The sequence below is a fragment of the Peromyscus maniculatus genome, chromosome 1, assembly GCF_049852395.1.
Source record: "Peromyscus maniculatus bairdii isolate BWxNUB_F1_BW_parent chromosome 1, HU_Pman_BW_mat_3.1, whole genome shotgun sequence".
In the NCBI taxonomy this organism is placed as follows: Eukaryota; Metazoa; Chordata; class Mammalia; order Rodentia; family Cricetidae; genus Peromyscus; species Peromyscus maniculatus.
This window is the reverse complement of record NC_134852.1, coordinates 4,020,284-4,080,409: the sequence shown is the minus strand read 5'-3', so window position 1 is coordinate 4,080,409 and position 60,126 is coordinate 4,020,284. Positions and strand designations below refer to the sequence as shown.

The 60,126-nt window shown below is 38.9% G+C and overlaps 1 protein-coding gene and 1 pseudogene across 1 annotated transcript; both read left to right on the top strand.

The window, feature by feature from the left end:
• Nucleotides 1-571: 571 nt before the first annotated feature.
• On the top strand, nt 572-10,620 carry LOC102926294 (vomeronasal type-2 receptor 116-like; annotated as a pseudogene).
• A 6,959-nt stretch (nt 10,621-17,579) lies between these two features.
• LOC143266856 (vomeronasal type-2 receptor 116-like) lies at nt 17,580-54,569 on the top strand. The gene is made up of 7 exons (XM_076577337.1): nt 17,580-17,700; nt 17,853-18,087; nt 43,154-43,376; nt 43,743-44,618; nt 45,481-45,708; nt 49,118-49,241; nt 53,650-54,569. Exons 1-7 carry the CDS (start codon nt 17,580-17,582, stop codon nt 54,567-54,569), a joined length of 2,727 nt encoding a protein of 908 aa, XP_076433452.1.
• Nucleotides 54,570-60,126: the final 5,557 nt, after the last annotated feature.

Here is a 60,126-nt window from a genome sequence, read left to right as displayed (position 1 = left end):
TCTACCAAATGTGTCTCTCATGTTTTACTTCTTCACTGACAATTATCATGATAAGCAAGCATTTCAAAATTTCATATACATTACTGCAAAAAGGCAAAGACTTCTTCTTAACTACAGCTGTAAACTTAAGACCAAATGTTGTGTAATGTTTACAGGACCAATGTTATTACCATCCATGAGCCTGGCACAATTTTTGGAGTTCTACAAATTTCCACAGGTGAGGGTGTTTGGGTAGGAAAGTATGGAATCTTTCTCATTATTTGGCTAAGCCTGATGCTGAGGAGAGTATAAGGGGGGATATTGGCTTCAAATTTATGTAAATCAAGTTCAAGTGTAATTAATCAGCCACTCAATGGGACATTCCCAATTCATCAATTCATATGTAGATGAGAAGAAGAATTAACAGTCAAGGTGATTTTCCTAGAACAAATTGTAGAAAAGTGATTTTCTGCAGGTTTCTCACTGTGTAGTATAACTGTAGTAATAGGGGAAAATTGTCTTCCTGTCATTTGAAACTGGTGCTTCACCCACCTCAGGGCTCTCATTGAGATTTCTGACATTCCTCTACCTCATGCTGCTCCCTGTGTTCTATGTCCTTCAGCTCACCTATGGACCTTTCTATCCTATCCTGAATGATCGTGAACAGTTTCCCAATCTGTATCAGATGGCCCCCAAGGACACAGATCTGGCCCTGGCCATGGTCTCTTTGATGCTTCACTTCAGCTGGAACTGGGTTGGGCTGGCCATCTCAGATGATGACCAGGGTCTCCAATTTCTCTCAGATCTGAGGGGAGAAAGTGAAGTCCAAAGAGTCTGCTTAGCCTTTGTGATCATGATCCCAGTTAACATGGAGTTATACATGTCAAGAGCTGAAGTGTATAACAACCAAATTGAGACATCATCCACACATATTGTTATCATTTATGGTGACACAGAGAGTACTCTCATTGTGTGCTTTAGAATGTGGGTATCACAGGGTATGCAGAGAATATGGGTCACTACCTCACAGTGGGATGTCACTACAAGTAAGAGAGACTTCACCCTTGCCTCATTCCACAGGACTCTTGCTTTTGAACACCACCATGCTGAGATTTCTGGTTTTAAAAATTTTGTTCAGACACTGAACCATTCCAAATACACAGACATGTTCCTGGCAGGACTGGGGTGGATGTACTTTAGCTGTGAAGCCTCAGCATCCAACTGTCAGACACTGGAGAACTGCTCTTTGAACGTCTCACTGGAATGGTTAGTGCTACAGATTTTTGATATGGCCTTTAGTGATGATGCTTATGATATATACAATGCTGTGTATGCTATGGCCCATGCTCTCCATGAAATGCTTCTTCAACAAGTAGAAAACCAGCCAATCAACACTCTGACAGAACTGGATTCTGACTGCTCACAGGTACTGCATCTTCCAATGGATGGAACTTTGTGTCATCAATGTTATGTTCTTTAAGAGTCTCTCACATTCTGAAACCAATATTTTGTCATGTATGTGGTGTTCACTATAAGGGATGGTTTGTACAAGTGTACTCACCTGATTCTGACCCCACTGTATTCTCTGGGGACCTTATCCTTCTTGATTATCTGGGAAAAATATCACAGGAAATAATACTGAGATTCAGTTCAATACCTACTTTTGTGCCTCTGGATGTGAGTATATTTGTGTCTGATTGTCTGTATGTCTTTGTGTTTGTTTCTGTGTATGTGTTTGTGTCTTTGTGGGTGTCTAAATGCATTTTCATGCCTTTGTATGCATCTGTGTAGATGTGCTTCTTTGCAAATATTAATGTCTCTCTCCTGTGTTTGTGAGTGACTGTGTATATGAACATATATATTTGTTGTGTGTGCATATGTCTCTTGTGAATATATTTATCAGTGTGTTTCTCTCTGTGTGTTTTTTTTTGTCTTTATGTGCCTGTGTGTTTCTGTATCTGTGTCTGTATTTGGTTGCTTAGGTTTTTCTGTATGTGTGTTTTAGTGTACATGTGTGTTAATGAGTTTAGCTCTATTATGTGTGTGCCTCTGCATGGGTGTATGTGTGGAAGTGTGTGTGTGTGTGTGTGTGTGTATGGTGCATATTTATATTTGGTGTTTGTGTGTATTTCTGTGTCTGTATTTGAGGGTTTCCTCTGAGAGAACTAAAATTCTAGGATCACAATGACTTGACTTATTCACATGTTTTCATTGAGTTTCTCCTTTGGGCACCTTCAATAAATTTGCCTTAGGATGAAATAAGAACATATTTTCAGACCTACAATAAGATAATATAGACTGAAGAGTGTTGTCTGTCTTTCATCTTCACCTATTTCTGAAGAATATGCACTTTGTTAATCCTGCTGGAGATGTAATAAATATGAATCAGAAAGAAAAACTGCAGGCTGAGTATGGCATTTACCACATTTCTAATTTCCCCCATGGTGTTGGATTTAAGGTGAAAATAGGAGAGTTTAAGCCATATTTTCTACATGGTCAACAGCTCCATTTATATGAAGATATGATAGAGTGGGTCACAGGAACTAGACAGGTGGGTCTGACCAATATGTACTGATGTAACCACTGTCAAGTGAGGCCATTTGAGTTTCCCTGTGACTTAGTGAAATTAGAAGGATAGTCATGTAAAGACTCAATTTTAAACTTCTATATGATGTTTCTTCATTTCAGATTTTAAAAATATGAGTTTTTAGGAAGTTTTTGAAAATCTAAGAAAATCATATGATATATTTTATTATAACAGAAACTATATATGTTATAAACAAATATAAAACTAGATATGACCAACATTTCATATTGTTCCCAGTAAAGTTATTAATATTCTCTTGGTGCCATTCTGATTGCTGCCCATTGATTTTCTTCTCTTCTTTTGAATCTCTAATCTGAATGCAGAAAAGACTGAAGTTAAGTGTAAGGAAAATTTGGAATTAGGAACAGATATGAAAGTCATTAATTTATATTCTATAATTTTATTCAAACACATTGACTGTATTGCCTACGTGTCTAACAATACATTCACATTTTCTTGGGCCACTTTAGATATTTTATTAATTATAACTTGTTTTTTTAGACTTGTTATATATATATATATATATATATATATATATATATATATATATATATATTCCATTTGAGTATGAGGTATCTAAGTATACCTGGAGAGGGATTAAGGAACTGAAGACAGATTTAAGCCTAAGTGTAAGAGTTGGGGATTGAACAGCAAGTGTGATATATTGCTAAACAATCTCTCCAGCCCTGAATCATATTTTTTAAAGGAATCCTTTATTAGAAGAGCATTTATTTGTACCTTAATTTAGGCATAATTCATTCAAACAAAAATACAAATGAACAAACAAACAAAAAAAGATTTGTATTGTTTCCTTATCTGATTGGACAGGCAACTACAGTCATCATAATTGGTTTTGAGAAAATTTGCAAATAAAATATTCCAATATGTGTTCCCAGATAGATTATAGTTATTGATTTTGATATGTCTGATTTGATAGTATCTGAATTACATTGCCTACTACAACATTGTTTGTTGAATTTGAAAGGGGTTTACTTCCAGAAAATCTGAAACTTAATCTTCAAGTTGCTCAAATAGAATTAAATAAAGTGTTAATATTCTATTTTCACAGTCATGAGAATAATATGCTCAGAGAACAGAGCAAATGGGATGAAGTTTTGCTACTAGCCTGTACTAGTAGATCAGAGGAGCACAATAAAATCACAAGCGTCCTTCTACCAGGCCTAATTTGAACATTAAAAAACATCAACCAAAAGGAATGGGAGGTCCAAAAACAACCGAATATGTGCCGTACTTGAAAACAGTGAGGCAGAAAGACTCCAAGTGACACAATCATAGGCTTACATGAGAGTAAACTCAATGACATACTAAACAAAGACTTCCAATAATAATTGTAAGAATGTTCCAGAAAATCAAAGAGCATAGAAATTACTTCTAAGACCAAACCAAAAAGATCACAAACACTTGCAAATAATAAGGAATTGAGTGAAGATGTGACAAAAATTTCATAAATTCATACTAACATTCTGAAAATGAAAGACACAACAATTCACACAGCAAACTGTATAAAACGTCTTTCTCTCAGAATGTCTCAAGTAGAAGACAGACTTTCACGACTTGAAACAAAGCAGATGAATTTTAATTCAAACTATGACAAAGATAAAACTATAAGGAAGGATGAAGAAAACACATGAGACTTAGTGGATGTCAGTAAAGACCAAATTAAGAAAGCACAGACACAAGAGGAGGACAACATGTGAAAGGACCAAAGGTATTTTTAATAAAAGGACATCAAAAATTTTACCAAATTCTGGGGAATATGGCCATCCAGATACAGAAGGCATTCAGAGTGCATAACTCAGAAAAGGACCTGACCATTTTGAAGATTACTTAAAATCTCAGTTATGCAGAACAAAGAGGAATTTTAGGTTACAAGAGAGAAGGTCAATTTTATTGAACGTCCCCATCATAATCTCAGTAGCTTTATTCATAGACACTTTAAAAGGAGAGAGTATCAATTATGTGTTTCAAACAGAGACAAAATTTCCAACTCTAATTACTATACCCAGCAAAGCTATCCTTCATAATTTCAGGAAGATGGAAAAACTTGTAATGGTGACCACAAATTGCAGGAATATATAGCTACTGGAACATCACTAAGAAAAACACTTAAAGAGAGTTTTTACACTTCATACTCCTTCACACTGAATATTACATTAAACAGTAGATATCACAGGAATGTATAGATTATACTAGATCACTAGAAAGAAAATCAAAGCTTTGAAATACATCAAAAATTACAAACACACAAATTTACAATAATCACCAAATGGCTTTCATTAATAACTGAATTTGAAGAATCCCACTCTCTAATCAAGGGGCACAGACAAGGAAATTAACAAAAATACTGTGTTGCTCAGAAGGGAAATACTGCAACCATAAAAAAAGAACAGATTCTCCACAGTAAAGGAAAAAAAAAAGATCATTCCACGTATAGTGAATCAGAAAGAAGAAAATTTTACTCTAATCAATGAACATGGATGGAGAAATTCTCAAGTAAATACTCACAAACAGGGCTCAAGAGTACACCAGAAAGATCAGTCCCTCTACACCAGATGACTTTATTACAGCGATGTAAGGCTGGTTCAACATATGCAAATCAATCAAGTATAATATGTCACATAAACATATGCTAGGATAGAAATTGTAAGCTCATTGAAAAAGATAGAGAATAGGTCTTGAGCAATGTCCAGCAGCCCTTCAGAGAAAGCAAACAAAGAAACATAAAAAACCCTTGACAAAGTAAGTTTCTATAAGACAAAACATAGACAACATTGTACTATATGGAGAGAAACTCAAAGCATTTACACTGAATTCAGAAATGGAACCAAATGTGGTGTTGCTTCCTAGAATTAATGAGTAACCAAAAATATAGGTCACCAATAGAACCAGAGGCCAATTAGACAGAGAAAATTTCTCAATTAAGTTTCTCTTTTTTCTTGTACTTCTGCTTTGTTTCAAGTTGACAAAGCTAAGCTACACAATGTGTGGGTAGGGTGTTCAGTTCAGTCATTCCAGTGGTGACACTACATATACTTCTAGATATTTCTGAACTTTGAGTAGTTCAGAAGCACCTCAATATTTCATCAAATTGTTCTCATATATTCATGTGTGGCGTTGTACAAAGTCCTAAAAGAAATGTGTACACTCAGGTCATGTATAGAAAGAAATGTTAACTACTCAGCATGATGAGATTCTATAACTATTGAAGGAGTAGTCAGACTCCTGGCCCAGCATCTGCCTGATTTTCCTCAGATGCCCTCTGCTGTGTGCAGTGTTGATTGTCACCCTGGATTCAGAAAATTCCATCAAGAAGGAATGGCAGCCTGCTGTTTTGATTGCATTCCCTACCCAGCAAATGAGATTTCCAATGAGACAGGTAAGTGTTGACTGCAGGGAGAAATCCTTCATATTGACTGTCTTCTGCTGTCCACACTGCACTTTCAAAGGGGCCTGGAAGGGGGCTGGGCTGCTGTGTGGTCTTCACCAGAGAAGACTGTTCGGACATAGGTTTAAGCCAAATAAAGTCATCATTAGCTGGATGACAACTACAGTTGGTGTACAGGACCCCAGTGTAGCACTGAGTCTTTCTCAGGGTGAGATTTGAAGTAAAAGAACTATGTTCTGCGCTGACATACTTCAGTTACCAAGAACAGTGAGCCAAAAGGAGATTTACAGAAGCTTAAAAGCAAAGTTAGTACATTTTGAGACTTTTTCAGAAATAGAAGGTCTATGATGGAGTAGTTCTTTCTTCAGTTTGGCAGGTTGTGCTGCTAGGTGGGGAGTTTTATAGTCTGAGTGGTACTTCTATCATGGAGTCAGTTGAGCTAGGGAGGGTCTTGGGACCTACTAAGTTCTGTGGCCCTTTTACAGCACAAATAAAATCTATTCCTTTCCTAATTTTGTTTTTACAATTATGTGATCAATAATAATGTCCTTATAAATAACAACCTGTGCCTTCACATATACCCTTGACTCACTATAAAATCACTGCTGGCAGTATTTTGTAAAAGAAAGTGTTTTGAAAAATCAAACAGCCTTGTGAGGGGATTCTACACTTTATCTGTCCCAATGATTATATCCCTGTAAAGTTACAGGTAGACTAGATTGGAGTCATGAGTCTTTGTAAATAGTTGGTTATTCATTTATCCTCGTTGAATGTATGTATGTGTTCCTGTGTGAGTTCACGTACAGGAGATTGTGGAGGCCAAAAGAGTACATACAAGCCCCTTGAATTTGAGATATAGACAGGTATAAGCTTGCACATGGATGCTGAGTCCAAACCCTTGTTCTCTGCAGAGGTGTAAGCACTCTTAATTGTTGAGTCATCTCCTGCCACTGAAGTCATGAATCCTACACAACTTGTTCTTGCCACTGCCCACAAACATTGCTGACAACAAGAGATATTGAGTCACAATGTGTTATGATGATAAATAAGTATTGTGTGGTGGTGGGCATGCTATTTATACAGCAATTGATGAATGGCAAGTATTTTGTGTTGTCATTTAGCTGACAGGTGTGTGGGGAAGACAGCATGAAAATGTGAATTCAGGGTGGTACCATAAGGCTGCAATGGGAGCCTGCTAAGGAAACTTTGGGAGGATGCAAGTGCTGTTACTTCCATGTGAGGGAGGTTCACAGAGGGTTTTGAGACTGATGCCATTCTAGGGTGTGGTGACTGAAAAGTAGTAACTGTGGGTAAAATTACTAGAAACAGCTAAACACGAGACAGCACTTGATTTCATATAAAAAATGGGGAAAAGTGTTGACACTTGATGTAGAGAAAGACAGGTGTCCCTCTTAAGATTTTTGTACACAGTAGCAATGAATGTCACAATAATATAGATAAAATAGTTTTGTAGTAAAAAGAAACAGCCACAATGATTCCAATGATAGTTTGGCATACACAATCCATATAAGTCAACTGGTTATTGATTTGGAGATGGCCAAATTCAAAGGAGAGTCCAGAATTGTTTTTGACTTTTATTGTTAGTCATTGTCTATAATGCAAAGAACATTTAAAAAAGACATTTGGGGCGTTGGAGATATGTTTCAGCAGTTAAGGGCATGGGATGCTCTTCCAGAAGTCCCGTGTTCAATTTCCAGAAACCACCTATAACTTTCTATAATTATCTGTAATGAGATTCCCTGCCTCCCTCTTGTGTGCAGGCATACATGCAGGCTGAGCACCATACATAATAAATAACTAAATCTTAAAATAATGATATTTAGTTTCAATTAGAAGAGTTATCGGGTAAATCTCTTGCCACAAGTCAGATGACCTGAACTCATTGCAAGAAGCCCATTGAAATGAGATGGAGCCAACTCCTACAAGATGCCTTCTTGACAACTTGTACTTTACACACACACACACACACACACACACACACACACACACACACACACCCCACTCACACACATGTGCAAAAAATAACAGATTGTAATAAAATTGATTTAAGTTAATAACTATAAAGGGCATTTATATTAATAAATACCCAAAAATAAACAAAAAACACATGTTTATGAATATTTGAAAAAGGCATGTGTAGAGGGTAGTAAGTCCACACAGGGCCAGGTCCATGTGAAGGACACCAGAGGCATCTGATGCCCTTTGTACCAATGTTACTGATAGTAATATGGCACTACATATGTTCTGGGAACTGGACTTAGGCCTCCTGTAAGAGCAGACCATGTTCTTAACAGTTTAGCCATCTTCCCAGTTCCTTAAAAACAAGAAATAAAAAAATGTAATCATAGCAGGCAATAAATGATAGGTTGGTTTTATTCATGGAATGACATAAAAACTTGGAAGCACATCATTGTGCTCCATTATTATCCACAGTTTAGCACAATTACATTCATATATCACTTACTTGCTGTGGTGGAAAATACAGCTTATGAATGGGATATTATTGTTCAATTCAAATATTCTGTATTACCACTCTCACTTGGGAGTTCTCATGTTGTCTTGTTCATGCTGTTTTACCAATAACTCCTTCACCATTGAGTACATTAGTAGAACCCAGGTCTGTTGGAGTCCACATAGGTTTTCAGATGATATCTGAGCTTGCTTTACCAGCAGGGCTGCATAAGAGTATGATTGGACCTCCGGCCTGGGTACTAGGTGTTTGGTAGGGTCTACATTTAGTTGTATCTAGTAAGGCATTGGTTTTTTGCCCTCCGCTCTGGCATTGATATAAACAGCCTTTGGAATAAAGTTATGGGTTGGTGGATTAGGATCTAGGTTCCTCTGAGGCTATCCTGTGTTTCTGTCTCTCTGTCTCTCTTTCCTCTATATATCTATCTAAATCTCTTATCCCTCACTCCCCAAGAACAGCCAGGTGGAAGCCCCCACAGAGGTCTCATATAGAAGAAAATTAGGTAAGTAAGTAAGTGCTCTGTGCTCACAAAGTGGTGGTATAAGACACAAGACTTCTGGGTGTTATATATGTATAGAGTTTTCTACCTTATCAGTAGGATAATTTCATTTTACAAACTGTTTAGTGTCCCCATTCCCTGATGAGGATACAACTAAGGGCATCATATTTAATTAATTTTTCTTGAGAATTTCATACATCATTATAAAAGCTCTCTCTCTCTCTCCCAATTCTATTTCCCATACATCACATGCAACAAAAACTCGCACAATCATGAGGTCTTTTTCATTTAATATTTTCAAACACTCATTTTCATTTACTGCTTTCACATACAAATGCACTTACACACACATACACAAACACACACACACACACACACACACACACACACACACACACACGATTCTATTTGCTGTTGCCGGACTACTCATATGTTTTGTGGTGATCATATAAGAATAAAAAAAGCCATAAGAGGTTTCACCCTGGATAAGACCAAGTCTCCATCTCTCATAAGTGCATCACTACTAATTCAGACAGAAAGATTCATGTTATAGTGTATCAATAGGATCTCTGTTTGACCTTGACGAAGACAGGCATTATGAAATAGAAGCATTGCTCTTCAGAAAAGTCTCAACTACATCTTTATCAATAAAGTTTGTGGATGTTTTAAAGTTTCCAAAATATACTGACATGGCCTGTCCATAAGAAATAATGAAGTTGCACTAACAATACTTTTGCTTTCTACATTAGATATGGATTAGTGTATGAAGTGTCCAGAGGACCAGTATTCTAATGCAGAAAAGACCCACTGCCTGTACAAAGATGTGACCTTTCTGGCCTTTGATGACCCCTTGGGGATGACTCTGTCCTGTATGGCCTTGGGTTTGTCTGCATTCACCATTCTTGTTCTTGGGATCTTTGTGAAGCACCAAGACACTCCCATTGTGAAGGCCAATAACCTCACTCTCAGCTACATCCTGCTCATCTCCCTCATCTTCTGTTTCCTCTGCTCCTTGCTCTTCATTGGCCATCCCAACTCAGTCACCTGCATCCTGCAGCAAATAACATATGGAGTTTTATTCACTGTGGCTGTTTCCACTGTGTTGGCCAAGTGGTTTTGGCTTTCAAAGTCACTACTCCTGGAAGAAGGATGAAGTGGTTCCTGGTATCAGGGGTACCTATCTTCATTATTCCCATCTGCACCATCATCCAAATTATTCTCTGTGCAATCTGGCTGGGAACGTCTCCTCCCTCTGTTGACATTGATGCACACTCTGAGCATGGCCACATCATCATTGTGTGCAACAAGGGCTCAGTAACTGCTTTCTATTCTGTCTTAGGATACCTGGCTCTCTGTCCCTGGGAAGCTTCACTGTGGCTTTCTTGGCCAGGAATCTCCCTGACACATTCAATGAAGCCAAATTCATGAAGTTCAGCATGCTGTTGTTCTGCAGTGTCTGGGTCACTTTTCTCCCTGTCTACCAAAGCACCAAGAGCAAGGTCATGGTGGCTGTGGAGGTCTTCTCCATCTTAGCCTCCAGTGCTGGCTTGCTGGGATGCATCTTTGTCCCTAATTGCTACATCATTTTGGTAAGACCAGAGAGAAATTCTCTTCAAAAGTTAAGGGAGAAAACATTTTCCAGAACTGACATTTCATAAATTTTAACTGACAAATGTAATGTTGGTACAGAACCACCTATTAGGATACAATGCAAGGTTATTCATTAGATAGTGACTCTCACTGTTTCTTCTAATGGTGTTGTTTATCATTGTCTTGTATACCACTTTTATCTATATTGTCCTCCATAACCCTCCACTCAGCCACCTATTTTTACAGGACTTATCTTTTGGATGTTAGTGCAGAGTGGAAGTGCTGTATTTATCTCTAATATGTAATAAGATTTAAAGTTAACTGAAAGGTTTCTTTTTGATATCTTAGTGAATGTAAGAATTTGACAGCAACTGATTATTGGAGAAGTTGAAGGAAGTTTGTGACCTCATGTTTGCAGATGAATGCAACACAATGCTACCCCTTGTAGGGGGAAGACTAGAAAATCCTGATGCATCCTGGGAGTTAGAGAAGTAGAACTTAGGAGTGACATGGATGTTTCAATAAACATTGAATATTACAGAATGTTACAGAAGCTGGAGAGATGTGTCAGCAGACAAAATCATGTACTGCTCTTGTAAAGTGCCAGAGTTCAATACACAGACTTCATATAATGTAGTTCACACCCTCTGTAACAGTAGCTCCAAGGGATCAATGTCCTCTTTGGACCTTCAAGGACTCTTATACACACACATGCACATAACAATACACTCAACACACACACACACACACACACACACACACACACACACACACACACACACACACACACCATAATCCTAACCCTTTCTGTCTATCAGTAGAAAATAAACAGATTTCTTGGAATAATTATAAAATAAAATATACTAAGATAAAACAAAAAATAACACATTAGATCAAGCAAAACAAACAAAAAAGAAGGAAAGAAGACCAAACAAGTTAGCTGAATCAGAGACCCACTTGGTTGCACATTCTCAGTCTCATAACTTTAAAGTGTTAGCCATTATACATACTCAGTGAAACTAATAGGGTAAAAATGAAAGAAGAAAAAATAAGAAGACAAAACAAAACAACAACAAGCACAATAACCAAGAAAAAACAACAAAGAAACAAACAACCAAAAAAGTAAAACACCCTGACATGATACTGTGAGACAAAAAAATCCAAAGATGCCACTGAGTTCATTTTCTGTTGTCATCTACTGTTGAATATGCAGCCTACCCTTCAAAGTAGTTTGTTTCCCCAGTGAGACTCCCTTGGTGGAAAGTAAACTTTCATTAGTAGATAGCTATCAACTGGATATTGCTTCTGGGATTGGAATGAGACATTTGTCCACTTCGTCTTTCAGCTCAGGTACCCTGCACTGGAGGATTTTGGCAAATCTGACACAAACTAAAGTCATCTGAGAGGAGGGAACCTCAATTAAGAGAATGTTTTAAAGCTGTTGGTGGTGGTGCACACCTTTAATGCCAGCACTTTGGAGGCATAGGCTGGCAGATGTCTGTGAGTTTGAGGCCAGCCTGGTCTTCAGGTTAGTTACAGGATAGCCAAGGCTACATAAAGAAACCCTGTATTGATGCTTCCCATGCCCCCAAAAGAAAATGTTTGCATGAGATCCAGCTATAGGGCATTTTCTTAATCAGTGATTGACTGGGAGGGCCCAGCTCAAAGTGGATGGTGACATTCCTAGGCTGGTGGGCCTGAGTTCTTTATAAGAAAGCAGGCTGAGCAAGGCAGTAAGCTGCACCACTCCATGGCCTCTACTTCAGTTTCTGTTTGATTTTGGTCCTGGTTTCCTGCAATGATGGACTCAAATGTGAAAATGTATGCAAAATATGCCCTTCCATCTCCGGCTTGGTTTTTGGTCATGTTGTTTTATTGTGGCAATAGAAACTCTAAGACAAGTTGGTACTAGGAGTGGGTTCTTGCTTTGACAGACCTGACCATGTTGTTTTGTAGTTGGATTATGGAGGGACTTTGAAACATTGTATAAGAAAAGACTTTGAGTGTTTATTGAACAGTAGCTTGGAATATAAGAATGTTGAGAGCAATGCAGAAGATGGAATATGGCTTGTGAATTTTCAGAGGGAAGTTTCAAGATTCTGATGGGGCCATTTATTATTTTGAATTAAGATTCTGTGGCCCTGGTTAGCTCTGGCTGAGTAATCAGCTATGATTAACAAAATATCTGAACTACTAAAGTGAAACCTTTGTTTTACTGAGATACTCAATTCTGGTTGTCTGGAGTTGAGAAATTAGTGGTGATGAAGAAGAACCCATGGTGGTGGTGGTGTACACATTTAATCCGAACACTCAGGAGGTAGAGCCAGGCAGACAACTGTGAGTTCAAGGCCAGCCTGAAACCAAAAACACATACAAAAAAAGAGAGGCCCAACATTGCTGAGTTGAAATCCTCTGAGAAGTGGTTTCTGAGAGCACAGAGATGCTATGTCCCAGAGGCAGTTGTATTTCATGCTGGCCATCAAATTTGGTGGTGTGAGAGTCAGGCAGGTGGTACTGGTTTTGAAGGCATGATTTGGCCATGGATTGCAGCTGAGACTTGGCACTGTGAGAAGCCAGGAGATGCCATTGGTGAAGGTGGAAGTACACTAGCAATTGAAGGTCCAAAATTAAAGGAATCACACAGAGAATTTGAGACTTGGAACCATGAAGAGAGTCTATGAGAGTTGTTGATGAAAGTGCAGCCATGTTGCATCAGAAGACCCATCATTGTGGTTGATGTCAGTACTGTGGAGTGACTGACAAGAACAGCAACAGCTATAGAGTGGAGCCATCCTGAGCCTGGAAGGCAAGCTGTGTGTGCTGCAGATGATGGAGCTGAAGAAGTGACCCAAGCCCTTTGGAGAAACCCAGAAGACAGTAAGTGGTTCCATCATTGGAAATCACACTATTACACAGTTGGAAAGTGGGTTTTATTTTCAGATAGAGACTTTGCCTTGGGCCTTTACCTCTAGAAGTAAGGAATTATTTAACCTAAGTTTTATTTTTTAGGAGCACACACTTGAAAGAGTTCAAACTTTTAAAAGCATTTTTTTTGGGTTTGAAAAGAGACTAGATATGGTAAAGAGAATGATTTTTCAGATAAAGGGACTGTTTTTTGAGACAGGGTTTCTCTGTGTAGTACTGGCTGGCCTAGAACTCACTCTGTATATCTGACTGGTTTTGAAATCACAGAGATTCACTTGTCTCTGTCTCCTGAATGCAGGGAGTAAAGGTGTGTGCCACCACTGCCCAGTAGGACTGCATTATTTAAAAAAGATTTATTTACTATGTATAGTGTTCTGCATGTGTGTATTTCTGAATGCCAGAATAATGCACCAGCTCTCATTACAGCTGGTAGTGAGCCAACATGCAATTGCTGGGATTTGAACTCCAGATCTCTGGAAAATCTGCCAGTACTCTTAACCTCTGAGTGAAATTTTAGTGTGTTTCATTGTGGGACACTTAAAATTGTGGGACATTTTAAAGTTACTCATGTTTTTAAAAGTATTTCTTTTTTTTATGTGCATTGGTGAGTTACCTGAATATATATTGGTGTCAGGTTTTTGGATCCCATGGAACTAAAGTTACAGAGAGTTGTGAGCTGCCATGTTGGAGCTGGGACTTGAACCCAGGTTCTCAGGAAGAATAACCAGTGGTCTTAATGCTGAGCCATCTCTCCAGGCTCTACTTAGAATTTAATGTGAGATCTTGGGGATGAATGGGAAAGGAAAGGTAACTTTGTGGTGATGTATTTGTGTGTCAAGATGATATGGGGTCAATTGTGTTGGATGGTTTTCTAACAACTTGACACATCTGACTCATCACATCTAAAGTCATCTGAGAAGAGGGGACATCAAGTAAAAGAATGCCTTCAGCTCCTAAAAGCACAGGGCCAGCTCTTCCACATGAACCAGGCATTGCTGAGTGAGGGGAGGGGGAGGTAGCAAACTCATGCCCCTCCATGCCACCTCCAGACAGATGGGTACTAGGGAGAGCATGTCCTGTGGCAATAGGAGTGGGAGAACTATACCTGACCATCAGCAGCTGCAACACTTGGGAGAGCAAACCCTATAACTCATGAGAAAAGCAGAATATAGCCAACCTTGTTAGTGTGGTTTTGGATGAGCCCGCTTAAAAATTGTGAGCATGGGAGATCTGTCCCTGTTACACATTTGTCTTGAGGTGGTATCTTGGAGGAGAGTTACCCCCTTCTCCTACACCCCTCAATATGTGGGGCAAGTGATAGAGCTGGTGTTGTGGTCATAGAGTGGGAGAGCTACACCTAAACCCCACCAGCCACAACACTTGGGAGAGCAGGCCCTGCACCTCTCCAGTGCAGCACAATGGATCCATCCTTGTTAGTGCAGGTGTGTGTGAGCCAGCCCCGAAATTGTAAACATGGAACAGTTGTCCCCATTTGACATCTGGTAGACAAATCCTACAGCTTCCCAGGCCCAGACCCAAGGATATGACTTATCCTGCCCCACTATTTACCCCATCTATGATCTGCTGGAGCTTGTGATGAGACCTGTTCTGTAGACCTAAAGTCTCAAGATTTCTGAGGTTGGAAGGATGTTAATCTGAGTATTCCATTGTTGTAACAGGTCTTGACCACACAGATTCATTGCTGTTAGCCACATATGGTTTTAATTCTCCTCGATGTCCTTCTGGACCTATACATTGGAGCCATCTTGCACTATGCTTCACTTGAGATAATGTTCCAATTCCTAACAGTTGAACATTTACCTCCTGAAGAGGCCAAGTTGGATGCCAGAATTCTGGTGCAATTATGGTCATGTCAGCACCTATAGCTACTAGACCAGACTACAAATCACCATTTATTTTTATTGTTAATTTTGGTCTTTGTTCATTTATATTAGTTTGCCAAATAATTTTTTTTATGTTTTCTCCTGAATTTTTTGTTCTCCCTTTCTCAGTTGTTCCATTACTCCGAGTACCCTTGTTTATTCCAAGAGGCATTTGGTTATTTAATTGATCTGAGTAGGGGTTTCTTCTATGACTGCAGGAAAGTTCTGAAGTGGATTTGCTGTGGAGGCCTGCCTGAGGCCCCTCTGGGAGTTTCCTGAAGAGGGATAAAAGTATTACCTCCCCTGTCCCTTGTTGATCTACATTCATTGGTCCAGTGTTTTCCCTTACCACAACTTCTGCATACTCCATAAGGAAGAGGCATTCTGTTGCCATTGTTCCTTAAAGAAATATTGTTTCTAGGAATGCCCTGTTTATAGTCCCTTTTCCAATGTCCTTGCTTCCCACATCCAAAACATCTGACATTCCTCAAACCTCTTGAAATGGCTTCTCCTATGCACATATCATGGACTTGAGCCTCAACATTAACTGTGTCTCTAATCCAATCTTCCAAGGGTGCAGATCTTGCTTTTAATGGCTTGATTATTCTCTTGCATGCTGCATTTGCCTTCTCAAAAGCCCAAGATTCAATTATTATCTGACTAGCTTCTGCATTCGGGACCATTCTCTTTACTGCTGAAGACAGTCTTTGTAAGAAATCTGTGAAAGATTCTTTCCAGCCCTGTATAACCTTTGTACATGACTCAGTTATGTTTCCTGGTTCCTCAACTCTGTCCCATGCATTTAAGGCTTCCATTCAGCATAGAATTAAGGTTTGGATATCATATAAACATTGTTTTTGTACTGCAGCATTTTGGCCTCCTCCAAAAAGCTGATTCTGGAAGACTTGTATACCTTTATTCCCACATTGTTTTGGTATGTTTTTAGATTCCACATTGAACCACATTTGCCACTGGAGCTGTTGTCCGGTTTCCAGAACAGCATGTGCCAGCTCCTGCCAGTCCTGTGGTATAATCCTATTATGGGTTAACCAGGAATTTTACATCTGCTTTACATATGGGGAATGCATGCCATAAGATACTATGAACATCTACTCCAATTACATCTGTCTATATCCGCATCACATGAAAATGCCACACTAAATCCCATTATGTTATGCACTAATTTAAAAACTAACAATAATTAGTAGAAAGAAAGAATTAATCCTGATTGCTGTGATCAATACAGATTCAGTTTTGAAACATGAAATTTCTCATTTTCATATGAACATCTACTCCCATCACATCTGTCAATATTCACATCTTAGACAGTCTTAGGCAGCTCATCACAGAACTTGGGGGCCATGCATGTGTTAAATGTTGATTTTTAAATATTGCACAAGATCCAGAGAACACCAGCCCTGTGTACCTCATCTCCAGTACTAAATAATATCTAGCATCCTCCACACCAACTAATTGCCCCACATTTGTGGTTGTTGCTCTGTAGTCCACATCATCTAAAGGTGTTTCCTCAGCCCACACTCATCAATGAGCTCTCCAACTGGCAACACATATTCTAGAATGCAGCCAAAATATATGAGTATGACAATGGAATAAGAACAGCTTACACATTGAACACAGGCTTTATTCCCAGTTGCTAATGGGTTCTAAGCTACTGGACACAGTTCTGCTTTGGAGTCACTACTGGGTTCTAATATAAGCAGAAATGAATAGATAATGAAGGATAAATTTGAAGAAATAGGCCATCAGAAGCAACTGACGTCAGGGAAGAAGTTCATGATTCATAACTCAAATACTCAGCTTAATTTCTCATGGATAATGATGGCCTGGGCATTTCTGAACACAGTATAAGACAAGAATTTCTAGATTTGACCTGATTGTTGGAGCTTCTTAAAATGGAGCACAGGGATACTGGTTGGTTATTGGGTCTCTGTTAGAGATGTAGCATAGGCCATACTGCTTATGCTCTATGAATTGTGGATGCCGTACACATGAGACTGAGGCTCTCTCATTTGCACTGGGGAATAGAACACAAAGTGTGTCCACATGAACTTTGATTGTCATGGGTCATTTCAATTCTTTACCTTTACATCTAACTCTCCATCTTCTGATACATTCTGCTGAGATCATTTCTAAAGGTGTTCAAACAAATAACGCATTGAATCTGTCCTGGGACCAATCTGCCCAAATTGCTTTCTCCCATGGGCCTCAATACCCAGGGATATGATGTGATGTCACAAGTCCTGAGGCTGAGATGTCATCAGATTATTTTCCAACCCATGTTTATTACCTCTGCTGTGGACGTCAGCTGCAGAGCCCTAGGTGAGAAAGTGCTTGACATTTCTCTAGAGTAGTGGAGCCATCTGGAGAGCAAGGCATCTCATCTACATAAGTGATCTCTCCAGTAGGCAGCAGACATAAAAGCAGATGTGTATACATGTTTATCCATTTGATAAACTATTCTGCACCCACAGACCACACTACCGGCTTAGAGATTTGGAGACAGGACCTGATGTTCACTCTGCATTTCTTCTTCTGGCTCCTGAACATCCCCCTCCTCATGTCCAACCTCACTCACCCCAAGTGCTTTTGGAGAATGAAGCAGAATGAAGACAAGCATGGAGAGGTGGTGCCAGGTTGTGTCTTTTACCTTATTGCAGTGCCTGTATTGTTGGACAAAGAGCTTTCCAACTTTTTCCTGAATGTGATGTAAGTGTGTTTACATTTTTCATGTAAATGTCATGATATATAATGTGTAATAGGTGTGTGAATTGGCAGAGAAATGCTGGTAGCTTATGTCCTTTCTCCCAATCCTATCACTAAAACCGATTCAAAATATGTTTTGATATTTAAAAATCACTTTTCCCCCACTATCAAGCTGTGAGACTTTTAAAATTTTCTTCCAAGTAGCCTCCATTTACAAGGCTGACAGGAAAATTAAAAACAACATTCATTAGTTTGATAGATCATAGGCAGCCTTCCTTTTCACAGGTGCCCTTGTGAGGTAGACAGTGGTATAAGACAAGAAGCTCCAGAGTACTACATTGAGTTCAGTATTCACAAGGTGCAGTCCCGTCTCTTCCAGAGTCTGCTAATATTACTTCTAAAAGTGTGAGACTCCTAGTGCAGAAGCAGGGTCTCCAATATTTGTGCCATTCTTCACTAGAGAGAGTATTCATGTAGCCATTCAGTTAAGCTTTCAGATACTCTGCATGTGATCACTCCACAACTCTGAAGCTGCAAGGGGGAGGATGTATGAGATCTGTCTACAATGAGGTACTTGGGTGTGTCCTTTGTCCTTTCTCACTCTAACACATGCACAGTTACAGACTTTTAAGGATTACAAAGGTCAGGTCTACCTCTATCTTCAAAGTCAAAAAGGAATGTCGGCATTTCAAATGTTATGTTTTCATTCTGAAAAAGCCAGGGCATTGCTTATAGTGGTGACTGCTTACTCCCCTTCTCAATTGCTACAGTGGCAGGACCTGCCTGTGGTAGCTGTCAACATTTGAGAACTGGCATGGAGAAGCTACACACTGGGTCATCTCTGCTACTATAAAATATGTATGTGTCTGATGTTTTTAAGTCTAAATGTTTTATTCTCTGATACTTGTCTTTACATCTATTCCTCTTTTTCTTGTGTCTTTTTTTTTGTTAAGGAATTTTTAAAATTATTTTACATACCAACCATGTATCTCTGTCTCTTCCATCCTCTTTCCCCTCCAGGTTTCTCCCTAAGCAAACCACTGTTCATTCCCTCCTCCAATAAGGTGTCCTCCATGGGGATTTAGCAGAGCCTGGTACATTCAGTAGAGGCAGGCCCAAGGCCCTCTCCCTGCATCAAGGCTGTGAAAGGTGTCCAATCATAGGTAGTGTGCTCCAAAAAGCCACCTCCTGTGATGGGATGGATCCTGATCCTACTGCCAGGGGGCCTGTTAATCAGATCAAGTTACACAACTGTCTGCCTTATGCAGAGAGCCTACTCCAGTCTCATGTAGGCTCCACAGCTGTTGGGCAAAGTTCATGAGGTCCCACTATTTTGGTTTGTTTTCTCTGTAGATTTCCCCATCATGATCTTGATGCCCCTTGCTCATAGAATCCCTGTTTCTTCTCTTCGACTAAGTTTGTAGAGCTTGGCCTGGTGCTTGGCTATGGATCTCTGCCAGTGCTTTTTTTTTTGTAGCATAGTCATTTTTTTTATTTTACAACACCATTCAGTTCAACCTAATAGCCACAGATTCCCCTGTTCTCCCCTTCTCGCCCCCCTCCCCCTCCCCTCAGCCCACCCTCCATTCTCACCTCCTCCAGATCAAGGTCTCCCCCGAGGACTGTGATCGACCTGGTAGACTCAGTCCAGGCAGGTCCATTACCCCCCTCCCAGACCGAGCCAAGTGTCCCTGCATAAGTCCCAGGATTCAAACAGCCAACTCATGCAACGAGCCCAGGACCCGGCACCAACGCACAGCTGCCTCCCAAACAGATCAAGCCAAATGACTGTCTCACCCATTCAGGGGGCCTGATCCAGTTGGGGGCACCTCAGCCTTTGGTTCATAGATCCTGTGCTTCCATTCATTTGGTTATTTGTCCCTGTGCTTTATTCAACCTTGGCTTCAACAATTCTCGCTCATATAAACCCTCTTCTTTCTCACTAATTAGACTCCCAGTGCTCCACCAGGGGCCCAGCCATGGATGTCTGCATCCAGATTCCTCAGTCCTTGTATGGGGTTTATGGCAAAACTATCAGGGTGTCTGGCCATCCCATCACCAGAGTAGGTCAGTTCCTGCCGTCTCTTGACCATTGGCAGCAGTCTTTTGCGGGGGTATCTTTGTGGATCTCCGTGGGCCTCCCTAGCTCTCTGCTTCCTCCCCTTCTCATGTGGTCTTCATTTACCATGGACTCCTATTCCTTGTTCTCCCTCTCTTTTCTTGATCCAGCTAGGATCTCCCACTCTCTTTCCCTCGACCATTGCTCTTCATTGTTTCCACTCATGACCAGGCTGTTCATGTAGATCTCATCCATTTCTCCGTGTCTTTTTTGGAGTCCTGTTTTTCAGGTAGCCTCACTGGTGATGTGAGTAGGAGTCCAGTCATCCTTGTTCCATATCTAGCATCTTCCTATGAGTGAGTACAAACCATATTTGTCTTTCTGAGTCTGGGTTACCTCACTCAGGATGAGTTTTTCTAGATCCATCCATTTGCCTGCAAACCGTATGATGTCATTGTTTTTCTCTGCTGAGTAGTATTCCATTGTGTATATGTGCCACAATTTATTTATCCATTCTTCAGTTGAAGGGCATCTAGGTTGTTTCCAGGTTTTGGCTATTACAAACAATGCTGATATGAACATAGCTGAGCAAGTGCTCATGTGGTATGATTGAGCATTTCTTGGGTATATGCCTAGGAGTGGTATACCTGGATCTTGGGGGAGATTGATTCCAAATTTTCAAAGAAAGCGCCATATTGATTTCCAAAGTGGTTGTACAAGCTTGCATTCCCACCAGCAGTGGAGGAGAGTTCCCCTAGTTCCACATCCTCTCCAGCATAAAGTGTCTTCAGTGTTTTTGGCTTAGCCACTCTGACAGGTGTAATGTGGTATCTCAGAGTTGTTTTGATTTGCATTTCCCTGATGATTAGGGATGTTGAGCAATTCCTTAATTGTTTTTCAGCCATTTGGGTTTCCTCTGTTGAGAATTCTCTGGTTAATTTTAAAGCCCATTTCTCAATTGGACTGTTGGTCATTTTGATGTCTAATTTCTTGAGTTCCTTATATATTCTGTATATCAGTCCTCTGTCACATGTGGTGTTGGTGAAGATCTTTTCCCATTCTGTAGGCTGTCGCTTTGCCTTGTTGACCGTATCCTTTGCTCTACAAAAGCTTCTCAGGTTCAAGAGGTCCCTTTGATTGATTGTTTGTCTCAGTGTCTGCGCTGATGGTGTTATATTTAGGAAGTGATCTCCTATGCCAATGTGTTCAAGACTACTTCCTACTTTCTCTTCTAGCAGGTTCAGAGTAGCTGGATTTATGTTGAGGTCTTTGATCCATTTGGACTTAAGTTTTGTGCATGGTGACAGATATGGATCTATTTGCAGCCTTCTACACGTTGATATCCAGTTATGCCAGCACCATTTGTTGAAGATGCTTTCTTTTTTCCATTGTACACTTTTGGCTTCTTTGTCAAAAATTATATGTCCATAGGTGTGTGGGTTAATGTCAGGGTCTTCAATTCAATTCCATTGGTCCACATGTCGGTTTTTATGCCAATACCAAGCTGTTTTTATTACTATAGCTCTATAGTAGAACTTGAAGTCAGGGATTGTGATGCCTCCAGACGTTGTTTTATTGTACAGGTTTCTTTTAGCTATTCTAGGTTTTTTGTTTTTCCATATGAAGTTGAGTATTATTCTTTCCAGCTCTGTGAAGAATTGTGTTGGTATTTTGATGGGGATTGCATTGAATCTGTAAATTGCTTTTGGTAAGATTGCCATTTTTACTATGTTCACCCTGCCTATCCATGAGCATGGGAGAACTTTCCATTTTCTGACATCTTCTTCAATTTCTTTTTTTCAGGGACTTAAAGTTCTTGTCATATAGGTCCTTCACTTGCTTGGTTATTGTTACCCCAAGGTATTTTATGTCATTTTTGCTATTGTAAAGGGTGATGTATATCTAATTGCCTTCTCAGCTTCTTTGTCCATTGTGTATAGGAGAGCTACTGATTTTTTTGAGTTGATCTTCTATCCTGCTATGTTGCTGAAGGTGTTTATAAGCTTTATCAATTCCTGGGTGGAATCTTTGGTGGTCACTCAAGTATACTATCATGTCATCTGCAAATAGGGAAAGCTTGATTTCTTCCTTTCCAATTTGAATCCCCTTAATCTCCTTATGTTGTCTTATTGCTCTGGCTAGAACTTCAAGTACTATATTGAATAAGTATGGGGAGAGTGGACAGCCTTGCCTCGTTCCTGATTTTAGTGGAATTGCTTTGAGTTTCTCTCCATTTAATTTGATGTTGGCTGTTGGTTTATTATATACTGCCTTTATTATGTTTAGGTATGTTCCCTGTATTCCTGATCGCTCCAAGACTTTTATCATGAAGGGGTGTTGGATTTTGTCAAATGCCTCTTCTGCATCTAGTGAGATGATCATGTGGTTTTTTTCTTTGAGTTTGTTTATATGGTGTATTACATTGATGGACTTTCGTATGTTGAACCACCCTTGCATCCCTGGGATGAAGCCTACTTGATCATGGTGGATAATTGTCCTGATGTGTTCTTGGAGTCTGTTTGCCAGTATTTTATTGTGTATTTTTGCATCAATGTTCATGAGGGAGATCGGTCTGTAGTTCTCTTTCTTTGTTGCATCCTTGTTTGGTTTAGGAATCAGGGTAATTGTAGCCTCATAGAAGGAGTTTGGTAATGTTCCTTCTGTTTCTATTATGTGGAACAATTTAGAGTATTGGTATTAATGCTTCTTTGAAGATCTGGTAGAATTCTGCGCTGAAACCATCTGGACCTGGGCTTTTTTTGGTTGGGAGACTTTTAATGACTGTTTCTATTTCCTTAGGGGTTATTGGACTATTTAAATAGTTTATCTGGTCTTGATTTAACTTAGGTATGTGTTACCTATACAGAAAAATGTCCATTTCTTTTAGGTTTTCCAGTTTTGTGCAGTAGAGTTTTTTGAAATATGACCTTATAATTCTCTGGATTTCCTCAATGTCTGTTGTTATGTCCCCCTTTTCATTTCTGATTTTGTTGATTTGGATTCTCTCTCTCTGTCTTTTGGTTAGTTTGGATAAGGGCTTGTCTATCTTGTTGATTTTCTCAAAGAACCAACTCTTTGTTTCATTAATTTTTTGTATTATTCTCTTAGTTTCTAATTTATTAATTTCACCTCTCCCTTTGATAATTTCCTGGCATCTATTCTTCCTGGGAGACTTTGCTTCTTCTTTTTTTAGAGCTTTCAGATGTGCTGTTAAGTCACTAGTGTGGGATTTCTCCAACTTCTTTATGTGGGCATTTAGTGCTATGAATTTCCCTCTTAACACTGCTTTCATAGTGTCCCATAAGTTTGGGTATGTGGTGTCTTCATTTTCATTGATCTGTAGGAAGTCTTTAATTTCTTTCTTTATTTCTTCCTTAACCCATTGGTGATTCAGTTGAGCATTATTCAGTTTCCATGAGATTGTAGGTTTTCTTTAGTTTTTGTTGTTGTTGAAATCTAACTTTAAACCATGGTGGTCTGATAGAACACAGGAGGTTATTCTAATTGTTTTTTATCTGTTGAGATTTGCTTTGTGGCCAAGTATGTGGTCGATTTTATAGAAAGTTCCATGGGGTGCTGAGAAGAAGGTATATTCTTTCTTGTTAGGATGGAATGTTCTGTAGATATCTATTAGGTCCAATTGGGTCATGACATCAGTTAAGTCCTTTATTTCTCTGTTAAGTTTCGATTTGGGAGATCTGTCCAGTGGTGAAAGTGGGGTGTTGAGATCTCCCACTATTAATGTGTGGGGTTTTATATGTGGTTTAAGCGTTAGTAATGTTTCTTTTACATATGTGGGTGCCCTTGTGTTTGGGGCATATATGTTCAGAATTGAAACTTCATCTTTGTGGATCTTTCCTGTGATAAGGATGTAATTTCCTTCTTGAACTCTTTTGATTGATTTTAGTTTGAAGTCTATTTTGTTGGATATCAGGATGGCTACCCCTGCTTGTTTCTTAAGACCATTTGATTGGAAAGTCTTTTTCCAGCCTTTTATTCTTAGGTAGTGTCTGTATTTGAATTTGAGATGTGTTTCTTGTATGCAGCAGAAAGATGTGTCCTACTTTCGTATCCATTCTGTAAGTCTATGTCTTTTTATTGGTGAATTAAGTCAGTTGATATTAAGGGATATTAATGACCAGTGATTCTTTATCCCTGTTATTTTTGGTGGTAGTGTGTGTGTACTTCTCTTCTTTGGGGTTTACTGTTGTGGCTTTATCTATTGCCTGTGTTTTCGAGTGTGCATCTGACTTCCCTTGGTTGGAATTTTCCTTCTAGTGCTTTCTGTAGGGCTGGGTTTGTGGATAGGTATTGTTTAAATCTGGCTTTGTCTTCAAATGTCTTGTTCCTTCCGTCTATGATGATTGAAAGTTTTGCTGGGTATATTAGTCTGGGTTGACATCCATGGTCTCTTAGTGTCTGCGTTACATCTGTACAGGTCCTTCTGGCTTTCAAAGTCTCCATTGAGAAATTGAGTGTTATTCTGATGGGTTTACCTTTATAGGTCACTTGGCCTTTTTCCTTGGCTGCTCTTAATATTCTTTCTTTATTCTGTACATTTAGTTGTTTAATTATTATGTGTCAAGGGGACTTTTTGGGGGGGTCTAGTCTGTTTGGTGTTCTATAGGCTTCTTCTCTCTTCATAGGCATTTCCTTCTTTAAGTTGGGAAAGTTTTCTTCTATGATTTTGTTGAATATATTTTCTGTGCCTTTGAGTTGGTATTCTTCACCTTCTTCTATCCCTATAATTCATAGGTTTGGTCTTTTCATGGTGTCCCAAATTTCTTGGACATTTTGGTTCATGACTTTCTTGGCTTTAGTGTTTCCTTCGACTGATGAAACTATTTCTTCTACTGTATCTTCAGTGCCAGAAATCCTGTCTTCCATCTCTTGCATTCTGTTGGTTATACTTGCATCTGAAGTTCCCGATCTTTTACTCAGGTTTTCTATTTCCAGCATTCCCTCTGTTTGTGTCTTCTTTATTTTTTCAATTTCCCTTTTCAGTTCTTGGACTGTTTCCTTTGTTTGTTTCATTGCTTTTTCATGATTTTCTTTCAGTGCTTTATTGTTTTCTTCCAGTACTTTATTGTTTTCTTGCAGGACTTTATTGTTTTCTTGGAGGACTTTATTGTTTTCTTGCAGGGCTTTATTGTTTTCTTCTAATTTGTTTGCCCTTTCCTCTAGTTGTTTACAGCGTTCTTCCAATTTTCTTGTCTTTTCCTCTATACAAGGCTCTATCTTCTTCATGATGTTATTCATAAGGCTACTTTCTTCTGCTTCTTCCAATTTTTGATGTTCAGGTCTAGATGTTGGAGGCGGGCTACATTCTGGTGATGCTGTATTGCTCTTCATTTTGTTGTATGTACTTCTGCCTTGATGTCTGCCCATCTCCTTGTGGTTCCTTCTTGGTCTTATCAGTGTACTTGTTTCAGAAAGAGCTGACAGATTCAGGAAGTCTCTCTCTCTTGTCCAAAAGGGAGTTCTCTTGTCCAACTCTGGTCAAGAAGGCAAGTCGGGGGCTAGAAGTGGACCCGCCTGGTGGCTAGAACCTGTGGCCAAGTTGGGCAGGTCTTCCCGGAGTGGCTGGTGCCCAGGCATGGGGTCTGGGTAGAACCTTGATACTCACCTCTGGTCCAGAAAGGAAGTCGGGGGCAGGATGGGAGCTGGGGGCCGGTCTCTAAGTCTCAGGAAGTGGCTGGGGTCTCGGGTAGATGGGCGTGAGGGCAGGGCGCGGGGATTGCAGGGGCTGCCCGGTGGCTTGGAGAAGGGGATCCCTCCCAGTGGGGCTGGAAGGGGACCCGCCCGGTGACCAGAACCTGTGGCCAAGTTGGGCAGGTCTTCCCGGAGTGGCTGGTGCCCAGGGATGGGGTTGGAGTTGCATCCGGATACTCACCTCTGGTCCAGAAGGGAAGTCGGGGGCAGGATGGGAGCTGGGGGCCAGTCTCTAAATCTCAGGAAGTCGCGAGTGCTTTTAATAGTTACTGGATGAATGCTCTATGATGACAGATAGGGTAATCACTGATGTGATCACTGGAGTAAGCCAGTTTAGGCATGCTCTCCAGTATTGCTAGTAGTCTAAGCTCAGGTGTTTTGTGGAATTTGAGAACTTCCCTAGTACTCAGTTTCTAGCTATCCCCATGATGTCTTCCTTTGTCATGGTATCTCTTTCATTGCTCCCCCACTCCTTCCCAATTCCAGCTCAACCATTCCGTTCCCTTATGTTCTCTTAATTAATTTTTAAAGGAATTATTTTCACAATATTGAGTATTCATATGTGTGTGTGTGTGTGTGTGTGTGTGTGTGTGTGTGTGTGTAAGATTTCCCCATCTACTAATGATATATTCAGTTTCTTCATTATTTTAAAGTTTTCATTATTGATGTCCTTCAAGTTTTTATTAAGTTTACTTTACCATATTTCTAAGACAATTGTGAACGTGGCTTTCTTAATTTCGTTCACAGCAAATGTGTTCTTTGTATGTAGGGAAGCAACTGAGTTTTGTGGTAATTTTTATCCTGTCATTTTGATATAAATAATTTTCTGTGGATTGTTTAAGATCTCAAATATGGAAGCCTGTTGTTGGTTTCTCTTTTGTTCTTTGATACAAAAAGAGTTTGAATTTTTGTCCAAGTATTTTTGCATCTAGCCAGATGAGACTGTGATTCATTTATTAGGCCATTTATGCAATGCACTACATTAATCGATTTCCTTATCCTGATCCATTGTTGCAACTCTGGAAAGAAGCCTACAATCATTGTGAATGATTTAAAAGTACTATGTTAAGAATCTACAAATAGCTGCTCATGATGGAGCATGTCTGTAATCTTAGTACTCTGGAGGCAGATATAAGCAGTCTCTGGTGAGTTCAAGACCAATATTGTCTGTATAGTGAATACCAAGATAGTCAGGAAGACATAAATGACCCTGTCTCAAAAAGATATGAGTGTTTTATTAAATGACCATATAAGTTTTGCTTTGTATAAATCTTGTTTGGACATCAGAACGACACTGCCTTCATATCTGTATTTAGATAGTACTTCATGCATTTCTTCTGAATGGAATAATTTAGTAGCTTAATTGCATTGGTGTTAGTTATTGAAAGATTTATTTGCATCTAGTAGTGACTACTACTAGTCTGGTGGGTTTTTAGTTGGAAGATGATATTTTATATAACTGTTTCAATCTCAATCCTTACAGTAGATTTGCTTAAGGTATTTGCCACATCTTGGTTTAATTTTTCTACCAGATACCTAAAGAAAATGCAACAAGAAGGTCATTCAAACAATTCTCAGAAATGAAAGGAAAGTAATAGAAACAATGATATTTTAAAAATTTAGTATGTCCCTGAATCCAAAACCAGATAAGGAATCATCAAAACAGAATAAAGGAAAAAGCAATTATAGGCTAATATTACTGATGTACTTAAAATAAACATTCTCCAGAAAATACATGCAATCAAAATTCAAGTATGTATCCACAGGATTCACTGTGGACTAGGGTTGGAAAGATGGTTTAACACCAAAACTCAGTGAATGTCACAGAAAGCTTTAATAGACAAGGCAGACATTACACGATCATCTCAACAGATGCAGAAAAGACATCTGACATTTACAGCATCCCTAAAATATTAGGGATAGAAGGGTAATGTCTCAATGGGATGAGGTCTGTACAGGACAAAACCATGCCCAGCAATACATCAAATGGAGGATAACTATGAACCTTCCCTTAAAAACACTGAAAGAGGGAACATGCTCATTCATGTATCACAAAAGTAAGTCTTGCTCATATTCTGCTAAAACAATAAGCCCAGAAAAATGAACGAAATGAATGAAGAATAGTAGTCAAACTTTTTTCACCAGGAGATGGTATAAACTTGTACATGAGGTGGTCAACACTCCGAGAGTGTGTCTTAGACTTAATGTATACCATCAGGAAATCAGGAGAATACAAAATCAAGATACAAAAGATCATTTTTGTGTGCAAGGAATGACGATACTGAGAAAGAAGTTAAGAAAGCAACCACAGTTACAATAACTTCCCACATTAAAATAACTGAGAATAAATGCAATCAAGGAGCTCAAGGTTCTTCATGGTAACGATTTTATAACAGTGAGGAAAGAAAGAGAAGACAATGGAAAATGAAACTATCTGACATGTTGATGGGTTGGCAAATCAGTATTGTACATTAATACTTGGTTACATTACCAAAATAATCTAAGATTCTATGTAATCTCTATCAAAATTCCATTGAAACATAACTAAAGACATAGGAAAATACAATCTAAAATTTCTTATAAAAAAATCAGATTCCAGATAGACGAAGCAAAGGTGAAGAAAGGAACCATTGCTAGAGGTATCACAATACGTGTGTTCCATTTATAACCTGGGGCAATAGTAACAGAGGATCACAGTGCTAACTCGGTATTATATAAATATTTCAAGAAAGCAAAATGGAAAACTCATAATTCAATTCCATGGGTATAGTTACCTGGGCTTTGCCAAAGGTTTCAGCAACAACCAGTGTAGAAGATTCATTCTTGGGGGTGGGAGAAATAGTTCAGAGGTTAAGTGCACTGACTGCTCTTCCAGAGGTCCTGAGTTCAATTCCCGTCAACCACATGGTGGATCACAACCATCCATAATGTGATCTGGTGCCCTCTTCTGACCTGCAGTCATACATGCTATATACTAACTAAATAAATCTTTAAAGAAAAAGAAGATTCAATCTACTCAACAAATATTGGTAGGAAACTGAACATTATGGATTAGAATCTCAAATGCATATGAACATCAAGCAAATAATAGCCAAATTAAAAATAGGGTAAAGTATTAATCAATGAGATCTCAGAAGATTAAACACAAATGTCTGAACAAAACTTAAGAAATCATTCGTAGCTATCATGGATATGCAAATAAAAGCTACTTTGAAAATTCCTCTTAAATCAATCATAATGTCCAAGACCAATAATACAAATGACAGCATATGCTGGTGAGAATTCCGGGAGTGAGGAACATTTATTGATTGCTTGTGGGGGTAAAAACATGAGCAGCCAGTATGGAAACCAGTGTCAGAATTCCTCGTGAGGTTGTGAATCTATCTACTTCAAAATCCAGCAATATTATTCTTGGAAACATACTCAAAGAATTCTGTATCTTGCTACACAGACACTTGTTCATCATTTTCATTCTTGTTCTATTTATAATTGTTGGAAATTGTAAGCATTCTAGAATCTCACCAAATGAGGAATGGATAATGAAATCATAGCACATTTGAACTATGTGGTTTTTTTCAGTTGTAATTTTTTAAAAGTAATTCCTGAACAATGCCAGAGGCCCACCATCAGACCCTGTTCTGTGTTTGGGGAATCCTACTGGAGAGAGAGAGGGCAAGGAGTGTAGGAACCAGAGCCACCAAGGGCATCACAAGAAAACCCACAGAAACATCTAACCTGGTAGCATGGGAGCTCACAGAGACTGAACCAACAACAGGGAGCCTGCATGGTAGTGACCTAGGTGTTCTGCACGTCTGTGATAGTTGTGTAGCTTTGTCTTCTTGTGGAACTCCTAACAGTGGGAAGAGTGGCTGTCTCTGACACTGTTGCTGGCTATGGGACCCTACTCCTTATCCTGGGCTGCCTTAATACAAAGGAAGGTGCTTAGTCTTCCTGATACTTGATATGGCAAAATTTGTTGATAACCATTGGAGGCCTGACCCTATCTGAATGAAAAGTAGGAGGAGTGGATGAGGGCAGGGAAGAAGTGAGGTGCGAGAAAGCCTTGGATGAGAGGAGGGAGGGGAAACTGTGGTCAGGATATAAAATAATAAATAATCTTTATTTAGGGAATTGCTGAAATTAACAAGTACATATTGATCGTAGTGAAAATCATCTTGAGGAATGTACCGAAGACCCCACCGCCCAAAAGAAGACAAATATGTGTTTTCTTTTTCATGTGACTATTAGTTTTTAAAACTTGGATATGCATGCTACCATCTGAATAACCACAGTAGTCAAGAAAGTAGTAAGAGGTCACAGTAGAGAGGATCTACCATGGAAGAGAAAATGGAACATACTTTTATGCAGAGATACAGGGCAAACTAGAATTAGAGGATTAAATAGGGAGGGAATGGCAGAGAGTGGTAACTGTGGGTGTGTTTAGAAGGACAATTCACACTCAAGGCCATTTGAAAACTATTGGGATACTTGCTACTTGGAAGGTTCCTAAAGTATTCACACATGTGTAAAGGAAGTCTGAATGGAATCACCAAATAAAGGTGGAAAAGTGCTCCAGCTAGACATTTTCTGCACCAAATATTTATCTAATGCCAGAAACAGGTAACATATCTTGGTGAGTCATTAGTCAAAGGGGATCCATGGAAACTACCAAACATCATCGACTATTCCCAAGGCTATGGGTTACTCTACACAAGTTTCTGTTAAGGCTTTATTGCAGAAGACACCACGCATTATTTGTGTTTTTATTTATTTATTTATTTATTTATTTATTTATTTATTTATTTATTTATTATTATTATTTTATTTTACAATACGATTAAGTTCTACATAACAGCCACAGATTCCCTTGTTCTCCCCCTTCCTGCCCCCTCCCCTTCCCCCCTGCCCACCCCAAATTCCCACCTCCTCCAGAGCAAGGCCTCCCCCGAGGACTGAGATCAACCTGATAGACTCAGTCCGGGCAGGTCCAGTCCCCTCCTCCTAGATTGAGCCAAGCGTCCCTGCATAAGTACCAGGTTACAAACAGCTAGCTCATGCAATGAGCCCAGGACCTGATACCACTACCTAGCTGCCTCCCAAACAGATCAAGCCAATCAACTGTCTCATATATTCAGAGGGCCTGATCCAGTGGGGGCCCCACAGCCTTTGGTTCATCGTTCATGTGTTTCCATTCTTTTGGCTATTTGTCCCTCATTATTTCATTGAACATGGAGAAGTCAAGCTAGTGCTTGTACTGACTTGCATTTATGGTACTGGAAGGTATTCTGCATTCTACCAGAGGAGAATTGTAACTACCAATCCAGCTACAGACTTTGTGATGTATAGTGATGACCTTCCTGTATGATATATAAGTACAATAATGACATAAATACTAGGGGTTTAACCAAGCAATGACTGACTGGATTTAATGTCCAGTCCATGAAATGGAACTCGACCTGACATGGATAAAGATTCCCAGAACCTCAGTATATATATTGGAAAATCTAGTACTATTATTCTGTTTAAGGAACTCAGCAATAAATTGAATCCTAATGATATTCTGCTATGCTCATTGATCAGTTCCTCACTCAGCTCTCATCAGAGAAGATGCTTCTTGTAGTCAATGGGAACTAACCCAGAAATCCACAACTGGAGAGTGTGTGCAGAGGGCAAGGAACTTTGGAGCACATTGTCTTCAGTGAGTTGTCTCATCAATTCCTTCAACTCAAGGCTCAGAGATCTATGTGGAAGAGGAGACAGACAGAATTATGAGTCAAGGGTGATGGATAACTCCAAGGAAGCATTGTCTTCCAGACACAATGGCACTCACACATATATAAGCTCACTCAGACTGTGTGAACATGCCCAAGACCTGTTGTGGTTCAAATGGTACAAGTTCAGATGATGTCTCATAATGGTGAGGAGCAAGTGGAAACCATTTCTCACCCCTAAAAAAGAAGCTATGTGAAACTGATACCTGCTTTGAAAAGGAAAATCTGTTTTCTCCAGTGGAGTCTCACTGAGTATATTATTAGACAAATTTCAGGACCAGTTCCATGCACAGGATTGGTTGAATAACACAAAATGGACAGAATGGTATTTTGTAGACTTTTTGTCATAATTTGCTTCCCTTTATCTTCTTTGTGTATTTCTTTCTTTTTCATCTTTTGTATTTATTATTATATTTTTATTTATTTATTTTCTTGATTTTACATTCCACCCAAAGGTTCTCCTCCCTTCCCTCCTTCTAGGTCCCTCCTCCTTTATCCTCTAACCTCACAACATCCAATCCTCCTTCACTGTTATTTTTTAGATACAGGCAGGAATCCCCTGGATATCAGTGAGTCCTGGTATATCTAGCTGCAGTGAGAGCAGGCACCCATTCTTCTACCAAAGTTGGATGTAGATGTAACAATCTTATTAAATAAGAAACACAGAGCCAAATGCAGAGTTAAAAGCCGAAGAGGTCAGAGCAGTAGCTAAGAACTGATACTAAAATACCTTTCTTACCCTTCGCTGCTGCTGCTGTCCTTCCACTCAGCAAGAGACCTACTTCCTGTGTATCTGTCTTTTTATTGACTTTCTGCTGTGCTTCTCATTGGTTGTAAACCCAACCATATGACCTCCACATCACTGCCTGTCTATACAGACCTCCAGGTCTTCTATGGTTGGTATGGAGATTAAAGGTGTGTGTCTCCATGCTGGCTGTATCCTTTAACATACAGAGATCTGTCTGTTTTGTGATCGGGATTAAAGGTGTGTGCCACCAATGCCTGGCTCTTGCTATGGCTTGTTATTAGCTCTGAACCTGAGGCAACTTTATTTATTAACATACAAATAAAATCTCATTTCAGCACATGTAAAATATCACTGTATTGCCCCATTTCTATTTTAATGAAAGGAAAAAAGTTATAACTAATATAAGAAAAACTATATACAAAAATACAATAACTATATTCCATATATACAAGCAATAAATACCCAAACAATGTCTAGTCCATTTGCATTTGACAAATTCAGAGAAAATAATTCCATTATCTCTCCTATTTTGGTAAGTCCAAAATGTACCTGATTCACTTTCTATCTTAACTTACATTACTAACAGAACTATCTTATAATGCCTTTCAAATTTATAAACTTACTCTTCAGTGAGTTTCTTTTCTAAAGTCCTTAACAAGGAAAACTGTAACTATCTAAACTGTAACTATAACTCCCTCAGAGACCTAAGAAGGAAATATTACCTAACAAAAATAAAAACAGGAAATGCATGCAAGCAGCTTCCAAAATAAATGTGAGCTGACAGAAACAGGCAGCTGCCTGGACAGTTACCCAGGGTTTCTCCACAGCATTGGGGCATCAATTTCAGCCTATAGGCTTAGCGTATCTGACAGAGACTCATTTGTGAACTAGGATATACACAGGGTCAACAGTTTGACCTCACATTTGGTGAGAGCAGTCCATGTACCAGAACCACATAAATTCCTGTAGTGTCATGTCATGATTCATGATTCTAAATTCTGGAAATTGTTGATGTTTTTTGCATTCGGCTGTCCATTCTTGTTGGCTCTGTGTGTGTGTGTGTGTGTGTGTGTGTGTGTGTGTGTGTGTGTGTGGCTTTTTCTCAGCATCCCATTCTTCCCCACATCCCTCTATTAAATGTCAGTCTACTATTGAGAGGCGTGAGTTTAGTTACTCTTCAAGAATAACTGTTTCAGCTGCTCTTCCACTGCACATCAGAAGTCATCAGTCCACTGCCTGTTCAGCTGCCTTAGAAGACAAGGACACTGTGCCTTTTCGGATTGCAAAGGCCACTTCAGGCATGGTGCCATATTGTCCTGGCCTCAGAAGATGCCTTTTGTTAAAGCCACAACCACACTTGTTTTGGCAAGAATCAGTACTCCTCTATTTCATGTCCTGTCTGTCCTGTTTGTCAGCAGTTGATTCGAGGATACTTTGTTGTTCAGTGGCTAACTTTTGCCACAATGAAAGTTAACTCCATATGCAGTTTCTTCAATACCCATATATTCTCTGAAGTAGGGTGGCACTGCCAGGAGCCAACATGTCTCATAGTCAATAACAAAATAAGAAAAATTTTCTAAGTTACTAAAACATTTTAAATGCCATAATTTGTAGATCACTGAAGGGTTTGAAGATGACCTTTCTGTCTAAAATATATCCATTTGATCTTGAAAACACACCTAATGTGACTACAAGTCCGATTGTATTGTATAATTACTAACTTTCATTTCTTTATATCCTAATAGTTGGTAATAATTAATATTCAAGGATCATCAAATTGCATTACATTGTTAAATGAATGATATAAGTACAATATCTTGAACAAGATTAGAAATATACATATAGCATTTTCTAACAATATCAATCTCAATATATATAATTTGTATTCAATATAAAAAAATCCAATCCAATGTAAAGTATTTAAAACTAGTAACTGTCTTTTTTTTAAAAAAACAAGAATATTAAATCTAATCTCTTTTGCTTAGTCCTATTCCTAACCCTTAACAAGAACTTGTAATCAACCCTCCTAAAAAAATGAAAATTATCCCAGACCCAAAATCCATTTAAAGACCAAAAATCCACACGCCCCATACCACTTCTTTGGGAATATGGGTATCATAATCTTAAAATTGCTTCTTGCTGGATATGGGTGAAGATATCTTTATTATGAAAAGAAAAAAATTTGGATTAATTGTCAAATTCTCGGAAAGGTAGCTATATCTTTTTGTTGTACAGTTTGAGCATAATGCCAAAGTTCAAGGCTTAACTCAAGTCCTTATTCAAGTAGACATTGAAACTGGATCATCTCAGCTAGCCATCTCAAAATTGCTCTGAGCAGTTTGTTGTCCAAAGTTGATCTGTAGATGATGTTTGTCAGCTTAGTGGTATTATTATTGTTCATGTGTAATTATTGTTGCTGTGGGGCCGCATCTTCTTCCTGGAGAGTTCAGTTGATGTTCGACCTGGCCATCATTTCCTGCAGAAAACTGATAAGAGACTCAAACACAAAGACATGTATAGGTAGCTAGCTGAAGCCCTTTTTTAGAATTAGTTAGTACTCTATATGACCATTCATATCTTAACAAAGTTTAATACATATATATATATTAATCTTATAAATTGTGATATAAAATTCATTCTTTAAAAGAAGTTTATAGAATCAGAATAGAATCAAAGAATTGAGATATGTAATAATAGAATAGTCCCTTAATTAATTTGGTTTTTCTCCTGTCCCCTATCAGAAGATGGCTCCTTCTTCTGGCATGATACAGAGAGTTTGCATTTTGCTTTTAAAAACATGTTTGAATTTAAACAAGGAGAGAACCATTCTCCAACTCCAGAACCATCATTAAATTTTAATTGAACTGGGAGTGCAAGATCAATAGTGTTAAGTATCTTTAGAGAAGAGCAGAAATAAACATTTAGGAAGAATTATGAAATTTCATACATGATAGAACAATAGATCATTTTGCTCTTTTTCTTGGGATAGATGATTTGTCTTTTTTCTTCAGTTGTCTCATTTGTCCAGTGTTCTTCGGATTCCTTAGCCTTCATTATCCTAAAAGACCAAAACAAAACCCTTTTCCAAGACTAATTTTGGGGAGGTTTCCCTTTGGAAAGTTATTATCTGATTAAATGAAAAGGCATGTATTAATGGTATAAGTTAGTTTAATTTAAATTGGATGGTTATGCTGGTTGGTGAACTATCACCTCTTCTAATTAAGACGTCTCTCTTGTACAAATCGGATCTTTATCAATTTTGATGGTATCCACAGCTTATAGTCTCCTGTAGAAACAAAAGCAAAACCTCGTCCCAGCGTAACACATATCCTGGTTTCCATTCTGAGGTCAGCACATCCTTAAAATATATGGGCTGATTTAATTCTGTAGTTTTTTCTATTATCCAATGTCTCTCTACAGCTGTTGTTCCTTTCTCATTAGCACTGAGAAAATTCAAAGTTAATAAGCATATGCAGTCTATTTCTGGGTGTTTTTGTACCCCTTTCTGTTTATTTAGCATATCCTTTAGAGTTCTGTCTGAACTTTCTATTACTGCTTGGCCTGTAGGATTATGTGGTATAAGTGTAATATGCTTTATGTTGTAATAAGCAAAAAACTGTTTCCTTTTTAACAGAGACATATGCTGGAGCATTGTCAGTTTTAATTTGACAGATATACCCATGATAGCCATAACTTCTAGCAAATGAGTGATTACAGAATCAGCTTTTTCAGAACTCAAAGCAGTTGCCCATTGAAATCCTGAATCAATATTAATGGTATGGTGTACATATTTCAATTTTCCAAATTCTGCAAAGTGAAACACATCCATCTGCCAGGTTTCATTCCTCTGGTTACATCCTGCTGGTAATGGTGTCTGATTGTAAAAGGAACAAGTAGGACATTTCCTTAAAATTTCCTTGGCTTTTTGCCAGGTTATGGAAAAATCTTTTTTTAAACCTTTACTATTGACATGATGGGTTTTTTTTTAATGAAATTCTGTGGCCTCCAGCACATTTCCTATCAATAATTTATCAATCTCATCACTTACTTGTGCTAGAGGGCCTGGCAGACTAGTGTGGGATCGGATATGTTACATATAAAGGATGACTTCTTTTCCTGATTGTATCTTGTAACTGAATAAATAGTGAAGTTAATTCTTACTCATCAGGGATAAATTCTGCAGTCTCAATATGAAATACCACTCATTCCACATACTGAGAGTCAGTAACTGTTGAGAGGTTCTGAAAAATCCATTAATACCAACATAATAGCATACAATTCTGATTTTTGAACTGAATTATAAGGACTTTGAACCACTTTATTTAAATTTTCTGATTTGTAACCTGCCTTTCCTTGTTTGTTGGCATCTGTATAAAATGTACAAACTCTGGATCAAGGAAAAATCCAATCAGCTCTCTTTATAAGACCAATTCTATCACTTTGGGATATTTGTGGTCAAGTTTCTCAAAAAAAAATTACTGCGAGCTCTTTGCCAATGTTCAATTTCTGTCCATAACTTTTCAATGCCCCCCTTAGTTAAATGACCAACAATTTCTGCTGGGTCTATTCCTGCTAATTGACAAAGTCTCAATTTTCCTTTCAAAATTAAGTCAGAGACTTTTTCCACATAAATTTTTAATATTTTATTTGGTTTCTTTGGTAAAAATATCCATTCCAATATAATATCTTCCCTCTGCATTAATATTCCTGTAGGAGAATTCATAGAAGGTAAAATAACCAAAATGCAATTTAGCTTTGGATGGATACAATCCATGTGTCCTTCATGTACTTTCTATTCTGCCAAAGCCAATTCTTTCTCAGCTTCAGGTGATAATTCTCTTGGACTATTTAAGTCCTTGTCACCTTCTAAGATTTTGAACAAATTATTAAGTTCATCATTTCTTACCACAACAATAGTTCGTAGATGAGAAATGTCTCCAAATAATATTTGAGAGTCATTAAGATTCTGTAATCAATCTTTCCTAGTTTGCACTTTTTGGGGTCTAATTTTTTGTAGACCTATTTTATATCCTAAGTAATTAATAGAATCTCCTCTTTGTATCTTTACAGGTGCAATATGTAATCCCCCGCAAGGCAAAATTTTCCTTACTTCCTCAAACATTCTTTCTAAAGTATCTGTATTTGGGTCGGCTAGTAACACATTATCCAAATAATGATAAATTATAGATTTAGAAAATTTCTTAACCTGTCACTTCCAATGACTGTTGTAGAACATATTGGCCCAGGGTTAGGCTATTCAACATTCCCTGTGGGAGGATCCTCCATTGATATCTCTTAACTGATTGAGAATTATTGTAAGTAGGCACTGTGAAAGCAAATCTTTCTCTGTCTTTTTCTTGTAAGGGTATTGAAAAGAAACAGTCTTTTAAAACAATAACTATGAGAGTCCATCCTTTTGGTAACAGAGTAGGCAAAGGAATTCCAGATTGTAGAGAGCCCATTGGCTGAATTGATTTGTTAATTGCTCTGAGGTCTGTTACTCTTCCCCATTTACCAGATTTCTTTTTAATAACAAATACAGGAGAATTCCAAGGGCTGGTTGATTCTTCAATATGCAGAGCATTCAACTGTTCTTCTACCAGCTGTTCTAAAGCCTGGAGTTTCTCTGTTGTTAAAGGCCATTGCTGAACCCATGCAGGCTTGTCTGTTAACCATTTTAAAGGTAGAGCTGTTGGTGTGTCTGGAAGATCATCAGTTGTTGTGCTCTGTTCTTGTATAATATGGATGGCTGGTGACCACCCATTAGAACAATATCTTCTAATATTTCTCTCAAAAACATGTGCTAGTTTATGATTTGTTTCTGAGATTGGAGGGATGTTAATCTGAGTATTCCATTGTTGCAACAGGTCTAGACTCCACAGATTCATAGCTATGGTAGCCACATATGGTTTTTATTTTCCTCTCTGTCCTTCTGGACCTATACATTTGAGCCATCTTGCACTTTTGTTTCACTTGTGATAATGTTCCACTCCCTAACAGCTGAACTTTTACCTCCTGAAGAGGCCAAGTTGAATGCCAAAATTTTGGTTCAGTTATGATCACATCAGCACCTGTGTGTACCAGACCAGGCAACAAAACACCATTTATTTTTTAATCATTAATTTTGGTCTTTGTTCATTTATAGAATTTTGCCAAAAAAATTTCTTCATGGTTTCTCCTGAATTTTCTGTTCTCTCTGTCTCGGTTGTTCCATACCCTGAGCAGGCTGGTTTATTCCAATAGGCATTGGTTTATTTAATTGCTCTGAGTAGGAATTTCCTCTATGACTGTAGGAAAGGTCTGAGCTGGATTTGCTGATGGGGTCTGATTTAGGCTCTCTGGGAGTTACCTGAAGCCTGAGGCAAAGTATTACCTTGCCTGTTCCTTGTTGATCTACATTCCTTGGTCCAGTGTTTCCCTTACCACACCTTCTGCATAATCCAGAAGGATGGGGAATGCTGTTGCCATTGTTATTTGAAGAAACATTGTTTCTAGGAATGCCTTGTTTACAGTCCCTTTTCAAATGTCCTTACTTTCCAAATCCAAAAGTTCTGACATTCCTCAAACCTCTTGAAATTGCTTCTCCTATCCACATATCATCATTGTCATGAGCCTCAACATTAAACATATCCCTAATCCAATCTTCCAGGGGTGCAGACCTTGCCTTTAACAGCCTAATTATTCTCTTGCATGCTGCATTCGAATTCTCAAAAGCCAAAAGTTTGATTATTATCTAGCTAGCTTTTGAATTCGAGACCATTCTCTTTTCTGCTGAAATTAGTCTTTGTAAGAAATCCATGAAGGATTCTTTTGGGCCCTGTATAACCATTTTAAATGACTCAGTTTTCTTTCTTGGTTCCTCAATTCTGTTCTATGCATTCAAGGCTGCCATTCAACATAGAATTAGGGTTTGGATATCATATAAACATTTTGTTTGTATTGTGTCATTTTGGCTTTTTTCAACAAGCTGATCCTGAGAGATTTGATTACCTTTAGCCCTCCATTGCTTTTCTATGTTTTTATCTACCTCTTTGAACCACATTTGCCACTGCAGCTGTGCCCCGGGTTCCAGAACAGCATTTATCAACTTTCTCCAGTCCTGTGGTATAACTTATTTTAAGTTGACTGGGAGTTTAACATTTGCTTTACAAATGGGGAATGCATGCCATAAGATAGTACTGCTTCCTTAAACCTTTGTAAATCTAACATTTCAATTGGAGACCAAATATTTTGTGTATTCACTTGACCAGGTAGCCGCTGTATGATTACCGGATAAATTAAGGGTGATTGTGTGAAAACAGGCTTTCTTTCTGTAACCTTATAATCCAATCCTGAAACAATTTCACTGTTAAGTTCTTCTGTCTGAATCTGAATTTCTCTATAATTCATTTCAACAGGTTTAACAGGATTTTCTAAAGCTTTTATCCTGGCACTTAAGTTGACTATTTTTTTATACTAAAGTAAGAATAAGTAAAATATTAATATGCATAATCCCATCAGCATTAATCTTCTCATATAGTTGTTCTATTTCCAGACTGCCTAAAATGTTTTCAAACAAAGCCCAGTTGTCTTCCAATATACACATAAAACCCATATTTTTTAATTGGAAAAAAATTCACTTTTAAATAGTTTTTCCCTAAAACTATCTGATATCTTAATTGAATTATCAAGTATGCATAGAACAGTACAAATCCGAGGGAATTTCATACTAGCTACCTAGCATCTGAGGTGTGAATCCAGGGAGAGAGAGAGAGAGAGAGAGAGAGAGAGAGAGCGAGAGAGAGAGAGAGAGAGAGAGAAATTAATCAAGCAAAAAAGTATAGCCACGAATTCTGGTAAAAGCTTAAATCCAACAACATGTTCCTGCTTGAGCTGAGTTGAGCCTGGGCTCTGGCTTCCTTAAGCTCTGACCACATACTTTGTGTTTCAGCCAAAAGCAACTCTATTTGCAATTGCATTCGAGTGCAGCTGGCTGGTAGCTCCAGCAGGCCTGACTAGTTTGTAGTACCAGCTGCTGGTAACCACTTGTAGCTATGGTTGGTCTACTAGGCCGAGGTAGGCCCAGGCAGGGAGCTGGGCCCGCTGAGGTGGGAAACCAGGCAGCCAAGTCAAGCCAACCAAGTAGTTTTTAATAAATTCTTACCACGTGGGTGCCAAATGTAGATGTAACAGTCTTATTAAATAAGATACATAGAGCCAAATGCAGAGTTAAAAGCCCAAGAGGTCAGAGCAGTAGATAAGAGCTGATGCTAAAATCCCTTTCATACCCTTCACTGCTGTTGCTGTCCTTCCCCTCAGCAAGAGACCTACTTCCTGTGTTTCTGTCTTTTTATTGACTTTCTGTTGTGCTTCTCATTGTTTGTAAACCCAACCACATGACCTCCACATCACTGCCTGTCTATACAGACCTCCAGGTCTTCTATGGTTGGTATGGAGATTAAAGGTGTGTGTCTTCATGCTGGCTGTATCCTTGAACATACAGAGATCTGTCTGTATTGTGATCGGGATTAAAGGTGTGTGCCACCAATGCCTGGCTCTTGCTATGGCTTGCTATTAGCTCTGAACCTGAGGCAACTTTATCTATTAACATACAAATAAAATCACATTATAGTGTAGCTTGAGAATTTATCTCAAACTCCCATCAAGTCCCCGTAGTCCGACAGCCCACTTATAAAATAAACACACAGATGCTTATATTATTTAAACTATTTGCCCTAATGCTCAGGCTTCTAGCTCTCCAGTTCTACATCTTAAATTAATTCATTTTTATACATCTATACCTTACCACGTGGCTTGTGCTTACTGGCATCTTCACATGCTGCTTGTCCTGGTGGCAGCTGGCAGTGTCTCCTCCCACCTTCCTGTTCTCTCAATTCTCCTCTCTGATAGTCCTGCCTATACTTCCTTCCTGGCCACTGGCCAACCAGTTTTTCATTTATTGACCAATCAGAGCATTTGACATACAGACTATCCCACGGCAGTATAGGACAAATAAAATATCACCATGATTGGATCAGGAAGTCCAACAGGAGAAAGGGGTCCCAAAAGCAGGCATCAGAGTCAGAGACATCCTCCTGCTGTGTAATGAAGACCAATTTACACAACTGTAACATACAGGCAGAGAGTCTTGGTCATTCCTATGTAGGCTCCCTGGTTGTCCTTTCAGTCTCTGTGAACCCCTCTGAGGCCTGGTTAGTTGATTCTGTGGGTTTTCTTGTGGTGCTCTTGACACCACTGGGTCTTACAATCCTTCCTCTTCCTCTTCTGCAGTATTCCCCACGTTCTGCTCAATGTTTGGTTGTTAGAGTTTGTCCCACCTACAAGGTATGTTGGGGTACAGATGGTGCAGGAATTGTGTGAGTGACCAACAGATGACTGGCACAGCTGGAGACCCATTCCATGAGAGGAAATCCCCCATGAGGACCAGGACTAAGAATCAGGATATCCCAGAGACCTGGGATAGAACCAAACATGAATGGGAAAAAAGCCAGTGAAATGATTTCTAATGATATTCCTCTATACTCATAATCTGATATCTAAACCTATTGTCATAAGAGACACTTCACACATCAACTTATGGAAAGAGATGTCTATTTGGTTTTAGATGTTTATTTTAATTTTTATTTTTATGATTTTTTCTTTTTTTCTTTACAGAGCTAAGAACCAAACACAGGACCTTGCACTTTGCTAGGCAAGTGCTCTACCACTAAGCTAAATCCCTAAACCCCCTTGCGATATTCTCTGCATTTTTCTCCTCTTTTTGGTTTTGTTTTTAAAGAATAATAGAGAAAAAATAATATAAAGTAGGTAGGTAGGTAGTTGAGGAGGACCCAGGAAAAACTGTAAGAAGAGAAAAACATTATCAAAATACCCTCTGGGAAAAAATTCAATTTAAGAGAAGGCCCCATATATAAAATGGAGAAGACATAGCCTACTCAAGAAATGCTAGTGGAAAATTTGCAAACCAGAGGTTGAAAAGAAGTATTCTCCAACCATTGTCTTGTTCCAAAATCAAGTCCAAATAGACCAAAATTTTTAGTGTAAGTCCAGAAAGCATGAATCTGATAAAGAAAATTCTAAATATATAGAATAACTCAGGAAATAAAACCATATTTTAACAAGTGTGATTGCGTAAAACTATTTTTTTTGCATTAAAAATGTTATTAGCATGTTAAGAGGCAGCCCACACAGATGGAAAAATATCTACTGGCTATACTATACTGAAGAATATCTAGAATATCGAAAGTAGTTATAAACTGGGGCTGTAGACACAAGTCAAAAGTTAAGAGCACTTGCTGATCTTTCAAAGGATCTGAGTTCAGTTTCAACCACCCATGTTGGCAGGCACCTCAAAACCACTTAAAATTCCAGCTCAGCAGGATCCAGCTTCCTCTTCTGGCCCCCATGAGAACTGCATTCTCAAGCTTCCTACAGATACAAACACACACACACACACACACACACACACACACACACACACACACACACACACACATATCATTTATCAAATGTGCATCCAGTACTCAAATTGCCAAGATGAAATTGTCTGTCAAAGTGGACAAGAACACATTTCTCATTTTTGTGACATCCACTCTCATCAATTTTTTTTGTGTTTTTTCAAGCTCTCAAGCATCTCCTGTTTTTCCAACCTTACAACACAGGGGAATTTGTCAAGCTATATCTGAAAATGCCATCGAACGCATGATAATCCTTGTATTAACTACAAAGCTTTCATCTATAGAGCCTTATCCGTACTAAATCCTATGCCCTTATTTTCAGACTAGCACCTGAAAACTACCAGTTTGCTCTGCCTTTGGCTTTTGCAGTGGAAGAAATCAATAGGAATATATATCTTCTACCAAATATGTCTCTCAGATTTTTCATCAGAACTGACCCAGATCGTGATAAACCAACATTTCAAAATTCTGTAGAATGGCATAGACTTCCCATTAACTACATCTGTAAAGAAAGGAGTCCATGCTGTGTAGTGATTACTGGACCAATGTTAGCACCATCCTTGAGCCTGGCACATTTTTCTCAGTTCTGCAAACATCCACAGGTGAGGTTGTTTGGGTGGGAAAGTATGGAATCTTTCTCATTGTTTGGCTAAGCCTGATGCTGAGGAGAGTATAAGGGGGGAGACTGGCTTCAAATATATGTAAATCAAGTTCAACTGTAATTAATCAGCACTCAATGGGACATTCCCAATTCATTGTTTGAGATATGGATGAGAAGAATAATTAGCAGTCAAGGGGATATTCCTTGAACAAACTGTAGAAAGTGATTTTTTCATGCTTCTAACAGTGTAGTATAACTGTAGTAATAGGGAAAAATTGCCCTTCCTGTCCTTTAAACTGGTGCTTCACACACCTCAGGGCTTTCATTGAGATTTCTGACATTCCTCTTCCTCATGCTGCTCCCTGTGTTTTATGTCCTTCAGCTCACCTATGGACCTTTCCATCCTATCCTGAGTGATCGTGAACAGTTTCCCAATCTGTATCAGATGGCCCCCAAGGACACAGCTCTGGCCCTGGCCATGGTCTCTTTGGTGCTTCACTTCAACTGGAACTGGATTGGGCTGGCCATCTCAGATGATGACCAGGGTCTCCAATTTCTCTCAGATCTGAGAGGAGAAATTGAAGTCCAAAGAGTCTGCTTAGCCTTTGTGATCGTGATCCCAGTCAATATGGAATTATACATGTCAAGAGCTGAAGTGTATAACAACCAAATTGAGACATCATCCACAAATGTTGTTATCATTTCTGGTGACACAGGAAGTACTCTAGCTGTGTGCTTTAGAATGTGGGTATCACAGGGTATGCAGAGAATATGGGTCACTACCTCACAGTGGGATGTCACTACAAGTAAGAGAGACTTCACCCTTGACTCATTCCATGGGACTCTTGCTTTTGAACACCACCATGCTGAGATTTCTGGTTTCAAAAATTTTGTTCAGACACTGAACCCGTCCAAATACACAGACATGTTCCTGGCAGGACTGGGGTGGATGTACTTTAGCTGTGAAGCCTCCACTTCTAACTGTAAGATACTGGAGAACTGCTTATTGAACATCTCACATGAACGGTTAATGCTACAGAGTTTTGACATGGCCTTTAGTTATGATGCTTATGATATATACAATGCTGCGTATGCTATGGCCCATGCGCTCCATGAAATGGTTCTTCAACAAGTAGAAAACCAGCCAATCAACACTCTGAGAGAACTGGATTCTGACTGCTCACAGGTACTGTATCTTCCAATGGATGGTACTTGGTGTCATCAATGTTACAATCTTTAAAGTGTCTCTCACATGTTGAAACCAATATTTGTCATGTATGTAGTGTTTGCCATAAGGAATGTTTTGTATAAGTGTACTCATCTGATTCTGACACCACTGTAGGCTCTGGGGACCTTATCCCTCATGATTCTCTGAGAGCTATATTACAGGAAATAGTGCTGATTCAGTTCAATACCTACTTGTGTACCTGTGTGTGTGAGTATACTTGCATCTGATTTCTGTATGTCTTTGTGTTTGTGTCTTTGTGAGTGTTTCAGTGCATTTCTGTGACTTTGTATGCATGTGTATAGATGTGCTGCTTTGCATGTATGAATATTTCTCTCCTGTGTTTGTTCGTGGCTGTGTATATGAGCATATATTTGTTGTGTGTGTCTCTTTGTGAATGTTTTTTATCAATTGTCTCTCTCTGTGTGTTTTTTATCTTTATGTGCCTATGTGTTTCTGTGTCTGTGTCAGTACTTGATTGCTTAGGTCTGTCTGTACGTGTGTGTTAGTGTATATGTGTGTGAATGAGTGTGGATCTATTATGTGTGTGCCTCTGCATGGGTGTATGTGTGGAAGAGTGTGTGTGTGTGTGTGTGTATGGTGCATATTTATATTTGGTGTTTGTGTGTATTTCTGTGTCTGTATTTGAGGGTTTCCTCTGAGAGAACTAAAATTCTAGGAACACAATGACTATTTATTCACATGCTTTCACTGAGTTTCTCCCTTGGGCACCTTCAATAAATTTGTGTTAGGATGAAATCAGAACATATTTTCAGACCTAAAATAAGGTAATATAGAGTGAAGAGTGTTGTCTATCTTTCAGCTTCACCTATTTCTGAAGAATATGCACTTTGTTAATCCTGTTGGAGATGTAATAAATATGAATCAGAAAGAAAAACTGCAAGCCGAGTATGGCATTTACCACATTTCTAATTTCCCCCATGGTGTTGGATTTAAGGTGAAAATAGGAGAGTTTATGCGATATTTTCCACATGGTCAACAGCTCCATTTATATGAAGATATGATAGAGTGGGCCACAGGAACTAGACAGGTGGGTCTGACCAAAATGTACTGATGCACACCTCACAGTTTTCACCAGTGTCAAGAGGGCCATTTGGGTTTGCATGTGACTTAGTGAAATTAGATGGATGGTCGTGTAAAGACTCAATTTTAAACTTCTACTTGGTGTTTCTAGTTTTTTAAAATATGATTTTTTTAAATAAATTTTTTAAAATATAAGACACACATTTTATATATTTTATCATATCAGAAACTCTCTGATTTATAAACAAATATAAAACTAGATGACCAATGTTTGATATTATTCCCAGTAAAGTTATCAATATTCTCTCGGTACCATTCTGATTGCTGCCCCATTGTCTTTCTTCTCTTCTGCTGAATCTCTAATCTGCATTCTGAAAATACTGAAGCTAATTGTAAGGAAAGATTTGGAACTAGGAACAGTTATGCAAATCATTAATTTATATTCTATAATTTTATTCAAGCACTTTGACCAGGATGTCCTAAATTCCCTACTTCTCTAACAATATATCACATTTTCATGGTCCACCTTAGATCTTTTACTAATTATAAATTTTTTAGACTATTTTTTTGTATGTGTATGTTTTGCCTGTATATATCTGTGTCCCATTTGAGTATGAGGTATCTAAATATGCCTGGAGAGGAATTAAGATAATGAGGAATTGAATACAATTTGACCCTAAGTGTAGGAGTGGGGGATTGAACAGTGTGATAGATTGCTGAGCCACCTCTACTGTCCTGTATCATAAATTCTAAAGGAACCCCTCAATAGAAGATCATTTATTTGCACCTTAATTCTTGCAAAACTCATTCAAACAAACAAATGAACAAACAAAAAAGATTTGTATTTTTTCCTTATCTGTTTGGACAGGCGCTCATAGTCATAATAGTTTGGCTTTGAGAAAATTTGTAAATAAAATATCCCATTATGTGTCCCCACATATATATCGGTATTGATTCTGATGTGTCTGGTTTTAGAGTATCTGAATTACATCGACTACTACAATGGTGTGTGTTGAGTTTGAAAGGGGTTTACATCCAGAAAGTGTGCAAAGTTAATCTGAAGTGATATCTCAAGTTGCTCAGATAGAGTTAAATCAAGAGTTAATATTCTATCTTCACAGTAATGAGAAACTTATGCTCAAAGAAGAGAGCAAATGGGTTGAAGTTTTAGCTACTGGCCTGTTCCCCTAGATAAGAGGACAGCAATGAAATCACAATTCTGCTTCTACCAGGCCTAACTTGAACATTACAAAAACATCAACCAAAAGGATAGGCAGGACTAAAAACAACTCAATATATACCGTATTCTAGATGTGCAAATCTTAAGCAGAAATGAAACTTGCAAACAGTGAGGCATTAGGACAATCATAGGCTCACATGACAGTGAATCAGTGACATACTCAACAAAGACTTCAAATAATAATTGTAAGAATGTTGCAGAAATGAAAGAGCATACAAATAACCTCTAAGGACAAACTAATTAGACCATGAACACTTGCAAATAATAAGAAATTGAGTGAAGATGTGACAAAAATTCAATAAAGGTACAATAAAAATGAAGAATTCATAATAACTTTCTGAAAATGAAAGACACAACAATTCAAATAACAGACTGTCTAAAACTTCTTACTAAGAGAATGTCTCAAGTAGAAGACAGACTATTGGGACTTGAAACAAGACAGATAAATTTTAATTTAAACTCTGACAAAGATAAAACAATAAGGAAGGATGAAGACAACACAAGAGACTTTGGGGACATCAGTAAAAGACCAAAATAAGAAAGCACAGGCACAAGAGGAGGACAACATGTTACAGGCATCATAGGTATTTCTCATAAAATGACAGCCAAAATTTTACCAAATACTGAGGAAATACGGCCACCCAGATACAGGAGGCAGTCAGAAGGCCTAACAGACAGGTTCAGAAAAGGATAGTTTGAATTTTTAATATTACTTAAAATCTCAATTATGCAAAATGAAGAGGAATTTTAGGTTACAAGAGAGAAGGTCAGTTTCATTGAACGTCCCCATCATAACCACAGTAGCTTTATTCATAGACACTTTAAAAGGAGGGAGTATCAATTATGTTTTTAAAACAGAGACAAAATTTCCAAGTTCAACTACTATACCCAGCAAAGCTATCCTTCTTAATTTTAGGAAGATAGGAAAACTTGTAATGGTGACTACAAATTGCAGGAATATATAGCTACTGGAACATCACTAAGGAAGACAATTCCACAGTGTCTTTACATTTCACTCTCCTTCACACTGAATATTAAAATAAACAGTAGATGTCACAGGAATTTGTAGACTACACTAGAACATTAGACAGAAAAGCAAAGTTTTGAAATACATCAAAACTTACAAAAACACAAATTGACAATAATCACCAAATAGTTTTCATTAATAACTGAATTTGAAGAATCCCACTCTCTAATTAAAGGACACAGACAAGGAATTTTTTTTAAAAACAAACAAACAAACAAACAAACAAACAAACAATACTGTCTTGCTACTGCACTCAAAAAAAGAAGAGTCTCTACAGTACAGGTAAAAAACCATTCCAGGTAAAGTGCATCAGAAAGAAGAAAATTGCACTCTAATCAATGAACATGGATGAAGAAATTCTCAAGTAAGTACTGGCAAACAGGTCTCAACAGCACATCAAAAAGATCAGTCCCTATACACAAATGACTTTATTACAGGGATGTAAGGCTGGTTCAACATATGCAAATCAATCAAGTATGATATGTCACATAAATATATGCTAGGAAAAAATTGTAGGGTCATTGAAAAAGATGGAGAAAAGGTCTTAAACAATGTCCAGCATCCCTTCAGAGAAAGCAAACAAAGAAACATAAAAAAATCCATTGAAAAATTAAAAGGACATTTCTTGACAAAATAACTTTGTATAAGACAAAACATGGACAACATTGTACTATATGGAAAGAAACTCAAAGCATTCCCATTGAATTCATAAGAGGAACCAAGTATGGTGGTGCTTTCCAGAATTAATGAGCATATAAAAAAATAGATCAATAATATGACCAGAGGCCAATTAGACAGAGACAACTTCTGAATTTAGTTTCTCTTTTTTTCTTGTATCTCTGCTTTGTGTCAAGTTGACAAATCTAAGCTACACAATGGGTGGGTAGGGAGTTCAGTCAGGCCTTTCAGTTTTTAGACAACATATACTCCTAGGTCTTCCTGAACTTTTAGTAGTTCAGAAGCACCTCAATATTTCATCAGTTTGTTCTCATATATTCATGTGTGGCCTTGTACAAAGTACTGAAAGAAATGTGTTCACTCAGGTCATGGATAGAAAGAAAACTTGTTAACTTCTCAACATGATGAGATGCTATAACTATTGAAGGAGTAGTCAAACTCCTGGCCCAGCATCTATCTGCTTTTCCTCAGATACCCTCTGCTGTGTGCAGTGTTGATTGTCACCCTGGATTCAGAAAATTCCAACAAGAAGGAATGGCAGCCTGCTGTTTTTATTGCACCCCCTGCCCAGCAAATGAGATTTCCAATGAGACAGGTAAGGGTTTCAGGGAGAAATCCTTCAGATTGACTGACTTCTGCTATCCACACTGCACTTTTGAAGGGGCCTGGAAGGTGGCTGCACTGCTCTGTGTTATTCACCAGAGAAGACTGCTGGGATATAGGTTTAAGCCAAATAAAGTCATCATTAGCTGGATGTCAACTACAGTTGATGTTCAGGACCCCAGTGTAGCACTGAGCCTTTCTCAGGGTGAGATTTGAAACAAAAGAACCATGTTCTGGGTTGACATACTTCAGTTACCAAGAACAGTGAGTCAAAAGTAGATCCATAGAAGCTAAAATGCAAAGTTAGTACATTTTGAGACTTCCCCAGAGCTATAAGGGCTATGATGGATTAGGCCTTTGCTTCAGTTTGGCAGGTGGTGCTGCTAGGTGGTGAGTTTTATAGTCTGAGTGGTACTTCTACATGGAGTCAGTTGAGCTAGGGAGGGTCTGTGGACCTACTTAGTTCTGTTGCTTTTTTATAGCACAAATAAAATCTATTCCTTTCCTAAGTTTGCTTTACAAGTATATGATCAATAATAATTTTCTTATAAATAACAACCTGTACCTTCACATACACTTTTGACTCAGTGTAAAATCATTACTGGTAGTATCTTGTAAAAGAAAGTGTTTTGAAAAATCAAACAGCCCTGTGAGGGAATTCTACACTATATCTGTCTGATGATTGTGTTCCTGTAAAGGTTCAGGTAGACTAGATTTTAGCCACAAGTCTTTCTAAATTGTTGGTTATTCATTTATCCTCCTTGAGTATATCTATGTGTTTCTGTGTGAGTTTATGTGCAGGAGATTGGGGAGGCCAAAATAGTGCATACAAGCCCCGGGAACTCGAGTTACAGACAGGTATAAGCTTCCTCATGGATGCTGAGTCCAAACCCTTGTTCTTTGCAGAGCGGTAAGCACTCCTAACTGTTGAGTCATCTCCTGCCACTGAAGTCATGAATCGTACACAACTTGTTCTTGCCACTGCCCACAAACATTGCTGATAAAGAGAGATATTGAGTCATGTAGCAGGAATCTTAGAAGGTCTTATTAATAAAATCAATCCTGGAGCCAGATATTGTGGCAAATCCTGGAAGATCAGAGAAGCAGAACAAGCAACAGCTACCTCACCTTGCCAGTTCCTCAGCTGATCCTATTTCCTCAGGCTGGAAGCCTCTTAGTCCTCATCCATAATTGGTCTCAGCTGAACTGTAGCTCAAAAAAAGCCTAAAAGCTTAACCAGCCAAATGCTTCTAGTTTCTGGTCTTCATGCCTTATATATCTTTGTGCTTTCTGCCATCACTCCCTGAGATTAAAGGCTCACTTCTTGGGATTAAAGGCGTGTGTCACTATGCCTGGCTGTTTCCAATGTGGCCTTGAACTTACAGAGATCCAGAGAGATTTCTACCTCTGGAGTGCTAGGATTAAAGGCATGTGTTCCACCATTTTCTAGCCTTTGTATCTAGTGGCTGTTTCGTTCTCTGACCCCAGGTAAGTTTATTAGGGTTCCCAATATTTTGGGGAACACAATACCACAATAGAGTCACCATATATTGGAATGGTAAATAAGTGTTGTGTGGTGGTGGGCATGCTTTTTATACAGCATTAGATGAATTGCTAGTATTTTGTGTTGTCATTTAGCTGACAGGTGCGTGGGGAAGACAGCATGAAGATGTGAATTCAGGGTGGTACCATAAGGCTGCAATGGGAGCCTGCTAAGGAAACTTTGGGAGGATGCAAATGCTGTTACTTCCATGTGAGGGAGGTTCACAGAGAGTTTTGAGACTGATGTCATTGTAGGTTGTGATGGCTAAAGAGTAGTAACTGTGGGTAAAATTACTAGAAACAGCTAAACACGAGACAGCACTTGATTTCATATAAAAAATGGGGAAATGTGTGGACACTTGATGTAGAGAAAGACAGGTGTCCCTCTTAAGATTTCTGTACACAGTAGCAATGAATGTCACAATAATATTGATAAAATAGTTTTTTTTTTGTTTTTCGAGACAGGGTTTCTCTGTGTAGCTTTGCGCCTTTCCTCGAACTCACTTGGTAGTCCAGGCTGGCCTTGAACTCACAGAGATCCGCCTGCCTCTGTCTCCTGAGTGCTGGGATTAAAGGTGTGGGCCACCATAGCCAAGCTGATAAAATAGTTTTGTAGGGAAAAGAAACAGCCACAATTATTCCAATGATAGTTTCGCATACACAGTCCATATAAGTCAACTGGTTATTGATTGGGAGATGGCCAAATTCAAAGGAGAGTTCATAATTATTTTTGACTTTTATTGCCAGTCATTGTGTATAATGCAAAGAACATTTAAAAAAGACATTTAGGGTGTTGGAGAGATGTCTCAGCGGTAAGAGCATGGGATGCTCTTCTAGAGGTCCTGTGTTCAATTTCTAGAAATCGCACAGTGGCTCACAACTATCTGTAATGAGATTCGGTGCCCTCTTCTTGTGTGCAGGCATACCTGCAGGCTGAGCTCTGTATACATAATAAATAACTAAATTTTTTAAAAAAGACAATTTAGGGTCAATGAAAAGAGTTAGCATGTCAATCTCTTGCCACAAGTCTGACTGATGACCTGAATTCATCGAAACAAGTCTATTGGAATGAGATGGAGCCAATTCCTACAAGATGGCTTTTTGGCAAGTTGCGCTTTACACACACACACACACACACACACACACACACACACACACACACACGTTTAAAAAACAGTTTGTAATAAAATTAATTAAAGATAATAAGTATAAAGGGCATTTATAATATTAAATACCAACAAAAAATAAACAAAATCTTTATGTTTATGAATATTTGAATTAGGCATATGTAGAGGGTAGTAATTCCATACAGGGCCAGGGCCATGTGACATCTACCTGAAGCATCTGAAGCCCTTTGTTCCAGAGATACAGATAGTAGTATGGCACTTCACATATTCTTGAAACTGGACTTAGGCCTCCTGTAAGAGCACACCATGTTCTTAACAGCTGAGCCATCTTTCCAGCCCCTTAAAGAACAACACACCAAAAATGCAATCATAGCTGTCCATAAATGCTGGTTGGTTTTATTCATGGAATGACTTAAAATCCTGGAAGCACATCATTGCTCTCACTTATTATCTACAATTTAGCACAATTACAATCATATTTCACTTACTTGCTATGGTGGAAATTACAACTTATGAATGGGGTATTATTGCTCAATTCAAATATTCTGTATTACAACTCTCACTTGGGAGTTCTCATGTTGCCTTATTCATGCCGTTTTACCAATAACTCCTTCACCATTGAGTACATTAGTAGAACGCAAGTCTGTTGGAGTCCACAGAGGTTTCCTAGTGATATCTGAGCTTGCTTTACTAACATGGCTTCCTAAGAGGATGATTGGACCTCAGGCCTGGCTACTAGCTGTTTCGTAGGGTCTACCTTTAGGTGTATCTAGTAAGGGGGAGGTCTTTTGCCTCCCCCCTTGGCATTGATATAAAAAGCCCTTTGGAATAAAGTTCTGAGCCAGTGGATTAGGATCTAGGCCCCTCTGAGACTATCCTGTGTTTCTGCCTCTCTCTCTCTCTTCCCTCTATAATTCTATCTAAATCTCTCATTCCTCACTCCCCAAGAACACCCAGGGGGAAAATGTGGGGGCAGGTCCTGACACAGGTCTCATATAGAAGGAAATTGGGGAAGTAAGCAAGTGCTTTGTGCTCACTAAGGTGGTGGTATAAGATACAAGACTTCTCGGTGCTATGTATGCGTTGTGTTTTCTACCTTAAGAGTAGGATTAATTCATTTTATAAACTATTTGCTATCCCTATTCCCTGATGAGGACACAACTAAGGGCATCATATTTAAATAATTTTTCGTGAGAATTTCATACATTATAAAACCACCCTCTCTCCTCATTCTATTTCCCACACATCACATGCAACAAAACACTCAAACTCATTAGCTCTTTTTCATTTACTATTTTCAAACACTATTTTTCATTTACTGCTTTCACATACATATGCACTTGCACACACACACACACACACACACACACACACGGTTCTATTTGCTATTGCTCTACTACTTGTGTGTTTGGTGATGATCATATGGGAATAAAAAAAAACTATAAGTGGTTTCATCCAGGATAAGACTAAGTCTCCATCCCTCTTGAGGGCATCACTTCTAATCCAGACAGAAAGATTCATATTATAGTGTATCAATAGGATCTGTGTTTGTCCTTGAAGAAGATAGGCATTATGATACGGATGCAATGCTCTTCAGAAAAGTCTCAAAAACATCTTTATCAATAAAGTATGTGGATGTTTTAAAGATTCCAAAATACAGATTACACTGACGTGGCCTGTCCATAAGAAATGCTGAAGTTGTACTAACAATAGTTTTTCTTTCTGCATCAGATATGGATCAGTGTATTAAGTGTCCAGAGGACCAGTATGCCAATGCAGAGCAGACCCACTGCCTGTACAAAGATGTGACCTTTCTGGCCTTTGATGACCCCTTGGGGATGACTCTGTCCTGTATGGCCTTGGGTTTGTCTGCATTCACCGTTCTGGTTTTTGGGATCTTTGTGAAGCACCAAGACACTCCCATTGTGAAGGCCAATAACCTCACTCTCAGCTACATCCTGCTCATCTCCCTCATCTTCTGTTTCCTCTGTTCTTTGCTCTTCATTGGCCATCCCAACTCAGCTACCTGTATCCTGCAGCAAATAACATATGGACTTTCATTCACTGTGGCTGTTTCCACTGTGTTGGCCAAGACAATTACTGTGGTTTTGGCTTTCAAAGTCACAACTCCTGGAAGAAGGATGAAGTGGCTTCTGGTATCAGGGGCACCAACCTACATTATTCCCTTCTGCATCATCATCCAAATTATTCTCTGTGCATTCTGGCTGGGCAATTCTCCTCCCTCTGTTGACATTGATGCACACTCTGAGCATGGCCACATCATCATTGTGTGCAACAAGGGCTCAGTAACTGCTTTCTATTCTGTCTTAGGATACCTGGGCTCTCTGGCCCTGGGGAGCTTCACTGTGGCTTTCTTGGCCAGGAATCTCCCTGACACATTCAATGAAGCCAAATTCTTGACATTCAGCATGCTGTTGTTCTGCAGTGTCTGGGTCACTTTTCTCCCTGTCTACCAAAGCACCAAGGGCAAGGTCATGGTGGCTGTGGAGGTCTTCTCCATCTTAGCCTCCAGTGCTGGCTTGCTGGGATGCATCTTTGTCCCCAAGTGCTACATCATTTTGGTAAGACCAGAGAGAAATTCTCTTCAAAAGTTAAGGGAGAAAACATTTTCCAGGACTCACATTTCATAAATTTCAACTGTCAAATTTAATGTTGGTACAGAACCAACTGTTAGGATACAATGTAAGATTATTCATTAGCTAATGACTCTCACTGTTTCTTCTAATGGTGTTGTTTATCAGTGTCATGTATGCCACTTTTATCTATATTGCCTCTCATAACTTTCTACTCAGCCACCAATTTCTACAGGACTTTGCATTTGGACATTAGTGATGAGTGGAAGTGTTCTTTTTGTCTCTAAGATGTAATAAGATATGAAATTATCTCAGAGGTTTCTTTTTGATAACTTAGTGAATGTAAGACTTTGACAGCAATTGATTATTGGAGAAATTGAAGGAAGTTTGTGACCTCATGTTTGCAGATGAAGGCAACAAAATGCTACTGCTTGTAAGCTGGAAGACTACAGAATCGTGATGCATCTTTGGATTTAGTGAAGTAGAACTTAGGAGTGACATGGATGTTTCAATAAACAGATATTGCAGAATATTGCAGAAACTGGAGAGATGTCTCATCAGACAAAATCATGTACTGCTCTTGTAAAGTGGTAGAGTTCAATACACAGACATCATAAAATGTAGTTTACACCCCCTGTAACAGTATCTCCATGGGATCAATGTCCTCTTTGGACCTCCAAGGACTGTTATGCATACACACACACACACACACACACACACACACACACACACACACACACACACCAGAATCCAAACCTTTTCTGTCTGTCACTGGAAAAAAAAGAGATTTCTGTGGGATAATAATAAAATGAAACATACTAAGAAAAAACAAGACAATAACACATTAGATTGAACAAAACAAACAAAAAGAAGGAAAGGAGCTCAAGAAATATCAGATAAATCAGAGACCCACTTGTTTGCACATTTTCAGTCCCATAAAAACTGTAAAGTGGTAGCCATTGTACATAGTCAAAGAAACTAGTAGGGTAAAATGAGAGAAGAAAAAAAAATAAGAAGAGAAATCAAAACAAAATGAAACAAAACAAAAAAGATTAAAACAACAAAGAAATAAAGAAACAAAAAAGGAAAACACCCTGACATGATATTGTGAGACAAGAAACATCCAAAGATGCCACTAAGTTTTTTTTCTTTTGGTCATCTACTGTTACACATGCATTCTATTCTGCCTCCTGAGGGCTGGGATTAAAGGTGAGCACTACCACCAGTGAGGGCTCTTCTTAATCACCACTAATTTCTCAACTCAGCCAACCAGCATCCAGTATCTCAGTAAAACAAAGGTTTCATTTTAGCAGAGGGCCCAGTTCAAAGTGGGTGGTGACATTACTAGGCTCATGATGGTCCTGAGTTTTATAAGAAAGCAGGCCGAGCAAGGAAGTAAGCAGCACCTCTCCATGGCCTCTGCCTCAGTTCCTGTTTGATTTTGATCCTGGCTTCCTGAAAAGATGGACTCAAATGTGAAAGTGTATGCAAAATAAGCCTTTTCCTTTACAACTTGGTTTTTGGCCATGTTGTTTTATTGTAGCTATAGAAACTCTAACTAAGACAATGTGGTACCAGGAGTGGTGTCTTGCTTTTACAGACGTGACCATGTTGTTTTGTAAGAGGACTATGGAGGGACTTTGAAACATTGTGTAAGAAAATCCGTTGAGGGTTTACCTAATGGCAGCTGTTCTGTAGTAGCTTGGAATATAAGAATGTTGAGTGCAATGCAGAAAGAAGATGGGAGCATGGCTTGTGAAGTTTCAGAGGGAAGTTTAAAGACTCTATTGGAGCCACTTGTTATTTTGAATTAAGATTCTGTGGTCCTGATTATCTCGGGCTGAATAATCAGCTATGATTAACAAAATATCTGAACTGCTAAAAGGAAACCTTTGTTTTACTGAGATACTGGATGCTGGTTTGCTGGAGTTGAGAAATTAGTGGTGATAAAGAAGAGCCCTTGGTGGTAGTAGTACTCACCTTTAATCCCAGCAGTCAGGAGGCAGAGCATGGTGTATCTCTGTGAGTTCAAGCCAGCCTAGGCTATAGAGTGAGTTCCAGGACAGGTACTAAAAGTACAATGAGAAACCATGTCTCAAAAAAAAAAAGCCCATCATTGCTGAGTTGAAATGTTCTGAGAAGTGGTTCCTGATGGCACACGGATGCTGTGTCCCAGAGGCAGTTGTATTTCATGCTGGCAGTCAAATTTGATGGTGTGAGAGTCACCCAGATGGTACTGGTTTTGAAGGCATGATTTGGCCATGGATTCCAGCTGAGGCTTGGCACTGTGAGAAGCCAGGAGATGCCATTGGTGAAGGTGGAAGCACACTAGCAGTTGAAGGTCCAAAATTAAAGGAGTCATACAGAGAATTTGAGACTTGGAACCATGAAGAGAGTCCATGAGAGGCATTGATGAAAGTGCAGCCACGTTGCAGCAGAAGGCCCATCATTGTGGTTGATGTCAGTACTGTGGGGTGACTGACAAGAACAGCAGCAGCTATAGAGTGGAGCCATCCTGAGCCTGGAAGGCAAGCTGTGTGTGCTGCAGGTGATGGAGCTGAAGAAGTGCCCTAATCCCCTTGGAGAAGCCCAGAATATAGTAAGTGGATCCAGACATTGGAAATCGAACTATTACATAGTTGGAGAGTTGATTTTATTTGTCAGAGAGAGACTTTGTTTTGTGCCTTTCATTCTAGAAGTAAGGAATTATTTAACCTAATTTTTATTTTTTTAAGAGCCCACAATTGGGAGATTTCAAACTTTTAAAAACATTTTTGGGTTTTAAAAGATCTGGATATGATAAAGGGATTGATTTTTCTGTGGGTTTTCTTTTGAGACAGGGTTTCTCTGTGTAGTACTGGCTGGCCTGGGGACTCACTCTGTAGATCTGACTGGTTTTCAAATCACAGAGATCCACCTGTTTCTGTCTCCTGAGTGCTGGGGGTAAAGGTGTGTGCCACCACTGCCCAGCAGGACTGCATTTTTTAAAAAAGATTTATTTATTATGTATAGTGTTCTGCATTCATGTATTTCTGAATGCCAGAATAAGTCTCCAGTTCTCATTATAGCTGGTAGTGAGCCAACATGCAATTGCTTTGAGTTGAACTCAGGATATCTGGAAAATCTGCCAGTACTCTTAACCTCTGAGTGAAATTTTAGTGTGTTCCATTGTGGGACACTTAAAACTGTGGGATATTTTGAAGTTATTTATGTTTTTAAAAATACTTGTTTATTTTTATTTTATGTGCATTGGTGTGTTGCCTGAATGTATATCTGTGTCAAGATTATGGATCCCATGGAAGAAAGTTACAGACAGTTGTGAGCTGCCATGTTGGTGCTTGGACTTGAACCTGGGTTTTCAGGAAGAGTAACCAGTGCTGTTAAATGCTGAGCCATCTCTCCAGCACCTACTTAGAATTTAATCTGAGATCTCGGGGATGAATGGGAAAGGAAAGGTAACTTTGTCGTGATGTATTTGTGTGTCAAGATGATATGGGGTCAATTGTGCTGGATGGTTTCCTACCAACTTGACACATCTGAGTCACCACATCTAAAGTTATCTGAGAAGAAGGGACATCAATTAATAGAATGCCTTGAGCACTTATGAACATAGGGCCACCTCTTCCATATGAACCAGGCATTACTGGGTGAGGGAAGGGGGGGGAAGCAAGCTCATGCCTACCCATGCCATGACCATGTCCTGTGGTCATAGGAATGGGAGAACTATCTCTGACCCCCAGCAGCTGCAACACTTGGGAGAGCAAACCCCATACTTCAGGAGAAAATCAGAATATACCCAAACATGTTAGTGTGGTTGTCAATGAGCCAGCTTAAAAATTTTGTGCATGGGAGATCTGTCCCTGTTAACCGTCTGTCTTGAGGTGGTATCTTGGAGGAGAGTTGCCCTCCTCCCCCATGCCCATCAATATATGGGGCAAGTTATAGAGCTGGCTTTGTGGTCATAGCGTGGGAGAGGTACACCTGACCACCACCAGTGCAACACTTGGGAGGGCAGCCCCTGTACATCACCAGTGCAGCACAATCGATCCATACTTGTTAGTGCAGGGTGTGTGAGCCAGCCCCGAAGTTGTAAGCATGGGAGAGTTGTCCCCTTTTGACATCTGGTAGACCAATCCTACAGTTTCACAGGCCCAGACCCAAGTATATGACTTGACCTATGCCACTATCCACCCCATCTATGACCTGCTGGAGCTTGTGAAGGGACCTGGTCTGTAGACCTAAAGTCTCAAGATTTCTAAAACACAGGGCAACAACAGGATATCCAGGAGGAGCCCTAGTGAGGGCCCAGCATTGATAAGATAGTAGAAACCAAAGGCCTCAAACCAGACCAATGACTCTTTGCAATGAACACTTGCAAGTAAAGATAAATGCACAAAGGTGTTTACGGCATGAAACATTCTCTCACACTGCAGCTTCCATGATGAGATTAAAAAATTTCCCTTATTTTATTTTATTCCATTTTCCCTTTTTTCTCTTATATATTCTCTCTCTCTCTCTCTCTCTCTCTCTCTCTCTCTCTCTCTCTCTCACACACACACACACACACACACACACACAGACACACACACACACACACACACACACACACACACACACACAGAGTATTTGAATGGAGCAGCCCTACTGAACAAAGTGTATTTCCATGAGAATGAGGGAAGTACATCATGGGAAGAGTCCTGGGGCTTTATCGACACATGAAGCATCCTCTTCTTCTATTGGGAACCCTGTGTGTATAAGAATGTGTGCCAGTCCCCATCTTCTTAATGGATTTTTATTTACTCTTGTCTTCCTGACTGATCTGGCTCTCTCAGACATGGTTCACTAAGTCTTTGTTCACATACAGGCATCACACAGACAGGTTCTGAAGCTGAGTGCCAAGTATCTTCTGCTGATTCTATCTGGAGTCCAGGATATAGAGAAGCCTCTGCTTCAATGGCTGCAAATGGCCTTCCTGGATTGTAGGTCTTTTCCAGTCTGTATGAGTTGAAGGAATATGCACTCCTTTAGCAAAAGGTGAAAGACTGTGACGAAGTGACAAGATGAAGGCTGCTTGGATGTTTAGAGTAACACAGAGAAGTGAGTACAGAGTCAGTGGGAGTAGTTACATCTGGGCATTTTGCACAGGGCATCATAATTCAAGAGAGGCTGCTGGTGTTGACTGCAAATTGGCTGTTCTGGTTGACATTTGGAGTTGGGTTATAAAATGAGGTCCTGAGTTTGCAATAACTTAGTATGTATGGTACAGTATAATCTTTATGAAAAGCTGCATCGAATGTGAATAATTTGAATTTCTTCAGAATAAAACATATAAGAAAAGAACACATGACAATTTGGAGAATGGTCTCAAGGGCTTCAGAAACAAAACACTATATTAACACAAATTTGTTGTAATGAATGTCAAATTTAAAAATGTTTAATATTTACATGTATAACTCTTGAAACTGTTCATCAACATATGTTATTGACAGCAGAAATAATTTTTTTGGAATAATCTAGTGGTCAAATTAATAAAATATGTGAATGATCCAAGTGGAAAATTCCCAAATTAGCATTTCATCAGTAAATGAAATCAATAACACAAAAGTAATAGTGA

Coding starts and splice junctions, on each gene's coding strand:
- LOC143266856 (XM_076577337.1), top strand. CDS start 17,580: ATGGGCCTCAATACCCAGGGATATGATGTGATGTCACAAGTCCTGAGG. Junction 18,088..43,153: donor AACTTTTTCCTGAATGTGAT/GTAAGTGTGTTT, acceptor CCTTATTTTCAG/ACTAGCACCTGAAAACTACC. Junction 49,242..53,649: donor TGAGATTTCCAATGAGACAG/GTAAGGGTTTCA, acceptor TTTCTGCATCAG/ATATGGATCAGTGTATTAAG.